Source organism: Triticum urartu, chromosome 2A (assembly GCF_056163025.1).
Source record: "Triticum urartu cultivar PI428250 chromosome 2A, HENAU_Tu73, whole genome shotgun sequence".
Classification (NCBI taxonomy): Eukaryota; Viridiplantae; Streptophyta; class Magnoliopsida; order Poales; family Poaceae; genus Triticum; species Triticum urartu.
In genome coordinates this window covers 472,480,978-472,553,066 of record NC_141874.1, presented here as the reverse complement: position 1 = coordinate 472,553,066, position 72,089 = coordinate 472,480,978, and positions in this window count along the sequence as shown.

Here is a 72,089-nt window from a genome sequence, read left to right as displayed (position 1 = left end):
GGCTTCGGCCTACATCACCAAGTCCATCTTCAACACCGAAGACAATGGTCTCATCACCAAAGCTGATGCCAATGAGGATGACTCTGCTCCGACCTACTGCTTCATTGCATGTGGTGCCAAGGTAAACTCACACGACTTTCAAACATCCAGTGAAGATGACTCTGAATGTGAATCCAAACCTAGCTATAAAACACTTGCTAAAATTGCAACTGAACAACAAACTGCTATGGAACATATTCAAAAGTTGCTAGACAAGAGCGATGACCTGTTGGACGTGGAAATGACTCGAACTCAGTCCTTAATTGAAGACATTAAAAATCTTCATGTTAAGTACGAGGAACTTGAAAGTCGTCATGAAACTCTCTCAGCTACTCATGAGAAGCTATCCTGTGATTATCTTCAAAGGAAGCAAGAACTTGAGAACCTGAGAGCGTCTCATGAAGATCTTCAAAAGGAGAACGATTCACTTCGCGCTCAACAGACCAGTTCCACTCAAGAAGACTTTGAACCACCTGTCTAAAATGTCTTGAGCGTGATAATGATGTCTATGTTGCTGAGTTTTCTACTGCTACTACTATTGCAATATCTTCAACTGCTGATGTGGTAACTAACCCCTCTTCTGAGGGTACCACTACTATTGCTGATGAGAATGCCAGGTTGAAGACATTGCTTGAAACAGGGATGTAGAAAATCCTCAAAGGGCATTAGACACTATGTGATGTTCTCAAGAAACAGATTCTGAACCGAAACCCTAGGAAAGAGGGTGTTGGGTTCGAGAGGAAAATGATTGTTGATGGTTCATACTGGAAGCCTGAGCAGGACCCCAAAACCACATGGGTTGCTGCAAAGGGACCTTCGGTGGATCCATCTACCTTATATGGCTTCACTTGTGCTAACCCTATTATCATTGATGAATCCTTTGATGAAAACTATAAATTGTTTAAGAATCAGAATGGTGAAGTGTTTGCCAGGTATATTAGTACTAACTGTAGGAACAGACCGCCTTTGAAGAAGATCTGGGTGCCCAAAAGTTGTCTTGAGAAGCTTCCTATGAATGTCATCATGACAACACCTAGGAAGAAGACAAACCCACTAGGGTCACCCTTGTTATGGAATCTAATAAATCTCTAGTCTCCGAAGGGTATCGAAAAGATGATCTATATATGGTAGATTTCTCCATGGGACCACAGCTAGCCATATGTCTTCTAGCAAAAGCTTTAGAGTGTTGGCTCTGGCATCGGAGGGTAGGGCATGCAGGCATGAGGAACTTGCACACTCTCGCGAAGAAGCATGTCATAGGCATCGAGGGCGTCAAGTTCAAGAAGGATCATCTATGCGGTGCCTGCGAAGCTGGAAAGATGACTAGGGCCAAGCATCCCTCGAAGACAATCATGACGACGATGCGTCCCTTCGAGCTGCTTCACATGGACTTATTTGGCTCTACTCACTACTCTACCCTTACTACCACTGCATGCCTCTATGGTTTCGTCATTGTTGATGATTACTCAAGATATACATGGGTGCACATAATTCTCTACAAGACTGAAGTGCATGATGTCTTCAGACGATTCGCCAATCGTTCCATGACCAACTATGGCATTAGGATCAAGCACATCAGAAGTCACAACGGCACTGAATTCAAGCACACCGGCCTCGACACTTATCTTGATGCATTGGGCATCACACAGGAGTTCTCCGCTCCATACACGGCTCAGCAAAATGGCATCATGGAGCGCAAGAATAGAACCCTCATTGAGATGGCACGAACAATGCTCGATGAGTACAAGACTCCAAGGAAATTATGGCCTGAAGCTATTGATACTGCATGCCATGTCATCAACCGTGTTTATCTACACAAGTTCCTAAAGAAGACATCATATGAGCTCCTGACTGGTAAGAAGCCAAACGTCAGTTATTTCAGAGTATTTGGTGCTAGGTGTTGGATCAAGGATCCGCATCACACATCAAAATTTGCACCGAAAGCACATGAAGGTTTTATGCTTGGACATGGAAAGGATTCACACTCCTATAGAGTTTTCAACCTATTTCACTACAGAGTGGTTGAAACTATGGATGTGCGGTTCGATGAGACTAACGGCTCGCAAAGAGAGCACCTACCAAATGTCCTAGATGAAGCTACACCAAGTGAATCAATCAAGCTTATGGGTACTGGAGAAATCATAACTTCAGAGGAACAGGCTGAAGAGGGAATCATAATTTCTGCACCTAATCAACATGAGGACACTTCTCATCCTAAAGCCAATGCTAAATATGAAGACAATGATCATCAAGGGCAAAATCTTCGTCTAGTTCATCCTCGCGTTGCAAATGAAGTCCAGATTGAGAAGATAATTGATAGCATCAATGCACCTGGTCCACTCACTTGTTCAAGAGCAAAACATCTAGAAAATTTCTGTGGGCACTTTGCATTTGTCTCTATTTCTGAACCCAAGAAAGTTGATGAAGCCTTCATGGAACCTGAATGGATTCAAGCTAGCTATGAAAGAAGAGCTTCAATAGTTCGAGCTAAACAATGTGTGGGAGCTAGTAAAGCGTCTTGATCCTCGCAAGTACAATATTATCAACACCAAATGGATCTATCGCAACAAACAAGACGAGCATGGTCAAGTTGTTAGAAACAAGGCTCGTCTCGTTGCTCAAGGTTACACACAAGTTGAAGGGATTGGCTTCGATGAAACCTTTGCCCCTATGGCAAGGCTTGAAGCAATTCGCATACTACTAGCCTATGCCAACCACAACAACATTCTTCTGTACCAAATGGAGGATGTAAAGAGTGCCTTCCTCAATGGAAAAATTGAAGAAGAAGTGTATGTTGCACAACCACCTGGCTTTGAAGACCCAAAGCGTCCTGACATGGTCTACAAGCTCAACAAGGCACTGTATGGCCTGAAACAAGCCCCTTGCGCTTAGTATGACACACTCAAAGACTTCCTGAAGAGCAAAGGCTTCAAACATGGTTCCCTAGATCCCACTCTCTTCACGAAGATATATGATGGTGAACTGTTTGTATGCCAAATCTATGTGGATGACATTATCTTCAGATGCACTGATAAGAGATACAGTGATGAATTTGGGCATATGATGCAAGAACAATATCAGATGTCCATGGTGGGTGAGCTGAAATTCTTCCTTGGTCTTCAAATCCGTCAGCAGAGAAATGGCATCTTCATATCACAAGAAAAATACCTCAAAGATTGCCTGAAGAAGTTTGGAATGCAAGACTGCAAAGGGTACACGACGCCAATGCCAACCAAAGGCCAATTGGGCCCCGACGACAATGGTAAAGAGTTCGATCAAAAGGTATACCACTCCATGATTGGTTCTTTACTCTACTTATGTGCATCTAGGCCTGATATTATGCTTAGCGTTTGCATGTGTACCCGATTCCAAGCGGCACCAAACGAATCGCATCACTTACCTGTGAAGCGAATTCTTCGATATTTGGCTTACACCCCAACACTAGGATTATGGTATCCAAAGGGCTCAAAATTTGATCTTGTTGGATTCTCAGATGCTGATTATGCTGGTGACAAGGTTGATCGCAAGTCCACATCAGGCACATGTCACTTTCTTGGACGATCTCTTGTCTGTTGGTCTTCAAAGAAGCAGAACTGTGTATCACTCTCCACTATTGAATCCGAATACATTGTTGTTGGATCTTGCTGCGCTCAGCTTCTATGGATGAAGCAAACTCTCAAGGACTATGGCATCCACCTGAAGCATGTGCCACTCTACTGCGACAATGAAAGCACCATCAAGATTGCCGACAACCCAGTTCAACACTCGAAGACAAAGCAAGTTCAGATCTATCATCACTTTCTCAAAGATCATGTCATGAAGGAAGACATTGATATCATTCACGTCAGCACTGAAGAGCAATTGGCAGATATCTTCACAAAGCCCTTGGATGAGAAAAGGTTTTGCAAGCTGCGGTGTGAGCTAAATATCTTAGAATCCTCAAATGTCCTATGATTGGACACACATCCTAACACTTATGCATGTTGATGACTTAGATGTGCAACACACGTATTAACATATATCTTCAATCAATGAAGATTAACCCTCTAAGTGTGAATACATTAACGCGGAATTTCACTTCGGAGCGCCACGATAATTGTGCGCCGTGTCCCGGTCTAATACTTCTTATACGGTGGGTAACAGCACCACCAAACTTTCCCGAAGATTTTCATTTGGCGTCATGATTGCATTATCTTCGCATTTGGTTTGTCTTCAACATTGATTTGACTACAAGGTTTATCTTCACAATGTTGATTTGGTCTTTTCTGATATATATATATATATATGTGTGTGTGTGTGTGTGTTCTGTCCTCTACAACATTCACTTATAGCTATATCTTCAAACTTGCAATTTTTTGAACTAAGTGAATGTGATCAGACCCTAACCCCTTCTGTGCTTCTTCCTCAAATTATGCCTATCTAGTCATATGCATTCTGTTGAAACGTGTCAAATGTCTTCACCGCGTCCTTGTCAGCTGAAGATACAGAGACACACATTTAAATCTGCTTTCAATGCTATATCTCTTTTGCCTGAATACCGGAGAAGTCGGAACGACCACCCGACAAACCAGGCGTGCATGGAAACACGGGACAACTCTCAATGAGTTGCATGCATGCCAAGTGTCCATCAGATGTTAACCGCCAGGGGCACCTATGTAATTACGCTGCGCAGCCCTTTACCTTATAAATACACACCCCACGCGCGGTCATTATCTCCTCTTCCACCTCGCCAACTCTCACAAACCCTAGCGGCACCGCTAGCTCGCGTCAACTCCAGAGACGAAGCGCTTAGCTGCCGCGACCTCTTCGACGCCGTCCTCATGTCGGTCGCGGACCTCGTCTTATCCGCCTCTGCCGTAGGTGTTTTCCGCTGCCAAGTTAGGGCGCGAGAGATTAGACTGCTCAACCTCCCTTCTGCCTCGTCTAGCAGTTCGTCTGTGGTAAATAAATCTCACTTTTTACAACCTTTTTGGTTTGCCAAATCCATCCACTTCAACCAAAAGTGGTTTCTACACTTCCAAATCTGGATCTGTCTCTTTCTGAATATCATATCTCACTAGTACAACGAGCTCCTAAACAAACGGTTTAAAACCCCTTTCCACGACGGCGTCTGGAACCGTCACCAAGTGAGTGTGGGCGATAGGGGGTCCTTCCCACACAACCTAGAAACAGTCGGGGATATGCCCTCCTGGCACACACGTTCGGCAAAATGAGGTCGTGTGCGACCGGCGAGTGCTCAAATACGGAAATACGTAAAGTAGAGCTAAAAAATACAATTATATGGCGAAATTGTTTCCGGTCGCAAGTACATCCCACACAGTCAGTCCCCGCTAAACGTTTCCGTTCGTATGTACATCCCACACAGTCGCTCGAAGGAAAACGTTTCCGTTCGCAGGTACATCACACACTATTTTTCCCGTTAAATCGCTCGTGTTATTAAATATATCCCACACGGTCCGTGGAAGAAACTGTGTGGCAAAGGCTGTCCATCACACACAGTTTTCATGTGGTAAATGTTTGCGCAAGGTGGCCTAATGCAAACAATTTTGAAGAGAAAGTCGTGTGTGATTGTTCATTGATCAAACACGGTTTATTCCTAGAAACCATGTGCGTTGCCTGAGGTCATCGCCCACGGTATTTTTTTAACAACCGTTTGCAATAGCAAAACCCAATTAGCAGGCTAATTATCTGATTATTCATAATCCATTTATTAACCTAATTGACATGTTCATATTAAGCACATAATATATTTTATTTTCATAATTGAAATACATCAGAGTACAACATCATATAGCTTCAGCACTGAGCTACCCCATTACACAACTACACCAGGACCAAGTTTCACATGCAACATCTATAGCCTTTCGAAATTAGCATCATAGATGGTACATAGACAGATGTATCTCATCTGGAAAACTGCTGAAGCAGAAGACGAATATTGAGCCTTCATTGATGTTGAAGGTCTTTGTAACTTTAGGCCAGTGCATGTGGATGATTGACAACCCATCCTTCGTCCTCTTCAGGAACACTACAATATTGAACCGTGGGTGTTGTATGAATACCTTCCTCGCCTCCTGACCATACATGTGGTTTGAGAGGTAATCATCAGTGAACTACTTTGGAAAGGCGTGAAAACAAGGATGTGCATAAATATCTTCTCTATATTGGAAATGGGGCAAAGGAATAAAAAAGGCAAGGTATAATAGTTAGTACCACCCTGTAGTGAACTGATGTCTTCTTCATTGTGCAGACAAAGATCTTGTTGTTTTTTGTCGCTAATTTCTTTATCCTAACAATCTTTCTGAGTTTCTTGACTTGACTGATATTCATGGACAACTCATTTCCCCATATGCAAAAGGGTCGAACAGTGGGTCAAAAGGTGTAGCCTGACAGCTGGTAGTGATGCGACGGGAAGTCCTCCACGTCGGTAGTATGGGGTCCACGGATACTCTGGTGCAGAACCCGATGCTCAGTTGGCAGAAGAGCACCAAGTGAGGGAGAGTAGCCTCCCACATCTGGCCAGCCGACACCCTAGGGCATCACGGTCCTGGCTGGGTAGATCACAGATCGCGACAGATCACCAGATCGGACAAGGGGGTGCAACAGCGTTAGAGCACGGTAAAGGTGCTGACAGGTGGTGTACAACTCGTGGCGAAGAGCTCGGTTAGCTCTATCCAGCCCATCAGCATGCAAAACCAGGTTCTGATGGTAGAAGGGCTCTCGGGTGACAGTGGAGTAGGCAACAGTGTAGTATCCCTCTACACCAACATCGGATGCGATAGCAATGTGCCTGAAAGGGGAGGTGTCCAACTCCCGATACTCTCCATGAAGACGTGTCAGAGCAGCATAAGCAGCATCGTGGACTGCCATATCGATGGTCACTCCAACACCATGAGCAGTTTGCAGCACAGTAGTGGAGTCATACTCCCAAGAGTAGAGGTGGACGATGGCACAGTACTGCTCCTGGTTAAAGTCCTGGTACTGCTCGTACACGGTGTACTCAGGGTGCCAGCGATAACCCAGATAGGTCATCATCTCAGCTAACACAGCAGGTGAACCTGGGACACCAATGGCCGTCGTGTGGCGCTCGGTTTGCCTTGTGGGTTCCATCTGAAAACAAAGATGTTTCAAAGGAGTCAAATGACATTGTGGGTATTGTTCAAATACTATTCTAAGGAATAACTAGGGCTTATCCAACTTTGGGGTGAATGTGCTCACCGGATCCTAATGTTAGAGTTAGTAAATTCGTTTAACCCGAGTAGAAGAGAGTTCAGAGTCCCAGAGTAAAGATCGAGGAGTAAAAGATCCTAATAGCACCCAAATGGCGACATGTGCCCGTAAGACACACAACCATGTTAGTGAAAGTTTTGCAATGTCTAGACTCGACTTTGGCCAAGGAGTGTGCAAGGGGGATTTTAAAGTGCAACTATCCTGGGTGGTTTTGGTAATTATTAACAACATATAGCTCATTGAACTAATACTATTTCAAGATGATCATTTCAGAAAGTTCAATGATTGGCATGACATGGATTAAGAATGTGGACCCCTCAAAATGCTAAGGGCACATATTGGGTCAAGCTCAAGACTCTACCTTTTTCATTTTACTGATCCAAGATCACATTGAGTCCATAGGAAAAGCCAATAATATTAAAAGGGGACGAGGTGTTGCTTAATGGCTTACTTGCTCAAAATGCTTAATGATAAGCTCCAAAAACCCTCAACCACTTTCTCATATACACATATGTCCCAAACCAAAAAGTCAAACTTGGCCCCACCGAAATGTTCTATCCGGTGCCACCGAGTTCACTTGACATAGCCACTGCTAGAAACCCTAGTCATATTGGTCGTACCGATAGGGATATCGGTCTCACCGAGATGGGATTGCAAACTCCCTGTTTCCCTTCGTAATGTTTTGGTCCAACCAAGATGAGCGATCGGTCCCAGCAAGTTCGCAATGCAAACTCTCTGTTTCCCTTTCGTAACGTTTCGGTCTCACCGAAATGAGCGATTCGGTCCCACCGAGTTTGGCTGACCAACTCTCTGGTTAGCTTATTACCAAAATTGGTCCCACCGAGTTTGTGTAATCGGTCTCACCGAGATTACGTTATGCCCTAACCCTAATCAAATCAGTCCCACCGAGTTGACATGTTGGTCCCACCGAAAAGCATAACGTTCACATTTTGAACTGAATCGGTCCCACCGAGTTTTCTGATTCGGTCCTACCGAGTTTGGTGAATTGTGTGTAACGGTTAGATTTTGTGTGGAGGCTATAAATACCCCTCCACCCACTCTTCACTCGTGGAGAGAGCCATCAGAACATGCCTACACTTCCAACATTCATTTTCTGAGAGAGAACCACCTACTCATGTGTTGAGACCAAGATATTCCATTCCAACCATATGAATCTTGATCTCTAGCCTTCCCCAAGTTGCTTTCCACTCAAATCATCTTTCCACCAAATCCTAATCAGTGAGAGAGAGTTGAGTGTTGGGGAGACTATCATTTGAAGCACAAGAGCAAGGAGTTCATCATCAACACACCATTTATTACCTTTTGGAGAGTGGTGTCTCCTAGATTGGTTAGGTGTCACTTGGGAGCCTCCGTCAAGATTGTGGAGTTGAACCAAGGAGTTTGTACGGGCAAGGAGATCGCCTACTTCATGAAGATATACCCTAGTGGGATAGACAAGGTTGCTTCTTCGTGGACCCTTCGTGGGTGGAGCCCTCCGTGGACTCGCACAACCGTTACCCTTCGTGGGTTGAAGTCTCCATCAACATGGATGTACGATATCACCACCTATCGGAACCACGCCAAAAATCTTCGTGTCTACATTGCGTTTGCTCCGTCCAAATTCCTTCGTTTACCTTCATGTGCAATGTTTTACATTCCGCTGCTATACTCTTAGACTTGCATGTGTAGGTTGATTTCTTGACTTGTGCTAAGTTGTTAAAATCTGCCAAGACTTAAAATTGGGAAAAGGCTAGATTTTTATTTGGTCAAGTAGTCTAATCACCACCCCGCTAGACATACTTTCGATGCTACAAGTGGTATCGGAGCTTTGGTATCCATTTGCCTTGATTTCTGTAGCATTTGGTGATCATAGCCTTGGTTTCACAAGCTCGGAGAGTATGGTGTCTAGCGAGGGAAATTACCACTGTAGAGGTCCTTACTTTGATGGTACTAATTTTGCTAGTTGGAATCATAAGATGAAAATGTATATTCTTGGACATAACCCTGTCGTTTGGGCTATTGTGTTTATTGGCTTGCAAGGTGAATTCTGAAGGAAATATGCCCTAGGGGCAATAATAAAGTTATTATTTATTTCCTTATATCATGATAAATGTTTATTATTCATGCTAAAATTGTATTAACCGGAAACATGATACATGTGTGAATACATAGATAAACAAAGTGTCACTAGTATGCCTCAACTAGACTAGCTCGTTAATCAAAGATGGTTATGTTTCCTAGCCATAGACATGAGTTGTCATTTGATTAATGGGATCACATCATTAGGAGAATGATGTGATTGACTTGACCCATTCCGTTAGCTTAGCACTTGATCGTTTTGTTTGTTGCTGTTGCTTTCTTCATGACTTATACATGTTCCTATGACTATGAGATTATGCAACTCCCGTTTATGGAGGAACACTTTGTGTGCTACCAAACGTCACAATGTAACTGGGTGATTATAAAGGTGCTCTATAGGTGTCACCAAAGGTACTTGTTGGGTTGGCGTATTTTGAGATTAGGATTTGTCACTCCAATTGTCGGAGAGGTATCTCTGGGCCCACTCAGTAATACACATCACTTAAGCCTTGAAAGCATTGCAACTAATGAGTTAGTTGTGGGATGATGTATTACAGAACGAGTAAAGAGACTTGCCGGTAACGAGATTGAACTAGGTATTGAGATACCGACGATCGAATCTCGGGCAAGTAACATACCAATGACAAAGGGAACAATGTATGTTGTTATGCGGTTTGACCGATAAAGATCTTCGTAGAATATGTAGGAGCCAATATGAGCATCCAGGTTCCGCTATTGGTTATTGACCAGAGACATGTCTCGGTCATGTCTACATAGTTCTCGAACCCGTAGGGTCTGCACGCTTAAAGTTCGATGACAATTATATTATGAGTTTATGTGTTTTGATGTACCGAAGGTAGTTCGGAGTCTCGGATGTGATCACAGATGAGGGAGTCCTGGATTAGGGGGTCTCCGGACAGCCGGACTATATCCTTTGGCCGGACTGTTGGACTATGAAGATACAAGATTGAAGACTTCATCTCGTGTTCGGATAGGACTCTACTTGGCGTGGAAGGCAAGCTAGGTAGTACGGATATGTATATCTCCTCCTTTGTAACCGACCTTTTGTAACCCTAGCCCCTTCCGGTGTCTATATAAACCGGAGGGTTTTAGTCCGTAGGACAACATACAATCATACCATAGGCTAGCTTCTAGGGTTTAGCCTCTCTGATCTCGTGGTAGATCAACTCTTGTAATACTCATATCATCAAGAATAAATCAAATAGGACGTAAGGTTTTACCTCCATCAAGAGGGCCCGAACCTGGGTAAAACATTGTGTCCCCTGCCTCATGTTAGCATCTGCCTTAGACGCACAGTTCGGGACACCCTACCCGAGATCCGCCGGTTTTGACACCGACATTGGTGCTTTCATTGAGAGTTCCTCTGTGTCGTCGCTGTTAGGCTTGATGGCTCCTACGATCATCGATAGCGATGCAGTCCAGGGTGAGATTTTTCTCCCCGGATAGATCTTTGTGTTCGGCGGCTTTGCACTGCGGGCCAACTCGCTTGGCCATCTGGAGCAGATAGAAAGTTACGCCCCTGGCCACCAGGTCAGGTTTGGAAGCTTAAACTACAAGGCCGATATCCGCGGAGACTTGATCTTCGACGGATTCGAGCCCCTGCCTTGTGCGCCACGCGGTCACTATGAGTATGATTTAGCTCTACCATCGGACCGTATTCAGGAGATCGCACCGGCAGCTGCTCCGACCCTCAATTTGGAGCCAGTTTGCCATCCATGGACGGGTGGATAGACCCCGTCGCGGAGGCCGTACCCTCTACGGCGATCGAGCCGAATATCGACCTTACCCTTCACAAGAGCCGTGTTGCCAAACTGCCGGATCCTTCTCCGGCCACGGACTCCGAACCGCCTACGCCCGTTCCTATCGAATCCGATTGGGCGCCGATCATGGAGTTTACCTCTGTGGATATTTTTCAGCACTCGCCCTTCGGCGACATACTGAACTCATTAAGGTCTCTTTCCTTGTCAGAAGGATCCTGGCCGAACTACGTCCGGCAGGATTAGGATGCGGATGACGAAGAAATTCGCCGCCCACCCACCACCCACTTAGTAGCCACTGTCGATGACTTTACCGACATGCTCGACTTCGACTCCGAAGACATCGACGGTACGGACGACGATGCGGGAGTCGAAGAGGAACCACTGCCCACAGGGCACTGGACAACCACCTCATCATACGATATATACATGGTGGACACACCCAAAGAAGGCAATGGCGACGAGATAACGGAGGATGACCCCTCCAAGAAGCAACCCAACCACCGGCGTCAGCGGCGCCGCTCTAAGTCCCGCCAGGGCAAAAGTGGTGATACCGGCACCGGAGATAATAGCACTCCGGACAGTGCCGAAGACAACAACAATCCCCTCCGGCAAGATTTAGAACAGGAGGATGGAGGAGCCATCCCTCCTAAGAGAGCGGCAGATGGAGAGGCGGAGGATGATAATTACATGCCCCCCTCCGAAGACGAGGCAAGCCTCGGTGATGACGAATTCGCCATGCCAGAGGATCCCATCGAACAAGAACGCTTCAAGCGCCGGCTTATAGCCACGACAAATAGCCTTAAGAAAAAGTAGCAGCAGCTTCAAGCTGATCAAGATTTGCTAGCTGACAGATGGACTGAAGTCCTGGCGGCCGAAGAGTATAAACTCGAATGCCCCTCCAAGAGTTACCCAAAATGCAGGTTGCTACCCCGACTGGAGGAGGAAGCACCAAAAACTACATCCCTGGTGTATGACACGGCTAATCAGCCACCTCGTGGCCGCGACAGAGAGACATTCCAGCCAAAAGCTCAGGCCGCACCCCGACGTCATTCAAATAAAAAGGCATGGGGAAATATGCCAGACCTGCGAGACATATTGGAGGACAAAGCAAAACATGCAAGATCGAGCTACGGATCACGAGGGCGCGCCACTATGCGAGATGATAATCGTCATGCCGGATACATTAAAAGTAAGTCCGGCCGGGCCGAACACAGCGGGCAAGACTCATTCGAGATGCGTCACGATATAGCCCAGTAGAGAGGCGCCGCACACCCCTTATGCTTCATAGGAAGTAATGGATCATCAAATCCCAGAGGGTTTCAAACCCGTAAATATAGAATCATACGACGACACAACAGATCCTGCGGTATGGATCAAGGATTTCCTCCTGCACATTCACATGGCCCGCGGTGATGACCTACACGCCATCAAATACCTCCCACTCAAACTCAAAGCACCAGCTCGGCATTGGCTCAACAACTTGCCAGCAGAGTCCATTGGCTGTTGGGAAGATCTGGAAGCCCCATTCCTCGACAACTTTCAGGGCATTTACGTGCGACCACCAGATGCCGATGACTTGAGCCACATAATTCAGCAGCCAGAGGAATCGGCCAGGCAATTCTGGACACGGTTCCTAACAAAGAAAAATGAAATCGTCGATTGTCTGGATGCAGAGGCCTTAGCAGCTTTCAAGCACAACATCCACGATGAGTGGCTAGCCTGGCACCTTGGTCAAGAAAATCCGAAATCTATGGCAGCCCTCACGACACTCATGACCCGCTTTTGCGCGGGAGAAGACAGCTGGCTAGCTCGCAGTAATAACATATCAAAGAACCATGGTACTTTGGATACCAAGGACGGCAATGGCAGGTCACGTCACAACAAGCATAAGCGCCGCATTAACAGCAACAATACCGAGGATACGAGCGTCAATGCCAGATTCAAAGGCTCTAAACCCGGTCCGTGGAAAAAGTCATTCAAAAGAAGCACTCCGGGCCCGTCCAGTTTGGACCGTATACTCGATCGCTCGTGTCAAATACACGGCACCCCCGATAAGCCAGCCAACCACATCAACAGGGACTGTTGGGTGTTCAAGCAGGCCGGGAAGTTAAATGCCGAAAACAAAGATAAGGGGTCACATAGCGATGACGAGGAGGAGCCTCGGCAGCCGAACACCGGAGGACAGAAGAGGTTCCCCCCACAAGTGCGGACGGTGAACATGATATACGCAACCCACATCCCCAAGAGGGAGCGGAAGCGTGCGCTCAGGGACGTATATGCGTTGGAGCCAGTCGCCCCCAAGTTCAACCCATGGTCCTCCTGTCCGATCACCTTCGATCGCAGGGACCACCCCACTAGCATCCGTCATGGCAGATTCGCCGCACTAGTCCTAGACCCAATCATTGACGGATTTCACCTCACTTGAGTCCTAATGGACGGCGGCAGCAGCCTGAACCTGCTTTATCAGGAAACAGTGCGCAAAATGGGTATAGACCCCTCAAGGATCAAACCCACTAAAACGACCTTTAAAGGCGTCATACCAGGTGTAGAGGCCCATTGCACAGGCTCAGTAACACTAGAAGTGGTCTTCGGATCTCCGGATAACTTCCGAAGCGAAGAATTAATCTTCGACATAGTCCCGTTCCGCAGTGGCTACCATGCACTGCTCGGGCGAACCGCATTAGCAAGATTCAATGCGGTACCGCATTATGCATATCTCAAGCTCAAGATGCCAGGACCTCGGGGGGTCATCATAGTCAATGGAAACACAGAGCGCTCTCTCCGCACAAAGGAGCATACTGCGGCCATCGCAGCAGAAGCACAAAGCAGCCTCTTAAGGCAATCCACTAGTTCGGCGATTAAGGACCCGGACAACTTCAAGCGCACCCGGAGTAATCGGCAACTGGACCGCCTGGCACGTCCTGAGCTCGCATAGCAATGCGGCCCCCACCCCGGCCCCAGCCAAATGGTGAAATTCGTGCCACACGTACATAATTACGCATTAAAATACCATGGTCACAGGCGGGGAGGGGGCACAACTACGGGACGCCCCAATACGCGGCTTAAATCGCACTAGGGGCTTCCCGCTTTGTTATTTTTCTCTTTCAGGACTTTAATCTCTGGAAACCCTGTCTGGCAGCATGATTGCCGAACACATGATGCAGCAACCAAGGAGGCAGAAAGCTACGTCACACCATGGAACTCCCAGGTGGATTACGATTACGAGTGAAATATTTGCTTTAATACTATTCCTCAGCTTGCCCTTGGAAGGGACATGTCAAACAGTCCTAGTTTTTGCTTATCGCACTACTTGTATCATTTTGCTTTAATGCACCTTTTTGAATAAACAATGCATAGCATTAAGACTATTATTGCATTCCTCCTTTTTATATATATGTTCATTCATGACATCTAGCACCCGTACACTCTGGTACGACCAATACGCTAGGGGCTTAAGCATACCCCATAATACGGCGTGAGAAGTCCGGACACTTTAGACAGTGCGGCACCCCGAACTTATAACATTATATGCATCAGCTCCGAATCATGTCTTGGGTCAATAGTTGGGTTTGCCCGGCTCCCATGTTTTGGTACCTTATGTTCCGCTATATCGGCTAAGGTAGCACTGGGAGAACAACTGCGATTGTGCCCTAGTTCTGCTGGGCTAAGCACCTCAGTAGAGAAAGCTAAAACTGACTATCATGATAAGGCGAGAGTCTGGTCGCTGTTCGAGAGGTTTCAAGTCCTTAAAGACTTATGCCGCTTAGAGCGAGGAGTCAGCCCTGTCCGGCTTAAGCCATGTATCGCGCCCCAAATTCGGCCTTCCGAATACTAGGGGCTTCACCGAAATTTAAAATTATAGAATTCTATGGCTAAGTGAGAGTGATAACACATTATGGTCCGATTGCCTTGTTCATTGTGCTGAGCACCTCCCTCGAAGGACCCAACAATGGGAACAAGAGTGCTCAGGTTTATCCCGAACACCCCAGCACTCGTGGCATGGGGGCAGAAGCCGACGACTAGCCATCTCTCAGATTTGATAAACAGCCGAACAAAAGGTAATATTTTAAATTCAGACAAGCGTTGCATAGCGCATATGAACAAGTTTTCATAATACAGGATCACACGAGCAAGTTTACTCAAATATTATATCTTTCGTACACTCGTCTGCTATGAGACGGGCACCCTTCAGGACACCCTCATAGTACATCTCGGGGTGGAGATGCTCCTTGCCCTGTGGCGGCCCTTCCTTCACCAGCTTCACGTCATCCATCTTGGCCCATTGCACTTTCACACAGGCGAAAGACCGATGTGCACCTTCGATGCAGACGGACCGCTTGATGACTTCAAGCCATGGGCAGGCATCCACAAGCTGCCTCACTGGGCCGAAGTAGCTGTTGGGAAGGGTGTCGCCAGGCCACATCCGGACTATAAAGCCCTTCATGGCCTGTTCGGCCGCCTTGTGCAGCTCAACCAATTGCTTCAGCTGGTCGCTCAGAGGCATCGGGTGTTCGGTCCTAGTATACTGAGACCAGAACAGCTTCTCCGTTGAGCTTCCCTCATCGGCCTGGTAAAACTGTGCGGCATCTGGCACGCTGTGGGGCAAATCTGCGAATGCTCCTGGAGAGCTCTGGATTTGGGTAAGTAACAAGTAATTCACTTTCACATGCTTGCTTTGCATATAGAATGCCTTACCCGCCGCTATCTTCTTCATTGCATCAATCTCCTGGAGGGCCTTCTGTGCTTCGGCCTTGGCACTCTTTGCACTTTCAAGGGCGGTGGCAAGCTCGGACTCTCGCGTCTTCAAGTCAAGCTCCAACGCCTCGTGCTTCGTCACGAGAGCGTGGAGCTCTTGCTGCACCTCGCCCACACGTGCCTCATGCCTTTCCCGCTCGGTGCGCTCCTTGGCCGCTTTGTTTTCGGCCTCGGATAGCGCTTGCTTCAGGGTTGCCACCTCGGTCGTGGCCCCTGGCAAATTTACGATGATCCTGTCATTTTGCAATCGCATTCTTTTTATATATATCCATAGACTAGGTACTACTTACCTTTGTTCTCCTCGAGCTGCCTCTTGGCAAGGCCGAGCTCTTCCTTGGACCCTTCGAGGTCCTGCTTCAGTGCGGCTACCTTCGCAGTCAGTGCGGCAGAGGCCAGCAGCGAAGCCTGCATACGCATATTGACATACTTATATTAGACTCCTGCGATATTTTTTGATCCTCTGTTTGGCTTTTCTTTGTGAACACCGAACAGAGCATCAGAGGCTACTATCTATGCGGTAATATTTTTCCTATATACTTACCTCAAAGACCGTCAGAAGGCTGGCACAGGCTTCAGTCAGTCCGCTCTTGGCGGACTGAACCTTCTGGATCACCACACTCATAATAGTGCGGTGCTCTTCGTCGATCGAAGCGCTGCGAAGTGCTCCCAGCAGAGTATCCGATGCCTCTGGATGGACAGAGGTCACCGGCACAGGTGTCTTGCCCCTTTTGGAAGGAGGCCGCCTGCCTGAGTCCGGAACCACTGGAGGTTCCGGCGCGGTGTTTGGCTGAGGGCCGAACTCGGAGCCCTCGGGAGCCTTGCTCCCTCTGCTCCCGGAATCCGGGAGGTCGCCTCGAGGCGCCTCCGGGACTGTCTCCCCTCAACCCAGTGCCTCTTGAGACAATACCTCGGCATAGTCCGTAGGGCAAGGGGAGGTGGCGGTCGGAAGTGGATCGCTATCCATATCCGACGAGCCCAGGGAGCCGTCTGACAATATGTCGATACGGGCTCGTGGCGGTCTGCATAATCATAATTCGGTGTTAGGAGAAGCGGCGTGACAAAGGTATGCTATGAATTACTCTGGCATCCGAATACTTACGACTTCGCCAGGGGCTTGGCCCTGAGCAGCCACTCGTCTTCGCCTTCGGCGGTGGTGGTGGAGTAGTCCGGAAGGAGGTTCCTTCCCTTCTTGGACCCTTCAGCCCCCCCGGTTGGGGCGACCTTCCTTTTCTTGTCTCCCCGACTGGAGGGGGAGCATCTTCATCTTCCTCCTCGTCTTCGGGGGAGGAGTGCGTCACGGAGTTATCAGACGATGAGTCCGATAACACCTTGCGTCGGGAACTCTTTCGGGTTCCCTTGGTCTTCTCCGGCACCTTGTAAGGAGCTGGAGCCAGCATCTCCATCAGGAGAGCGTCCGCAGTGTCTTCGGGCAGAGGGGCCGGACAGTTAATCTGCCCGGACGTCTCCACCCAGTCCTGTCAAAGGCATGGAGCTCAGACGCTGCACATGATTAAGCTAGGGGAAATAAAATATCCTACCAGATGTATAGAACTCACCGAATGTGCTCGGCGCTTCGCGCTTAGCCCGCGGTCTTCGGTGAGAGAGGGAGGGACCTCGGCGCCCTTGAACAGCACCCTCCAGACGTCTTTGTGCATCGTGTCGAAGAGCTCGCTCAGAGTCTGGTGCTGGGCCGGGTCGAACTCCCACAGGTTGAAATCCCTTTGTTGACACGGGAGGATCCGGCGGATGAGCATGACCTGGACTATGTTGACAAGCTTGAGCTTCTTGCTTTCCATATTCTGGATACATTTCCGGAGTCCGTCCATCTCCACTGATGAACCCCAGGACAGGCCCTTCTCTTTCCAGGAGGTGAGCCGCGTGGGGATTCCGGATCAAAACTCGGGGGTAGCCACCCAGTTGGTGTCGCGCGGCTTGGTGATGTATAACCACGCCGATTGCCACCCCTTTATGGTCTGCACGAAGGAGCCTTCGAGCCATATAACATTGGGCATCTTGCCCACCATGGCTCCGCCACATTCTTCTTGTTGGCCTACCACCACCTTCGGCTTGATATTGAAGGTCTTTAACCACAGGCCGAAGTGGGGCCGGATGCAGAGGAAAGCCTCACACACGACTATGAACGCCGAAATGTTGAGGATGAAGTTCGGGGCCAGATCGTGGAAGTCCAGCCCATAGTAGAACATGAGACCACGGACGAATGGATGGAGGGGAAACCCCAGTCCACGGAGGAAGTGGTGGAGGAAAACTACCCTCTTGTGAGGTTCAGGGGTAGAAACGATCTGCCCCGCAGCGGGCAGCCGATGCGCGATATTCGTGGCTAAGTATCCGGCTCCGCTCAGCTTCTTGATGTGTCCCTCCGTAACGGAGGAAGCCGTCCATTTGCCTCCCGCTCCGAACATGGTTGGAGAAGGTTGAGGGGAAGGATGTGGACTTGGGCGTTGGAGCTCGAGTGTGCAAGAATGGATGAGCAAGGAGGAAGAAGGTGTGGGTAGAAAAAGGCTAGACCTTGTCCCTTTATAAGGGCGGCCGAAACTATGCACCCCCACTAGCCAGATAAAACTCGCTTATCCCCCAAGCACCATAATCGATGGTGCGGTTGGGTTACCCACGCCCGTATTGATGAGAATCCCGTAATAAGGGGAACACGATCTCTGCTTTAACAAGACGTGTGAAGAGACTGCCTCGCATTATGTGCGGGGCTAGTTAAAGGAAACGGTTCGAATAATCACCAGGCCATGGCATAATGTCATGTTGCCAAAACAAGTCAGCAGATTAGATTTGTGGAAATATTATTCTCTCTACGGTGGTATGTGGAACTTATTTTGCAGGGTCGGACACTATCCTTGTATTCAAATTCTTCCGTGGTGTATTCGGAGGAGGAACCCGCCTTGCAATGCCGAAGACAATACTACGCGTCGGACTCATCGTCATTGAAGCCTGGTTTAGGGGCTAGTGAGGGAGTCCTGGATTAGGGGGTCTCCGGACAGCCGGACTATATCCTTTGGCCGGACTGTTGGACTATGAAGATACAAGATTGAAGACTTCGTCTCGTGTCCAGATAGGACTCTACTTGGCTTGGAAGGCAAGCTAGGCAGTACGGATATGTATATCTCCTCCTTTGTAACCGACCTTGTGTAACCCTAGCCCCTTCTGGTGTCTATATAAACCGGAGGGTTTTAGTCCGTGGGACAACATACAATCATACCATAGGCTAGCTTCTAGGGTTTAGCCTCTCTGATCTCATGGTAGATCAACTCTTGTAATACTCATATCATCAAGAATAAATCAAGCATGACGTAGGGTTTTACCTCCATCAAGAGGGCCCGAACCTGGGTAAAACATCGTGTCCCCTGCCTCCTGTTACCATCCACCTTAGACGCACAGTTCAGGACCCCCTACCCGAGATCCGCCGGTTTTGACACCGACAACGGACATGACGAGGAGTCTTGAAATGATCGAGACATGAAGATTGATATATTGGATGACTATATTCGGACACCGGAATGGTTCCGGGGGTTATCGGATATATACCGGAATACCGGGGGGTTACCGAAACCCCCCGGAGGTTAATGGGCCTCATGGGCCCAATTGGTGGAAGAGGAGAGGCGGCCAAGGGGCAGCCGCACGCCCCTCCCCTCCCAAGTCTGAATTGGACTAGGAAGGGGGGCGGCGCCCCCCCTTTCCTTTCTTCCTCTTTCTCCTTCCCTCTCCTCTCCAACTCCAACATGGAAAAGGGGGAGTCCTACTCCCGGTGGGAGTAGGACTCCTCTTGGGGCGCGCCAAGGGTGGCCGCCCCCCTCCTCTACTCCTTTATATACGGGGAGGGAGGCACCCCCTAGAGAGACAACAATTGATCTCTTGGATCTTTTAGCCGTGTGCGGTGCCCCCCTCCACCATAATCCACCTCGGTCATATCATAGCGGTGCTTAGGCGAAGCCCTGCGCCGGTGGAACATCATCATCGTCACGACGCCGTCATGCTGACAAAACTCTCCCTCAAAGCTCGGCTGGATCGGAGTTCGAGGGACGTCATCGAGTTGAACGTGTGCAGAACTCGGAGGTGCCGTGCGTTCGACGCTTGATCGGTCGGATCGTGAAGACGTACGACTACATCAACCGCGTTGTGCTATCGCTTCCGCTTTCGGTCTAAGAGGGTACGTAGATACACTCTCCCCTCTTGTTGCTATGCATCACCATGATCTTGCGTGTGCGTAGGAAATTTTTGGAAATTACTACGTTCCCTAACAGTGGCATCCGAGCCTGGTTTTATGCGTTGATGTTATATGCACGAGTAGAACACAAGTGAGTTGTGGGCGATACTAGTCATACTGCTTACCAGCATGTCATACTTTGGTTCGGCGGTATTGTTGGATGAAGCGGACCGGACCAACATTATGCGTATGCTTATCATGTTTTACAACTGAGTTATCGGCAACTGGCAGGAGCCATATGGTTGTCGCTTTATTGTATGCAATGCAATCGCCCTGTAATGCTTTACTTTATCACTAAGCGGTAGCGATAGTCGTGGAAGCATAAGTTGGCGAGAAGACAACGATGCTACGATGGAGATCAAAGTGTCGCGCCGGTGACAATGGTGATCATGACGGTGCTTCGGAGATGAAGATCACAAGCACAAGATGATGATGGCCATATCATATCACTTATATTGATTGCATGTGATGTTTATCTTTTATACATCTTATCTTGCTTTGATTGACGGTAGCATTATAAGATGATCACTCACTAAATTATCAAGGCATAAGTGTTCTCCCTGAGTATGCACCATTGCAAAAGTTCTTCGTGCTGAGACACCACGTGATGATCGGGTGTGATAGGCTCTATGTTGAAATACAACGGGTGCAAAACAGTTGCACACGCAGAATACTCAGGTTAAATTTGATGAGCCTAGCATATGCAGATACTGCCTCGGAACACTGAGACCGAAAGGTCGAGCGTGAATCATTTAGTAGATATGATCAACATAGTGATGTTCACCATTGAAACTACTCCATCTCACGTGATGATCAGACATGGTTTAGTTGATTTGGATCACGTGATCACTTAGAGGATTAGAGGGATGTCTATCTAAGTGGGAGTTCTTAAGTAATATGATTAACTGAACTTAAATTTATTATGAACTTAGTACCTGATAGTTTTTTGCTTGTCTATGTTGATTGTAGATAGATGGCTCGTGTTGTTGTTCCGTTGAATTTTAATGCGTTCCTTGAGAAAGCAAAGTTGAAAGATGATGGTAGCAATTACGCGGACTGGGTCCGTAACTTGAGGATTATCATCATTGCCGCACAGAAGAATTACGTCCTGGAAGCACCGCTGGGTGCCAGGCCTGCTGCAGATGCTGCTGATAACGTTAAGAACATTTGGCAGAGTAAAGCTGATGACTACTCAATAGTTCAGTGTGCCATGCTTTACGGCTTAGAACCGGGACTTCAACGATGTTTTGAACGTCATGGAGCATATGAGATGTTCCAGGAGTTGAAGTTAATATTTCAAGCAAATGCCCGGATTGAGAGATATGAAGTCTCCAATGAGTTCTATAGCTGCAAGATGGAGGAGAATAGTTCTGTCAGTGAACATATACTCAAAATGTCTGGGTATCATAATCACTTGACTCAACTGGGAGTTAATCTTCCTGTTGATAGTGTCATTGACAGAGTACTTCAATCACTGCCACCAAGCTACAAAAGCTTTGTGATGAACTATAATATGCAAGGGATGGATAAGACAATTCCCGAGCTCTTCGCGATGCTAAAGGCTGTGGAGGTAGAAATCAAAATGAGCATCAAGTGTTGATGGTCAACAAGACCACTAGTTTCAAGAAAAAGGGTAAAGGGAAGAAGAAAGGGAACTTCAAGAAGAACAGCAAACAAGTTGCTTCTCAAGAGAAGAAACCCAAGTCTGGACCTAAGCCTGAAACTGAGTGCTTCTACTGCAAACAGACTGGTCACTGGAAGCGGAACTGCCCCAAGTATTTGGCAGATAAGAAGGATGGCAAGGTGAACAAAGGTATATGTGATATACATGTTATTGATGTGTACCTTACTAATCCTCGCAGTAGCACCTGGGTATTTGATACTGGTTCTGTTGCTAATATTTGCAAGTCGAAACAGGGACTACAGATTAAGCGAAGATTGGCTAAGGACGAGGTGACGATGCGCGTGGCAAATGGTTCCAAAGTCGATGTGATCGCAGTCGGCACACTACCTCTACATCTACCTTTGGGATTAGTTTTAAGCCTGAATAATTGTTATTTGGTGCCAGCATTAAGCATGAACATTATATCTAGATCTTGTTTGATGCGAGACGGTTATTCATTTAAATCAGAGAATAATGGTTGTTCTATTTATATGAGTAATATCTTTTATGGTCATGCACCCTTGAAGAGTGGTCTATTCTTATTGAATCTCGATAGTAGTGATACACATATTCATAATACTGAAGCCAAAAGATGCAGAGTTAAGAATGATAGTGCAACTTATTGTGGCACTGCCATTTAGGTCATATTGGTGTAAAGCGCATGAAGAAACTCCATACTGATGGACTTTTGGAACCACTTGATTACGAATCACTTGGTATTTGCGAACCGTGCCTCATGGGAAAGATGACTAAAACGCCATTCTCCAGAACTATGGAGCGAGCAACAGATCTGTTGGAAATCATACATACAGATGTATGTGGTCCAATGAATGTTGAGGCTCGCGGCGGGTATCATTATTTTCTCACCTTCACAGATGATTTAAGCAGATATGGGTATATCTACTTAATGAAACATAAGTCTGAAACATTTGAAAAGTTCAAAGAATTTCAGAGTGAAGTTGAAAATCATCGTAACAAGAAAATAAAGTTTCTATGATCTGATCGTGGAGGAGAATATTTGAGTTACAAGTTTGGTCTTCACTTGAAACAATGCGGAATAGTTTCGCAACTCACGCCACCCGGAACGCCACAACGTAATGGTGTGTCCGAACGTCGTAATCATACTTTACTAGGTATGGTGCAATCTGTGATGTCTCGTACTCATTTACCGCTATCATTTTGGGGTTATGCTTTAGAGACGGCTGCATTCACGTTAAATAGGGCACCATCGAAATCCGTTGAGACGACGCCTTATGAACTGTGGTTTGGCAAGAAACCAAAGTTGTCGTTTCTTAAAGATTGGGGCTGCGATGCTTATGTGAAAAAACTTCAACCTGATAAGCTCGAACCCAAATCGGAGAAATGTGTCTTCATAGGATACCCAAAGGAAACTGTTGGGTACACCTTATATCACAGATCTGAAGGCAAAACATTTGTTGCTAAATTTGGATCCTTTCTAGAGAAGGAGTTTCTCTTGAAAGAAGTGAGTGGGAGGAAAGTAGAACTTGATGAGGTTGTTGGCGTTCTGGGAACGGTGTTCCCCAGACTTACCTGCCTATGACCTGCGGCGTGGCTCAAAGGGGGGCCCAGTACGGCCCATCTTCATCAACACAGACCCAAGACCCTCGCGAGGGGCCAAGCCTCGCGGGGCGGACGACACGGAACTTCCTCAGGCACGGCCTCATCAGGTTGGCTCGCGAGGAGGCGGAGAGATCAAGGCGGGGTACCTCGCGAGGTGCCCGTGACGCAAGCCATGACGACCAAAGGCGCCAGGAAGGCGCCAGGCAGGTGCCAGCCACGCAGTGTCCTCCTTTCCTCTTTGGTGCAAAGGGAGCAAGCGCATGCGAGAGCATCAAGCAAAGGCACCCGTTTCGGTGCAATGAGACCAAGACCAGTCCAACGGCAGGGAGGAAGTCATTGTGGAGCCGAAGCCAGCGTCACCCCTAGAGCCTTTGGCAGGCGAGGACCAACTTTAGTCAGGATAAGTGTACCAGATGTTCCCCTTCAAAATGGCCAATTGTTGGCGCCCTTCCCGCTCAATATTTGGGAAGAGGGCCAGGGCCTTTGCCTATAAATAGGACTAGCCACCCCCAGGGTAGGGGGGCAATCAAGAAGGGAGAATCTAGAAGCCAAGAGAGAAACTAGCTAGGATCGGATCGAGTAGCATCACACACAGAGAGAGAGAGAGAAGGGCGACTGAACTCCTCCTAGCAGTTCATCCCCCCAGCCAAGAACAGACCTGTCGGAGTAAATAGCCATGGGTAGCCTAGCCGGCTTCCCCTGGCCCTTCTGAAAAAATTATGAGCCCGTCCGGCTCTCAAGAATCCAAGACATGGGGCCGCCTTCCCCTTGCTGGCTGTCGCCCAGGCCGGCTTTCGGAAGGTGGCCCGACTTTAGCCCTCATGAAGAAAGCCATGGGAGGGCCGACTTCGAGAAGCCGGCCGCGAGGAGGCCGCCTCCAAGAAGCCGGCTCCCATAAAGCGGTCGAGACCGTACCCTCAAAGTTTGCATCCACCTAGCGGCGATCAGACGGGGCGTGGCTACAGTAAAGCCTGCCACCCCCAAATCCCAGAGCATGATTGGCACAGTGCGCCATACGGGTGACCATGACCCGCCCGGCGCAACACTGTTGCCATGCCGACCCTGACGCCATCCACGACGGACTACCAGCGCGGCCCACAGGCGGTGGGTCCCTTCGGGCAGAGAGACACCCGAAGGCGGCCACACCTCCTCAGTCGGCCCAAGAGAGAGCCGGCTCCCCGCAGCCGGCTTGCCATCTTCCTCGAAGGAGACGCCCCATTAAGGAGACAAGACGCGGTGAGGCTATAGCGATCGCCCGCCGGGCGGCGGCACTGTAGCCACGCCTACCACGACGAAGCCCACGTCACCAAGATGGAGCAACAGTAACCAGCCGCCGACCAGGTCCTGAACAGTGGGGCCTGCCTGTCGACCAAGGGGCCGGCAGCCGGCGGGCCCTAGTAGCCAGCGCAGAAGCCGGCGAGCGCAGTCACAGACGGCTGGGCCCCGTGCCCAGTCAGATTCCCATTGTACCCCCGGGGGGTAGGCCTATATAAACCCCCCTGGGCACCCATGCAAAGGGTTGGACCCCCAGCTAGTTTTAGACACCACACAAGGAGAAGAAGCAAGCTAGCCGTGCCCTTCTTCCTCCTCCCACCGAACAGCTCAAGGAGCGTTGTGTAGCTACTTGTCCATCTAGTGATCATGCGGAGACCCCGCAGAGCAGCAGTAGGGGTGTTATCTCCACGGAGAGCCCCGAAGCTAGGTAAGATTCGTCGGCGTGCATGTCTTCGCCTCATCCCGTTTCCAGGCACCGGCGACGTATTACTGGCTCCCACAATGATCAGCCACCCGTTGGCATATGTCGCACCTACCACCCGACATTTGGCGCCCACCGTGGGGCCAGGTGCACCGTCGTCCGGAGACCTGTTCTGGACGGGAACCCTCTTCCTTCCCAGCGAGCGTAGCCAGCCCGACACGCCCGATGGCGCTTGCCACGATGCGCTGCAAGGCGTCACCAGCATCTGCGCGGCGAGCAGCCTCGCCAATCTCCCCGACGAAACCCTCATCTCCGACGAGCTCGCCTCCAATGCGGGCACCGACCACCTCGCCAACCTCCTTGGCCAGCTCCATGTCTCCAGTGAGCCCGCTGTGGATCTGGAGTCGGTTGGCTCCACCGACCCGATGCCTGTTGACTCTGACACGGCCTCCTTCGACACCTTCCCCACCAACGTCGCGATCTACAACGACCTGCTTCCTCGGACCAACGGCCGCGATACTGTCACCACCGAAGTGATGGTCGTCGGCCACGGCGGCCCGGCCGACGAGAGCGCCCACGACGCCCCGCACGCGGCGGCCCACGACTTGTCCACCCCCCTCCCGGCTGATGCCGACGACGAAGCACTGGAGGTGCGCCGCCTCGCCCTCCTCGCAGAGGGCCGAAGGCTGGCTTCCGTGAGACGCCTCACCGAGGCCTACCAGCGCGAAGCTGACCACGCCGCCTTCAGTACGCCAGCCCCGAGCGGGCCAAGCCGGGCCGGCATTGTCAAGCAACGCGGCGCCGTCATCGCCGACATGCTGGGAGTTAACCGCCCGGTCTATGACACTCCACTCGAGAACTTGCGTGCCGCCCAGGCGGCCGTGGACGAGTTGGACGGCTTGGAGGCCGAAGAACTCCACCACATGACCCGGTGCATCCAGCAACTGATTGACGCGGCCGCACGGTGGCACGAAGCCGACACCCGCGCGGGAAGCCTTCTCCCGCGCCGAGATCACGGCGCGACGTCCCGGACACCGAGTACGAGCAACGCCCGCGCGCGGCGCGGGAAAGAGCCGGCGGCCAGCCGAAGCCAGACCCGAATCTCAATCGAGCGAGACGCGGACGGCCATCCCCGAGCCATGGAATGGCGGGGCAACCCGCCTCCGCCTCGACCCCGTGGAGAGAGATATCCCACCCCGCCGCCAGTGGCGCACCCGACTCTCAGCGGCCGACTAGGTCACCGCGAAGGAGTCGGCGAGAATGACGCCCGCCATCGGATCGACCGCCTGGCGCGATCCCTGGCGTTGGAAGAAGAAGACGATGTCGGCCCGCCTTGTTTCGGCCCCCGCATCCGCGACGAGCCTTTCCCCAAAGGGTTCTCGCTCCCAAGAGACACGCCCAAGTACAACGGCTCCGTGAAGCCGGAAGATTGGTTGATCGACTACTCCATGGCGGTCAGCATAGCCAACGGCAACCGGCGCGTTGCCGTGAAGTACGTGCCCCTCATGCTGCAAGGCACGGCGCGGACCTGGCTCAACAGCCTCAAGCCTCTCAGCATCAACATCTAGCTAGATTTCACCGAAGCTTTCATCCGCAACTTCACCAGCACCTACAAGCGGGACCCCAAGCCCAGGCAGCTCTCCCTGTGCGTACAGGGCCCAGCCGAGTCCACTCGCGACTACCTCACGCGTTGGGCCGAGCTCCGCAATTTTTGCGAGGGGGTGCACGAGGTGCAAGCCATCGAATACTTCACTGCCGGGTGCCGAGAAGGTACCCTCCTCAAGCACAAGCTCCTCTGCGACGAGCCGACTACCCTCGACGAGCTTCTGGACATAGCAGACAAATACGCCACCGCCGACTCTTCGATGAAGACCGAGCTCCGGGTAGACGCGTCCGGGAAAGTACTAAACCCGGCGCCCAAGACGCCGGCAGGGGATTCCGGCCGACGCCCACACCCGAACGACCACAAGCGCAAGGGCCCTGCGCCGCCTCCCACCAGTCGGCAGGTGGCCACGGTCGAAGACGCGCTGCCTGAAGGGCGACCCGCGCCCAAGAAGCCCAAGGGCGGCCGGCCGGCTTGGCAGCCGGCTTTCTCCTACGAGCAAACTCTCGACGCCCCGTGCAAATTCCATAGCGGCGCGAAGCTGTCCAACCACACAACCCGGAAGTGCCATTGGCTCACCCGAATCTCTAAAGGCGAGGGGCTCGCGCCGCCTCCGCCTGCCGGCCCGCCGCCTCCGGCCGCTCGGCCCGCAGTCGGAGCCGTGCACGACGAATTCCCCGACGAGCAAGCAACCAACATCGTCTTTACAAGCCAGCTCGAAGACCGGCGCGGCAAACGCGGAGAGCACCAGGAAGTCAGCATGGTCGCTGCCAACCCCGCCGGACACATGCATTGGTCAGAAAAACCCATCAGCTGGAGCCGGGCCGACCATCCAGAGGTGATGCCGTCTCCCGGCTCTTGTGCGTTGGTCCTGGAAGCCACCCTCGCGACAGACAGACGCGCTGCCCGCTTCTCCCGCGTGCTGATAGACGGCGGGAGCAGCATCAACATCCTGTACCGTGACACCCTGGAGAAGCTGAATGTCAAGACGAAGCAGCTCATGCCTACTCGGACAGTGTTTCATGGCATCGTACCCGGCTTGTCCTGCGCCCCCATTGGCAAGATCAAGATTGATGTACTCTTTGGGGACAAGGAGCATTTCCGTCGGGAAGCAATCTGGTTTGAAGTGGTGGACCTGGAGAGCCCCTACCACGCGTTGCTTGGCCGACCCGCCTTGGCCAGGTTCATGGCAGTTCCCCACTATGCATACCTCAAGATGAAGATAACAAGTTCCAAGGGCGTCATCACCGTAGCCGGCGATTACAAGAAGTCTTCCGAGTGTGCTGCCGCCAGCAGCCGGCTGGCCGAGTCCCTTGTGATTGCCGAAGAGAAGAACATGTTGGACCGGGTCGTGGCCATGGCCAGCAAGCAGCCGAACCAGTCCCCCGACCCCAAGGAGTATGATGCGCAAGGATCTTTCCAGCCGGCCAAAGAAACCAAGAAGATACCCCTTGACCCCGAGCACCCCGAGAGGTTTGCCGTCATCGGGGCAAGCCTGAACAGCAAATAGGAAGGCGAGCTCACCGATTTCCTCCGTGAGAATCGGGACATCTTTGCATGGTCCCCAAAGGACATGCCGGGTGTTCCGAAGGAATTCGCCGAGGACAAACTACACGTCCAAAAAGACGCGAAACCAGTCAAGCAGCCCCTCCGCCGACTATCAGAGGAAAAGAGAAGGATTATAGGGGAGGAGATAGCCCGGCTTCTGGCAGCCGGCTTCATTATGGAAATCTTATTTCCAGAGTGGCTTGCCAACCCGGTCCTCGTGTTAAAGAAGAACAACAAGTGGCGGATGTGTATAGACTACACAAGCCTCAACAAGGCCTGCCCTAAAGATCCCTTTGCCCTGCCGAGGATTGACCAAGTGATAGACTCCACGGCCGGATGCGAGCTGTTGAGTTTCTTGGATGCTTACTCAGGATATCACCAGATAAAGTTAGATCCGGACGACCACCTGAAGACCGCCTTCATCACGCCATTTGGAGCCTTCTGCAACCTGACTATGACATTCGGCTTAAGAAATGCCGGTGCCACTTTTCAGCATTGCATGCAGAAGTGCCTCCTCAAGCAACTCGGCAGAAACGCTCATGTCTATGTGGACGACATTGTGGTGAAGACGGAGAAGCGCGGCACCTTGCTGGAAGACCTCAAAGAAACGTTTGAGAACCTACGCCAGTTCCAAATCAAGCTCAACCCCGAGAAATGCGTGTTCGGAGTGCCAGCCGGCCAGCTCCTAGGCTTCCTGGTCTCCGAACGCGGCATCGAATGCAACCCGGTGAAGATCAAGGCCATCGAGAGAATGGCGATCCCCACCAAGCTTCAAGACATCCAAAAGTTCACCGGATGCTTGGCCTCCTTGAACCGCTTCATCAGCCGGCTTGGAGAGAAAGCTCTCCCCCTCTACCGCCTCATGAAGAAGAGCACTCACTTCGAGTGGAACGACCAGGCCGACCAAGCTTTTCACGAGCTGAAGAAGATGCTGGCCACGCCGCCCGTCCTAGCGGCGCCGACTGAGAAAGAGCCCATGCTCCTTTACATTGCCACAACCAGCCGGGTGGTCAGCACCGTCATCGTAGTCCAACGCCCAGAAGAAGGCCGAGCCCAGCCGGTCCAGAGGCCGGTGTATTATTTGAGCGAGGTGCTGTCCGCTTCAAAGCAGAACTACCCGCACTACCAGAAGATGTGTTACGGCGTATACTTCACCGCTAAGAAGCTGAAGCCCTACTTTCAAGAGCATCCCGTCACGGTCGTATGCACCGCCCCGCTGGCCGAGATCATAGGCAGCCGGGACGCATCCGGCCGGGTGGCGAAATGGGCCATCGAGCTGGCCCCTTACACAATCTTCTACCAGCCCCGCACCGCCATCAAGTCCCAAGCACTGGCCGACTTCCTCGTCGACTGGGCCGAGACCCAGTACCTGCCGCCGGCTCCCGACTCCACCCATTGGCGCATGCACTTTGACGGGTCCAAGATGCGCACCGGCTTGGGAGCCGGCGTCGTCCTTACCTCTCCCAAAGGCGACAAGCTCAGATACACGCTACAGATTCACTTTGCCGCCTCCAACAATGTAGCCGAGTACGAGGCACTCATACACGGGCTCCAGCTTGCCAAGGAACTCGGCATCTGCCGGATCCTATGTTATGGCGACTCAGACTTGGTGGTTCAGCAATCATCCGGTGACTGGGACGCCAAGGACGCAAATATGGCAAGCTACCGCTTCCTGGTTCAACAACTCAGCGGATACTATGAAGGATGCGAGTTCCTCCATGTACCGCGAGCCGACAACGAGCCAGCCGATGCCCTGGCTCGAATAGGCTCCACTCGGCAAGCAATACCAACCGGCGTCTCTCTACAACGCCTCCTCAAGCCGTCCATCAAGCCGTCTCCAGAGTCCGATTCCATCTTCGTACCGCCTGACCCCGACGCGGCCGGGTCCGGCTCGAAGAACCAAGCAGGCGACCCCGGGACTTCAGTAGCCGGCCCGGGGACTTTGGCAACCGGCTCGGGGACTGCCACACCCGGCTCGGGGACTGCAGTAGCCGGCCCGGGGACTGCACCAGCACAACAGCCGGCGGCCGACTCCAGCATCTCACCACCCAGCCCGCCCACCCTGGTGGCAGTAGCCACATTGGCAGTAGGAGAATTCGCGGCTCCGTCATGGGCTCAATCCATCCTCAACTTCCTAGTAAACCAAGATCTGCCGGCTAACGAAGCAGAGGCAAGACAAGTCCAACGTCGAGCCGGAGCATACACAATCGTCAACAGAGAACTCGTCAAGCGCAGTGTCACTGGAGTCCTCCAATGGTGCGTCGAGCAAGAGAAGGGCATTGCAATCCTCAGAGACATTCACCAAGGAGAATGCGGCCACCATGCGGCTTCAAGATCACTCGTCGCCAAAGCTTTCTGCCATGGTTTCTTCTGGCCGACTACTTTGGATGACGCCAAAGAATTAGTTAAATATTGCAAAGGGTGCCAACTCTTCAGCTCCAAGAAACACATGCCGACTTCGGCACTCAAGACCATTCCCCTCACCTGGCCCTTCGCCGTTTGGGGACTGTACAAAGTGGGCCCATTCAAGACGGCGCGCGGCGGCATGACGCATTTACTCGTCGCCGTGGACAAATTCACCAAGTGGATTGAGGCAAAGCCGATCAAGAAGCTGAATGGGCCGACTGCTGTGACATTCATCGCAGACATAACAACTCGGTACGGCGTGCCACACAGCATCATCACCGACAATGGCACGAATTTTGCCAAAGGAGCCTTGGCACGTTTCTGCACAGCCCAAGGTATCCGGCTGGACTTAGCGTCCGTCGCCCACCCGCAGTCAAACGGCCAGGTCGAGCGAGCCAACGGCCTCATCCTCTCCGGCATCAAGCCCCGACTGGTCGTGCCACTGGAGCGTTCAGCCGACTGTTGGCTCGATGAGCTGTCGGCTGTCCTCTGGAGTCTGCGCACTACCCCAAACAAGTCAACCGGCTTCACTCCTTTCTTCCTCGTGTACGGTGCCGAGGCGATCATCCCAACCGACATCGAGTTCGACTCGCCCTGGGTAACCATGTACACGGAGGCGGAGGCCAAGGAAGCACGAGAAGACGGCGTCGACCTGCTGGAAGAAGGCCGGTTGTTAGCCCTCAGCCGGTCTGCCATCTACCAGCAGGGTTTGCGCCACTACCACAATCGGAAGGTCAGGCCAAGATCTTTCCAAGAGGGCGATCTTGTGCTCCGGCTGATCCAGCGAACAGCCGGCCAGCACAAGCTCTCGGCCCCTTGGGAGGGCCCCTTCATCATCAGCAGAGCTCTAGGCAACGACTCCTACTACCTAATCGACGCGCAGAAGCCCAACGCACGCAAGAGAGACGACTCCGGCAAGGAGTCGGAACGACCATGGAACGCCAACCTCCTTCGAAGATTTTACAGTTGAAATGCAGTATGTATCATGCTAACTTTTGTACTAAATACGAGACAATAGGCCCCCCGAGGAGGGCTCGGGGACTGCCATCTTTTTATCTATGAATGAAAAATATCATGCTTATGACCTTTTCATTTCATTTACTTGTTCCGTCCGGCACCGGGTTCGACTAGTCGGCCCGGGGACTGGCCGACTGGAGTTATATTAGAAGTCCTACCCGCGGTCAGACAAGTAGTGTGCCGACACCCAGGCTTAGCTCTTGCCAAAGTCGCAGTTTGAAGAACCGGCTGTCCGGCTGGCAAGAGTCAAAAGCAGGAAAGGATGCCCACACGAAAAATGGCCAGGGACCATCTCTCCAGCCTCCCTCGCGAGGCTAGTCCTGCCAGCGATCCTCGCAAGGTCGGTCACGCCACCCTTGGCGAGGGCCACGGTCTTCCCATCGTCCGCCACCTCTTCCTCCTCCTCCTCGGCCATAGCCCCTGTCGTTGCGCTCGGGGCGTCGGCCGACACGCCCATCTCGCACGGCCCTAAGCTCTTGACATTCGTTGGTGTTGTGGGTGTGGAGGTCATGCTACATGCAGTACCGGCTGCCCTTGGACGACTCAGGCCGATCCCTGCCTCGCTTGGTCTCTGGTTCCGCTTCAAGCATGGCAGCCCCCTTGTGCTTCACGTCCTTGGCCTTGGGCTTCTTCTCTTCTGGGTCGGCAGCCAGGAGTTCGAGGAGGGAAAGGTGTCCTTCCTCAGCCCTGGCGCACTTGGTCGCCAAGTTGAACAGCTCCAGGGATGTGCACAGGTCTTCATGGATTGCTAGCTCCTCCTTCATCTTGATGTCGCGTACGCCATCGGAGAAGGCCGAGATGATGGCTTCTTCAGTCACCTTGGGGATCTTGAGGCGAGCGTTGTTGAAGCGCTGGATGTATTTCTGCAGGGTTTCCCCTTGCTGCTGCTTGATGCGGCGCAGATCACTCACGGCCGGGGGCTGGTCGCGAGTGCCCTGGAAGTTGGCGATGAAGCGAGTGCGCATCTCGTCCCAGGAGGAGATTGTGCCAAGAGCCAGGTTCAGGAGCCAGGTGCGGGCCCCGTCCTTGAGCGCCATGGGAAACCAGTTCGCCATGGCCCTTTCATCTCTGTTGGCGGCTTCGATGCATAGCTCGTAGAGCTGTAGGAACTCTGCGGGGTCCGTCATGCCATCGTCGAGGGGGCAGGTCAGGCTTGAACTTGCCTGGCCATGCGACGCCGCGTAGCTCGGGAGTGAGGGCGCGGCAGCCTGCCGTGGCCACCGGTGCCTTTTGCTGTTACTGGGCTTGTTCCTGGGGGTTACCGCGCGCCGCCGCTTGGAGCAGCGCGGGGTCTTGGCGTGGAGGTGCAGGGAAGCGATCTTGGCGCGTCGGCGCTGGGAGCGCGCGAGCACCTTCTTGGGGATGAGGGATCTCTTGGCAGCTCCTTTCTTGCTGCGCAGGCGCCGGACGTGGAGGGTCTCGCCCTGGGGCTGCGCGCCTTGGAGCCAGGGTGCCTTCTTGGGGAGGAGGTGGTGGAGGCGCTTCCTGATCCCTGCCTCCTGCGTGGAATGGAGGGCGAGGCAGCGAGAGGGACGGCAAGGGGGAGCCCCCTGCGGCGCTGACGAGCTCGGTGATGCAGGCGAGCCAGTCTTCGTAGAGGTCGTCGACGGGGCGATAGTGCAAGAGCTCTCTTGCCAGGAGCAGCGCGGCGTGCGTGTCCGTGGGGGCGCGACGGGCATGGGACGACGAAGCGGCTGGAGTCAGCGATGGGCATGGGACGACGAAGCGGCTGGAGTCAGTGACAGTGTGGCGGTGCGGCCTTCTCGCCGCACCAAAGGATGCTGGGACGAGGCCTGCTGCTCGTTCCCCGCCAGGACAGTGGCGGCGTTGGCGGCAGGATATGGGGAACAACGAGGGCGTCCGCCGACGGGTGCCGTCTGGGCGACGCGGGTGGCGAGAGCAGCCCGGTGCCCGGCGCGAGCCCAGCGAGCGTCAGCCATGGACACGACGGGAGATCGTACGTGAACAGCGGAAGAAAGATTCCGCTACACCCCTACTTGGCGCGCCAAATGTCGGATTTCGGGTTCCAGCAGACTGTTGAGGTTCGAACACTGGGGTGCACGCGGAGATCTCTCCCCTACCGATCTACGTCCAATCTCCTCGCGTGATCTAAACTGGAAACGACGAACAACACAAGGGAGACAAGGTTTTTGGTTCCGGCCATCGTTGTGCTATAATACCCTACTCCAGTGTGTGGTGTGGTGGATTGCCTCAGGGGCTGATGATGAACAGTACAACGGAAGAACAGCCTCACGAGAGGTGTTCTTGAGCTGGTGCGATGAACTGCTTGGATGAGTTCAATCAGCTCTCTCTCTCTCTCTATCTCTCTTTTCCGGTCCCTTCTTGTCTGCCCTCTACTCTGTGGTGGCTAGCTCTATTTATAGAGGCCCTGGGCCTCTCCCCAAATAATGAGCGGGAAGGGCACCAACAATAGGCCATTTTGAAGGAGAACATATAGTACAAGTTATCCTGACCCAAGGTGGTCTTCGGCTGCCAAAAGCACTGGTGATGACGCCGTCTTGGGCTCCACGGTGACCTCCGTCCTGCCGCTCTACTGGTCTTGGTCTCGTTGCACCGGAATGGTAACCTTTGCCTGGTGCCTTGGCCGGTGCTTGCCCCCTTTGCACCAAAGGGCAAACAAGGACACTGCGCAGGCCAGCGCCCGCCTGGTCTCGATCGTCATGGCTTGCGTCATGAGTTCCTCGCGAGGTACCCCTGCCTTGATCTCTCCGCGAAATATGGTTGCCCGTCCGGTGGATCCCTACTGTCAGGTGGAGGAATCATTATTTTCTGCGTAATAAGGAGGCACTTCCTTGCTGCGGCCGTGGACCCAGCTGTCAGCCTCTCCACGCACAGTCCACGTTCGATGGAAGTCGTTCCTTGACCACGTTGACCGCGCCGCACCGAGAGCACCATGGCGGTGGACGACGGCGAGGCCTAGGAAGGGGAGGACGCGGAGCCAGGGAAGAAACGGCAGTGGATGCCCACGCGTAGAGGAGTATGAGGGTTCACTGGTTCACTGCGGTGTGAGGATGCCGTCGCCGCAGAATAACAGGGGGTGTGGGTGAGTAGAGGGATGGCCTGGCCAGCGGTGGGAGTAGTAGGGGCGGTGAGTCCTCTGCGGCATCGCAGCCATCCACGGGAGGCAGGAGCACGAGGCACGACCGGCGCTGGTTTGGGCGGCTGGAGCAAGAAGACCAGAGGTTGAAGAAGCACTACGGCCGTTGGATGGACATCGTACGGTCACTAGAGCTAGAATCGTGCATATTGACTAAGTTGACAAAGCCCTCCATCCCCGTCAACTTAGTAGACCCACAGGTCATCCTCCCACTATACTGGGTCCCAGCTAGTAGGGTGAATATTCATTTTTTTGTGTGTAATAAGGAGGCACTTCCTTGCGTGCGAAGATATAGCTGGTGGGCCCGAGCTATCAGCGGCGGTAACATTTTCTTCACGAAATACAGAGGCCCTTTCAGTGGATCCCAGATGTTAGGTGGAGGAATCATTATTTTGCGCGTAATAAGGAGGCATTTCCTTGCGTGCTGCTGTGGACCCAGCTGTCAACCTCTCCACGTACAGTCCACTTCAGATGCATGTCGATCGTTGACCATATTGACCAGGCTGCGCCGAGAGCACCAATGCGTTCGACGACGGTGAGGCCTAGGAAGGGATCGACATGGAGCCAGGGAAGACTCGGCAGTTGTTTCCCGTGCGGAGGGGAGTACGACTGTACGAGGGTTTACTGGTTCGTCTGCCGTCGCCGGAGAATAACTGTAAGTATGTGATAACCCACAAGTATAGGGGATCACAACAGCTTTCGAGGGTAGAGTATTCAACCCAAATTTATTGATTCGACACAAGGGGAGCCAAAGAATATTCTCAAGTATTAGCAGCTGAGTTGTCAATTCAACCACACCTGGAAACTTAGTATCTGCAGCAAAGTGTTTAGTAGCAAAGTAATATGATAGTGGCGGTAGCGGCAACAAAAGTAAAGACAACAAAAGTAATGTTTTTGGTATTTTGTAGTGATTGTAACAGTAGCAGCGGAAAAGTAAATAAGCGAGAACCAGTATATGGAAAACTCATAGGCACCAGATCAGTGATGGATAATTATGCCGGATGCGGTTCATCATGTAACAGTCATAACATAGGGTGAAACAGAACTAGCTCCAATTCATCAATGGAATGTAGGCATGTATTCCGTATATAGTCATACGTGCTTATGGAAAAGAACTTGCATGACATCTTTTGTCCTACCCTCCTTTGGCAGCGGGGTCCTATTGGAAACTAAGGGATATTAAGGCCTCCTTTTAATAGAGAACCGGAACAAAGCATTAGCACATAGTGAATACATGAACTCCTCAAACTATGGTCATCACCGGGAGTGGTCCCGATTATTGTCACTTCGGGGTTACCGAATCATAACACATAGTAGGTGACTATAGACTTGCAAGATAGCATCAAGAACTCACATATATTCATGAAAACATAATAGGTTCAGATCTGAAATCATGGCACTCGGGCCCTAGTGACAAGCATTAAGCATAGCAAAGTCATAGCAAAATCAATCTCAGAACATAATGGATACTAGGGATCAAACCCTAACAAAACTAACTCGATTACATGATAAATCTCATCCAACCCATCACCGTCGAGCAAGCCTACGATGCAATTACTCACGCACGGCGGTGAGCATCATGAAATTGGTGATGGAGGATGGTTGATGATGATGACGGCGACGAATCCCCCTCTCCGGAGCCCGGAACGGACTCCAGATCAGCCCTCCCGAGAGGTTTTAGGGCTTGGCGGCGGCTCCGTATCGTAAAACGCGATGATTTCTTCTCTCCTATTTTTTCTCTCGGAAAGCAAATATATAGAGTTGGAGTTGGCGTCGGAGGGTTTCTAGGGGGGCCATGAGGTAGGGGGCGCGCCCTAGGGGGGCGCGCCCCCACCCTCATGAGAAGGGTGTGGGCCCCCTGGTCTTCATCTTTGGCGAGGATTTTTTATTGTTTTTTCTAAGATGTTCCTTGGAGTTTCATGTCATTCCGAGAATATTTGTTTTCTGCACATAAAACAACACCATGGTAATTCTGCTGAAAACAGCGTCAGTCCGGGTTAGTTCCATTCAAATCATACAAGTTAGAGTCCAAAACAAGGGCAAAAGTGTTTGGAAAAGTAGATACGATGGAGACGTATCAACTCCTCCAAGCTTAAACCCTTGCTTGTCCTCAAGCAATTCAGTTGACAAACTGAAAGAAAGAAAAACTTTTACAAACTCTGTTTGCTCTTCTTGTTGTAACTATGTCAAGCCAGCATTCAAGTTTTCAGCATAGATCATAACTAACCACATTTGCAATAATTCTCAGGTCTCATAATTACTCATATCAATAGCATAATCAACTAGCAAGTCATAATAATAAATCTCGGATGACAACACTTTCTCAAAACAATCATAATATGGTATAACAAGATGGTATCTCGCTAGCCCTTTCTGAGACCGCAAAACATAAATGCAGAGCACCTTTAAAGATCAAGGACTGACTAGGCATTGTAATTCATGGTAAAAGAGATCCAATCATAGTCATACCCAATATAAATTGACAGTGATGAATGCAAATGACGGCTGTGCTCTCGAGCTAGTGCTTTTTAATAAGAGGGAGATGCCTCAACATAAAAGTAAATGGATAGGCCCTTCGCAGAGGGAAGAAGGGATTTGTAGAGGTGCCAGAGCTCGGTTTTGAAATAGAGATAAATTGTATTTTGAGCGGTATACCTTCATTGTCAACGTAACAACTAAGAGATGACGATATCTTCCATGCTAAACACATTATAGGCGGTTCCCAAACAGAATGGTAAAGTTTATACCCCCCTCCACCAACAAGCATCAATCCATGGCTTGCTCGAAACAACGAGTGCCTCCAACATACATCAGGTCCCAGGGGGAGTTTTGTTTACAATTAATTTTGATTTAGTTTGCATAAAGCATGGGACATGGCATCCCGGTGACCAGCCATTTTCTCGTGAGTGAGGAGCGGAGTCCACTCCTCTTGAGAATAACCCGTCTAACACGGAAGATAAGGACAACCTTTGTTGATACATGAGCTATTCAAGCATACAAAACAGAATGTTTATTTGAAGGTTTAGAGTTTGGCACATACAAATTTACTTGGAACGGCAGGTAGATACCGCATATAGGAAGGTATAGTGGACTCATCTGGAATAACTTTGGGGTTTAAGGGATTGGATGCACAAGCAGTATTCCCGCTTAGTACAAGTGAAGGCTAGCAAAAGACTGGAAGCGACCAATTAGAGAGCGACAACAGCCATGTACATGCATTAAAATTAGGGTTTATATCATTTATGCCACTAGTTGTGTCCCACTACTCAGTTTTGCCATTAGAAGTTACAACTGCTCAAAAATGCCATCAATTCGTGAGATGCTTGCTCAAAAATGTCATTAGATATCTCAAAAATGCCATCGTTATGTTATATGTTTGCTCAAAAATGCCATTAGACATTGTTATTTTTACGTCAAACCCGTTGACCATGTTCTATGACAAAAATAAGCCTAGACCCACATGTCAGTTCTCTCTATCTCACAATGATATGTGTGGCCCCACTTGTCAGGAGTAACCAAGCAAATAATTTTACAGGAAAATAAGAACGATGTTGGGATCAAGTGGGCCCTATACTTTATTGTAGCGGGATAGAGGGAGAGCTGGCATGTTGGTTCATAGGTATTTATGTCATTATAACATGGTGAGGGAGTCCTGGATTAGGGGGTGTTCGGGTAGCCAGACTATACCTTCAGCCGGACTCAAGGACTATGAAGATACAAGATTGAAGACTTCGTCCCGTGTCCGGATGGGACTTTCCTTGGCGTGGAAGGCAAGCTTGGCGATGCGGATATTCAAGATCTCCTACCATTGTAACGGACTTTGTGTAACCCTAACCCTCTCCGGTGTCTATATAAACCGGAGGGTTTTAGTCCGTAGGACAACTTCATCATACAACAATCATACCATAGGCTAGCTCCTAGGGTTTAGCCTCCTTGATCTCGTGGTAGATCTACTCTTGTACTACCCATATCATCAATATTAATCAAGCAGGACGTAGGGTTTTACCTCCATCAAGAGGGCCCGAACCTGGGTAAAACATCGTGTTCCTTGCCTCCTGTTACCATCCGTCCTAGACGCACAGTTCGGGACCCCCTACCCGAGATCCGCCGGTTTTGACACCGAGATTGGTGCTTTCATTGAGAGTTCCTCTGTGTCGTCGCTTTCAGGCCCGATGGCTCCTTCAATCATCAACAGCAATGCAGTCCAGGGTGAGACTTTTCTCCCCGGACAGATCTTCGTCTTCGGCGGCTTCGCACTGCAGGCCAATTCGCTTGGCCACCTTGAGCAGATCGAAAGCTACACCCCTGGCCATCAGGTCAGGTTTGGAAGCCTAAACTACACGGCTCACATCCGTGGGGACTTGATCTTCAACGGATTCGAGCCACAGCCAAGCGCGCCGCACTGTCTTGATGGGCATGATATAGCTCTGCTGCCGAACAGCGCCTTGGAGGCCGCACATGCATCGGTTCCGACCATTGATTCGGAGCCCACTGCGCCGATCGAGGATCAGCGGTTGGACGCTGCCTCAGGGGCTGCAATCTCAGAGGCAATCGAGCCGAACTCCAGCCCCGTACTCCGCATGGCCCGTGACTCCGAGGAGCCGGATTCCTCTCCGAACTCCGAGCCCCCCGTGCCCCTGCCGATCGAATCCGATTGGGCGCCGATAATGGAGTTCACCGCCGTGGACATCTTTCAGCACTCGCCCTTCGGCGACATCCTGAATTCTCTAAAGTCTCTCTCTTTATCAGGAGAGCCCTAGCCGGACTACAGTCAGCAAGGTTGGGATACGGATGATGAAGAAATTCAAAACCCACCCACCACCCACTTGGTAGCCACTGTCGACGACTTAACCGACATGCTTGACTTCGACTCCAAAGGTATCGACAGCATGGACGACGATGCAGGAGACGAACAAGAACCAGCACCTGTAGGGCGCTGGAAGGCCACATCATCATATGACATATATATGGTGGACACTCCAAAGGATGGAGATGGCGATGGAACAACGGGGGACGATACCTCTAAGAAATAGCCCAAGCGCCAGCGTCAGAGGCGCCGCTCTAAATCCTGCCAAAGCAAAAACGGTGATTCCGGCATGGGAGATAATACTACTCCGGATAGCGCCGAAGAACACCCCCTCCAGCAAGATTCAGCACAGGAGGACAGAGAAGCCAACCCTCATGAGAGGGCGGCGGACCAAGAGGTTGAGGACGATAATTATACGCCTCCCTCCGAAGACGAGGCAAGCCTCGACGATGACGATTTCGTCGTGCTAGAGGATCTTGCCGAACAAGAGCGTTTTAAACGCAGGCTTATGGCCACGGCAAGCAGCCTCAAGAAAAAGCAGCAACAACTTAGAGCTGATCAGGATTTGCTAGCTGACAGATGGACTGAAGTCCTTGCGGCCGAAGAGTATGAACTCGAACGCCCCTCCAAGAGTTACCCAAAGCGCAGGCTGCTACCCCGACTAGAGGAGGAAGCACCTACATCACCAGCGAATGACATGGCCGACCGGCCACCTCGTGGCCGCGACAGAGAGACCTCTTGGCCCTCCGCTCAAGCCATGCCCCGACGCCGCGTCAAGCATACTAAGGCACGGGAAAATGCGCCCGATCTGCGCGACATACTGGAGGACAAGGCAAGGCAAACAAGATCGATCTACGGATCGCACAGGCGCCCCACGGCACGTGACGGTGATCGTCACTCCGGATGCAATAAATCCGGCCGAGCCAAACTCAACAGACAAAGCTCCTTTGAGCTGCGTCGTGATATAGCCCAATATAGAGGCGCCGCACACCCACTATGCTTCACAGATGAAGTAATGGATCATAAAATCCCTGAGGGCTTCAAACCCGTAAACATCAAATCGTACGATGGCACAACCGATCCTGCGGTATGGATCGAGGATTATCTCCTTCATATCCACATGGCCCGCGGTGATGATCTACACGCCATCAAATACCTCCCACTCAAACTTAAGGGACCGGCCTGGCATTGGCTTAACAGCTTGCCAGCAGACTCAATCGGTTCTTGGGAGGACCTGGAAGCCACATTCCTTGACAACTTCCAGGGCACTTATGTGCGACCACCGGACGCCGATGACCTAAGCCACATAATTCAGCAGCCAGAGGAATCGGCCAGGCAATTTTGGACACGGTTCCTAACAAAGAAAAACCAGATAGTCGACTGTCTGGACGCAGAGGCCTTAGCGGCCTTCAAGCATAATATCCGTGACGAGTGGCTTGCCCGACACCTGGGATAGGAAAAGCTGAAATCTATGGCAGCCCTCACGACACTCATGACCCGCTTTTGCATGGGAGAAGACAGCTGGCTAGGTTGCAGCAACAATTTAACCAAGAACCCCGGTAATTCAAATACCAAGGACAAAAGTGACAGGTATCGTCGGAACAAACAAAAGCGCCGCGTTAACAGTGACAGCAACGAGGATACGGCAGTTAATGCCGGATTCCGAGGCTACAAATACGGTCAACGGAAAAAGCCATTCAAAAGAAATACTCAGGCCCGTCTAGTTTGGACCGAATACTTGACTGTTTGTGCCAGATACATGGCACCCCCGAAAAGCCAGCCAATCACACCAACAGGGACTGTTGGGTGTTTAAGCAGGCAGGCAAGTTAAGAGCCGAAAACAAAGACAAGGGGCTGCATAGAGACGACGAGGAGGAGCCCAGGCCGCCGAACAACAGTGGACAAAAGGGATTTCCCCTGCAAGTGCGAACGGTGAACATGATATATGCAACCCACATCCCCAAGAGGGAGCGGAAGCGTGCGTTACGGGACATATATGCGATACAGCCAGTCGCCCCAAAGTTCAACCCATGGTCCTCCTGCCCGATCACCTTTGATCGAAGGGACCACCCCACTAGCATCCGCCACAGCGGCTTCGCCGCATTGGTTCTAGACCCAATCATTGACGGATTTCATCTCACAAGAGTCCTCATGGACGGCGGCAGCAGCCTGAACCTGCTTTACCAGGATACAGTGCGAAAAATGGGCATAGATCCCTCAAGGATCAAGCCCACCAAAACGACCCTTAAAGGCGTCATACCAGGTGTAGAAGCCAACTATACAGGCTCAGTCACACTGGAAGTGGTCTTCGGATCTCCGGATAACTTCCGAAGCGAGGAGTTAGTCTTCGACATAGTCCCGTTCCGCAGTGGCTATCACGCACTGCTCGGGCGAACCGCATTCGCAAAATTCAATGCGGTACCGCACTATGCATACCTCAAGCTCAAGATGCCAGGCCCTAGAGGAGTAATCACGGTCAATGGGAACATTGAACGCTCCCTCCGAACGGAGGAGCACACGGTAGCGCTCGCAGCAGAAGTACAAGGCAGCCTCTCTAGGCAGTTCTCCGGTTCGGCCTTCAAAAAGCCGGACACTGTCAAGCGCGCCCGGAGTACCCTACAACAAGACCGCCTGGCACGTTCTGAGCTAGCATAGCAATGCGGCCCCAACCCTAGCCCTCGCGATATAGCGAAACCAGTGCTTCGCGTACATAACTACGCTCTTGAAATACCATGGGCACAGGGGACGGGGCACTATCGCAGCACGCCCGAAATACGGCTTAAACCGCACCAGGGGCTGCCGGATTCCTTTTTTTATTTTTTTTCTCTTACTCTCAGGACTCCATACTTCGGATGACCCATTCGGCAATTCAACTGCCGCACAAACGATGCAAGATCCAGGAAAGCAGACAAGCCACACCGCATTATGGAACTCCCAGGTGGTCTGTATTGCGAGCAGTATACCTATTTTTTAATACAATTCCGCGGCCTGCCCCTGGCCAGGACATGTTAAATAGTCCAATTTCTTTTGCTTATCGCACTATTTGTATCGTTCCGCTTTCATAGCAGCCTTTCTATAAACAATGCATAGCTTTTTGTCTATTTTTTGCATTATCGTCTTTTTATATATATGTTTATCATTAACATGTTGCATCCGTACACTGTGGTACGGCAAAAATACGTCAGGGGCTTCAGTACCCATCAATATGGCGTGAGAAGTCCGTACACTTTCACAAGTGCGGCACCCCAAACTTATAGCACTATACGCATCGGCTCCGAATCATGATTTGGGTCAATAGTTGGGTTTGCCCGGCTCCTATGTTTTGGTGCCTTACGTTCCGCTATATCGGCTAAGGTAGCACTAGGAGAACTACTGCGATTGTGCCCCAGTTGAGCTGGGCTGAGAACCTCAGTAGAGAAAGCTAAAACTGACTATCATGATGAGGCGAGAGAACGGTCGCTGTTCGAGTCCTTAAAGACTTATGCCTCTTCGAGCGAGGAACCGGCTTTGTCCGGCCAAGGCGTGGATAGCGCCCCAAACTCGGTCTTTCGAATACTAGGGGCCTCGCCGAAATTTAAAATTATAGAGTTCTATGGCTAAGTGAGAGTGTTCAAGCATTATAGTCCGATTGCCTTGTTCGTTGTGCTGAGCGCCTCCCTCGATGGACCCAATCATGGGAAAAAGAGCGCTCAGGTTTATCCCGAACACCCCAGCACTAGTGGCATGGGGGCAGAAGCCGACGACTGGCCATCTCTCAATTTTTTGATAAACGGCCGCACAGAAAGTAATATTTTAAATTCAAGCATTGCTTAGCGCATATGAACAAGTTTTCAGCACACAGGATAACACGAGCGAGTTCATTCAAAAATTACATCCTTGGTGCATTCATCCGCCATAAGGCGGGCACCGGCCAGAACATCCTTGTAATAGTTCTCGGGCTTGCGATGCTCCTTCCCCGGCAGCGGCCCGTCCCTCACAAGCTTCTCACCATCCAGCTTACCCCAGTGCACCTTTGCATGGGCAAGGGCCCTACGGGCACCTTCGATGCAGACGGCGCGCTTGATGACCTCGAGTCTTGGACAAGCCTCCACCAGCCGCCACACCAGTCCGAAGTAGCTCCCATGCAGGGCCTCTCCAGGCCACAGCCGAACTATGAAGCCCTTCAGGGCCTGTTCGGCCGCCTTGTGGAGCTCGACCAGCTGCTTCAGCTGGTCGCTCAAGGGCACAGGGTGTCCGGCCTCAGCGTACTGAGACCAGAACACCTTCTCCGTCAAGCTGCCTTCCTCGGCTCGGTAGAATGCGGCGGCATCGGATACGCTGCGGGGAAGATCTGCGAATGCCCCTGGAGAGCTCCGGATTCGGGTAAGTAACAAGTAGTTTACTTTTATATGTCTGCTTTGCATAGAGAATGCCTTACCCGCCGCTATCTTTTTCACCACATCCAATTCCTGGAGGGCCTTCTGGGCTTTGGCCTTGGCAGATTTGGTAGTTTTATGGGCCGCAGCAAGCTCGGACACTTGCGTCTTCGAGTCGAGCTCCAAACTCTCATTTTTTTTCATGAGAGCCTGAAGCTCTTGCTGCACCTTGCCGACCTGCGCCTCAAATTTCTCCCGCTCGGTGCGCTCCGTGGCCGCTCTCTTCTTAGCCTCGGACAGCGCCTGCTTGAGGGTCGCCACCTCAGTTGTGGCCCCTACAATAAGCAGTATACTCCTGTCATTTTTTGCAATTGCGTCTTCTTATAGGCATTTTTTCTATAAGGTATCTCTTACCTTCTTTCTCCTCGAGCTGTCGTTTGGCAAGGCCGAGCTCTTGCTCGGTCCGCTCGAGGCCCTGCTTCAGGGCATCCACCTCCGCAGTCAGCGCGGCGGTGGCCAGCAGCGAAGCCTGCATACGTATATTGACTCCTTTCTAGTTAGACTCCTGCGATATTTAATAGATCCTCCATTCGGCTTTTCTTTCCGAACGCCAAACAGAGCATCAGGGGCTACTGTCTATGCGGTAATATTTTTTACATATTTCTACTTACCTCGAAGCCTGTTAGAAGGCTAGCACAAGCTTGAGTAAGTCCGCTTTTGGCGGACCGAACCTTTTGGACCACCGTACTCATGATGGTACGATGCTCCTCGTCGATGGAGGCGCCCTTAAGCACCTCCAGCAGATTGTCCGGTGCCTCCGGTTGGACGGAGGACGCTGGCTCAATAGGCTTGCTCCTCTTGGCAGGAGTTCGCCTGCCGCGGTCCGGAACCGTTAATGATTCCGGCGCGGTGTCCGGCTTAAAGCCAGACTTGGAGCCCTGGGGGGTCTTGTCCCCTTTACTCCTGGAGTCTGGGAGGTCGCCTCGCGGATCCTCCTAGACCACCTCCTCTTGCCCCAGAGCTTGTCGCGACGCCACTTCGGCGTCATCCGCAGCACAGGGGAAGGCAGTGGGCGGAACTGAATTCACGTCCGATGAATCCAGGGAGCCGCTCGACGACTCGTCGAGCCCGTCCTTGGGCGGGCTGCATGATTATATTTGACATTAGGGAAAGCTGCGCAACAAAAGGAATATCATGAGTTACTCTGGTATCCGAACACTTATGATTTCGCTGGACGCTTGGCCCTGTCCGACAACTCCTCTTCGTCCTCGTCGGCGTCGGGGGCGTAGTCCGGCGGAGGGGTTTTCCTCTTCTTGGACCCTTCGGCCCCCCTACTAGGGCGGCCTTCCTCTTCTTTCCTCCCCCCGCTGGAGGGGGAGAGGTCTCTTCTTCCTCCTCCTCGTCTTCACGGCAGGAGTGCGTCTCGGACTCATCGGACGACGAGTCCGACACCACCATATGCCAGGAACTCTTTCGAGTCCCCGTGGCCTTCTTCTTCTTGGCCTTCTTCTCCGGCACCACATAAGGTACCGGAACTAGTAGCTTCACTAGGAGAGCAGGGGGTGGGTCTTCGGGCAAGGGAGCCGGATAGTTAATCATTCCGGACTTCGCCTGCCAATCCTGTCAAAGGTGAGGGAGTTTAGATCCCGCATAGAGTCAAACTATGAAGAAAACTTAACATCCTGTAAAAGAAGGAAAATATTTTACCTCGCCAGTAGGATGCTGCGAGCTGAATCCGCGGTCTTCGGAGGCGGATGTGGGAGCCTCGGCACCTTTGGTTAGCCCCTTCCAGACATCTTCGTACGTCGTGTCGAAGAGCCTGCTCAGAGTTCGGTGCTGCGCCGGGTTGAACTCCCACAAATTGAAGTCCCGTTCTTGACACGGAAGGATCCGGCGGATGAGCATGACCTGGACTACGTTGACAAGCTTGAGCTGCTTGTTCACCAGGGACTGGATGCATTTTTGCAGTCCGGTCACCTCTTCTTCGTCGCCCCATGACAAGTCCATCTCCTTCCAGGACGTGAGCCGCGTAGGGGGTCCGGTTCGGAATTTAGGGGTTGCGATCCACTTCGGATCGCGTGGCTCGGTGATGTAAAACCACCCTGACTGCCACCCCTTCAAGGTCTCCACAAAGGAGCCCTCGAGCCATATGACGTTGGCTATTTTTCCCGCCATGGCACCTCCGCACTCCGCCTGGTTGCCGCGCACCACCTTTGGCTTGATGTTGAAGGTCTTGAGCCAGAGGCCGAAATGGGGGCGGATGCAGAGGAAAGCCTTGCACATGACGATAAACACCGAGATATTGAGGATGAATTTTGGGGCCAGATCGTGGAAATCTAGGCCATAGTAGAGCATGAGCCCGCGGACAAATCGGTGGAGAGGAAAACCTAGTCCGCGGAGGAAGTGGGGAAGAAATACTACCCTCTCATGGGGCCTTGGGGTGGGGAGAAGCTGCCCCTCCTCAGGAAGCCGGTGCGCGATGTCTTTGGATAGGTATCCGGCCTTCCTTAGCCTTTTGACATGGCCCTTCGTAACGGAGGAGACCATCCACTTGCCTCCCGCTCCAGACATTGTTGGAGAAGGTTGCGGTAGGAAGTGCGGGCTTGGGCGCTGGAGCTCGGGTGCGCAGAAGATGGATAGGCAAAGGAGGAAGAAGGCATAGGTAAAAAGGTGGATCCTTATCCCCTTATATGAGCGGATGCGACTATGCGTCCCCACCAGCCTAGTAAAACTCGCTTGCCTCCCAAGCGCCGTGATAAATGGCGCGGTTGGGTTGCCCATGTCCGTATTGATGCGAATCCCGTAAATGGAGGACACGATCTCTGCTTTGACAAGACGTGCCAAGGAAACCGCCTCACAAAACACGCTGAGGTGGAAAAGTGAAAACGATTCGAATAAAGGCTTTGCCGTAGTGTGATGTCACGCTGCGGAATACGTCAGCAGAATAGATTTGTGTTAATATTATTCTCTCTGTGGCAACACATGGAAGCTTATTTTGCAGATCCGGACACTACTCTTTGTGTTTACAAACTTTTATGAAGAATTTGGTGGAGGAACCCGCCTTGCAATGCCGAAGACAATCTACGCGCCAGACTCGTCGTCATTGAAGCCTGGTTCAGGGGCTACTGAGGGAGTCCTGGATTAGGGGGTGTTCGGGTAGCCGGACTATACCTTCAGCCGGACTCCAGGACTATGAAGATACAAGATTGAAGACTTCGTCCCGTGTCCGGATGGGACTTTCCTTGGTGTGGAAGGCAAGCTTGGTGATGCGGATATTCAAGATCTCCTACCATTGTAACCGACTTTGTGTAACCCTAACCCTCTCCGGTGTCTATATAAACCGTAGGGTTTTACTCCGTAGGATAACTTCATCATACAACAATCATACAATAGGCTAGCCTCTAGGGTTTAGCCTCCTTGATCTCGTGGTAGATCTACTCTTGTACTACCCATATCATCAATATTAATCAAGTAGGACGTAGGGTTTTACCTCCATCAAGAGGGCCCGAACCTGGGTAAAACATCGTGTTCCTTGCCTCCTGTTACCATCCGGCCTAGACGCACAGTTCGGCACCCCCTACCCGAGATCCGCCGGTTTTGACACCGACACATGGCAAAAGAGATTTGAGATCACAATAATGGTGTTTAGTGGCATTTTTGAGCATGTATCTAATGAATCGATGGCATTTTTGATCAGTTGAAATTTCTAGTGGCAAAACTGAGTAGTGGGATACAACCGGTGGCATAACTGATAAAAACCCTTAAAATTAATAAACATTGGATCCAAGCATGAGTAGGATATAATCCACCATGAACATAAATATCGTGATGGCTATGTTGATTTTGTTTCAACTACATGCGTGAACATGTGCCAAGTCAAGTCACTTAAATCATTCAAAGGAGGATACCACCCCATCATACCACATCATAATCATCTCAATAGCATGTTGGCACACAAGGTAAATCATTATAACTCATAGCTAATCAAGCATGGCACAAGCAACTATGATCTCTAATTGTCATTGCAAACATGTTTATTCATAATAAGCTGAATCAAGAATGAGGGACTCATCATATTTACAAAAACAAAAGAGGTCGAGTTCGTACCAGCTTTTCTCATCTCAGTCAGTCCATCATATATCATCATAATTGCCTTTCACTTGCACGACCGAACGGTGTGAATAATAATAAGAGTGCATGTGCATTGGACTAAGCTGGAATCTGCGAGCATTCAATAAATAGGAGAAGACAAGGCAATATGGGCTCTGGGTTAATTCAACAGTAATGCATATAAGAGCCACTTCAACAATTTAATTATGGTCTTCTCCTACTGACCCCCAAAGAAAAGAAAAGAAATAAAACTATTTACACGGGAAAGCTCCCAACAAGCAAAAGAAGAACGGGAAATATTTTTGGGTTTTCTTTTTAATTATTACTACTACAGCAGAAAAATAAACTACTACTAATTTTTTTGGTTTTTCTTAAGGTTTAACAAACACACATGAAGAAAGCAGGAAAAACTAGCATGGATATTACAGTGAAAAAGTATGAGCACCGACATCTAGCAATGAGTGTGTGTGAACATAAATGTAATGTCAGTGAGAAATACGTACTCCCCCAAGCTTAGGCTTTTGGCCTAAGTTGGTCTATGGCCACGGCTGGCCTGGCGGATATCCATAATAATAGTTGTTGGGGTCGTACTGTGATGAGGAGGAATAGTTGGGATCATACTGATGTTCAGCGGTTATCGCCTGCTGAGCTGCAGCGTGGAGTTGAGTTGCCTCCGCTCTCCTCTCGTACTCTTCTTCCTCTTCTCTGGTAATAACATATCTTCCTTTTGTCTGTGAATCAAAGAAGGAAGGAGCAGGGAGAGTAATACGGAAAACACGTCGTTTATCAAAAATTAAACGATATAAGAGAGGTGATTCAGGCCTCTCGACAAACTGGTGCGAAGCCATAGAGTCATAATCTAAATATGCAGGAGGCAACTCCATATCACCCTCATGAATGTCTATCTCAAGAAAATTAGCTAATCGGGTTGCATAAATTCCTCCAAAGAAATCTCCATTATATCTATTATGATGCAACCTACGAGCTACAATGGCTCCCATATAATAAGATTGGTCTCCTAACACAGCACTCCTAAGAATGCTAAGATCAGGGACACACATGTGACAAGCTTAATCTTTAGCATTTATGCATCTACCGATGAAGAGAGCAAAATAATGTATAGCAGGAAAGTGAATACTCCCTATGGTAGCCTGCGTTATATCTCTAAATTCCCCCACAGTTATACTAGCAAGAAAGTTTCTAAATTCAGATTTAGGGGGATCTCTAACACTATCCCATGATGGAAGTTTTCAAGAAGAAGTGAAATCCTCTAAGTCCATGGTATAAGATTTGTCATAAAGATGAAACATGACTGAAGGAGAATTACGTGAAGATGAATACTCAAACCTCCTCACAAATGAACTTGTGAGATCCTGATACTGGGGGCATTTGTTAGCCTCAAAATCCTCAAGACCGGCATTGCGCAAATATGCTTTGAATTATTCTTTAATTCCCGCACGGTCCATAAAATTTTCCGACGGCCATTCGCAAGGCCGTACCGGAGCGTCTCTTGGTGGATCCTCGTCAGCATTGCGCATAGCAATCCTGGGTCCTTGCTTCTTAGAAGAACCACCTTGGAACATCTTCCTAAGCATATTGTTTTTCTCTGAAAAATTCTGAAATTTTTAGTAACTTCAAAATGAAAGTAAACCAAACTCAATAAAACTGATAGCAACTACTCTTACAAGTGCCTAGAGCCTAAATCAAGCATTAGAACTACTTGGCACCATATAAATTTGACATGCAAGCTCAAGAACATGGTCACCTATGCAGCACAAATTTGCAAAGAATAAAGCACTAGAACAAAAACTAATTGGACCAATGCAGGAGTCACATACCAAGGGACAATCTCCCCAAGCAGTTTTGCGAGAGGTGCTTTGAGCAAGGAGATCGAAAATCGCAGCAAAAGTGGCTGGAACTCGTGCTTGAGTTGGTTTTTCGGGTTTGTGTGAGATAGAGGAAGAAGATGGGTGCTGGGATAAGTGGAGGAGGGCCACCGTGGGCCCATGAGGCATGGGGGCGCGCCCTATAGGGCGGGGGGGGGGGGCGCCCACCACCCTCGTGGCCATGTGGCAGCTCCTCCCGCGGTAATTTTTGCACAGTAAATCCTCAAATATTCCCGAAAAATCATATTAAATTGGCATGGCATTCTGAGGACTTTTATTTTCAGGATATTTTTATATTGCACGGATAAGTCAAGAAACAGACAGAAAAATACTGTTTTTACTTTATTTCTACTAATTAACAGAAAGTAAAAGTGTGGTACAGAAGGTTGTGCTTCTAGTTTCATCCATCTCATGCTCATCAAAAAGAATCCACTAACAAGGTTGATCAAGTCCTGTTAAAAAACTCGTTCCGATAATCATGAAACCAGAGAAATTTCGAATAACACTAAGTTACCTCAACGGGGATATGCACATCCCCAATAATAAGTATATCATATTTCTTCTTGACAGTTGGTAGAGGAACTTCAAAACCTCCAATTATAATCGATGGAATTTTTCCAATGGAGTTGATACTATGAACTTGAGGTTGTTTCCTCGGAAAGTGTACCGTATGCTCATTACCATTAACATGAAAAGTGACATTGCCTTTGTTGCAATCAATAACAGCCCCTGCAGTATTAAGAAAAGGTCTTCCAAGAATAATAGACATACAATCATCCTCGGGAATATCAAGAATAACAAAGTCCGTTAAAATAGTAACGTTTGCAACCACAACAGGCACATCCTCACAAATACCGACAGGTATAATAGTTGATTTATCAGCCATTTGCAAAGATATTTCAGTAGGTGTCAACTTATTCAAGTCAAGTCTACGATATAAAGAGAGGCATAACACTAACACCGGCTCCAAGATCACATAAAGCAGTTTTAATATAATTCTTTTTAATGGAGCAAGGTATAGTAGGTACTCCGGGGTCTCCAAGTTTCTTTGGTATTCCACCCTTAAAAGTATAATTAACAAGCATGGTGGAAATTTCAGCTTCCGGTATCTTTCTTTTATTAGTAATGATATCCTTCATATATTTAGCATAAGGATTTGTTTTAAGCACATCAGTTAATCGCATATGCAAAAAGATAGGCCTAATCATTTCAGCAAAGCGCTCAAAATCCTCATCATCCTTGTTCTTGGATGGTTTCGGAGGAAAAGGCATGGGTTTCTGAACCCAAGGTTCCCTTTCTTTACCATGTTTCCTAGCAACAAAGTCTCTTTATTCATAACATTGATTCTTTGATTGTGGGTTATCAAGATCAACAGCAGGTTCAATTTCTACATCATTATCATTACTAGGTTGAGCATCATCATGAACATCATCATTAATATTTTTACTAGGTTCATGTTCATTACCAGATTGTGTTTCAGCATCAGACATAGAAATATCATTTGGATTATCAGGTGGTTCAGCAATAGGTTCACTAGAGGTTTGCACAGTTCTATCATTTTTCTTCTTCTTTTTAGAAGAACTAGGAACATTAATATTATTTCTTTGAGAATCTTGCTCGATTCTCTTAGGGCGGCCTTCAGGATACAAAGGTTCCTGAGTCATTCTACCAGTTCTAGTAGCCACTCTAACAACATAATCATTTTTCTTACTATTTATTTCATTAAGCACTTCTTTTTGAGCCTTAAGTACTTGTTCTACTTGAGTGGTAAGCATATAAGCATCTTTGCTAACAAGTTTAAGTTCACCTTTAATATTAGCCATATAATCACCCAAGCGTCTAATCATATAAGCATTTTCTTTTAATTGTCTACCAAAATAAGCATTGAAGTCGTCTTGCTTAAACATAAAGTTATCAAACTCATCCAAGCACTGACTAGCAATTTTAGTAGGAGGTACTTCAGCTTTATCATATCTATGGAGAGAATTTACCTTTACTACCTGTGTCGGGATATCGGGATTAGGAGGTTCTTCAGTAAATAAAGAATTGAGATCATATGTTTCTTCAATGGGCGGTGAATTAAGACCATGTATTTCTTCAATAGAAGGTAAATTCTTAACGTCTTCATCTTTAATACCTTTTTCTTTCATAGGTTTCTTTGCCTCTTGCATATCTTCGGGACTGAGAAATAAAACACCTCTCTTCTTCGGAGTTGGTTTAAGAATAGGCTCAGTAATTGGAGCAGTAGATGGCTCAGGAGCTGGCTCAGGAACTGGCTCAGGAGGTGCCCAATTATTTTAATTTGTCAACATATTATTCAATAGAATTTCAGCTTCATCCGGTGTTCTTTCCCTGAAAAGAGAACCAGCACAACTATCCAGGTAATCTCTGGAAGCATCAGTTAGTCCATTATGAAAGATATCAAGTATTTCAGGTTTCTTAAGAGGCTGATCAGGCAAAGTATTAAGTAACTTGAGAACCCTCCCCCAAGCTTGTGGGAGACTCTCTTCTTTAATTTGCATGAAGTTGTATATTTCCCTCAAAGCAACTTGTTTCTTATGAGCAGGGAAATATTTAGCAGAGAAGTAATAAATCATATCCTGGGGACTACGCACACAACCAGGATCAAGAGAATTAAACCATATCTTAGCATCACCCTTTAATGAGAACGGAAATATTTTGAGTATATAGAAGTAACGCGATCTCTCATCATTAGTGAACAGGGCAACTATATCATTTAACTTAGTAAGATGTGCCACAATAGTTTCAGATTCATAGCCATAAAACGGATCAGATTCAACCAAAGTAATTATATCAGGATCAATAGAGAATTCATAATCCTTATCAGGGACACATATAGGTGAAGTAGCAAAAGCAGGGTCGGGTTTCATTTTATCTCTAAGTGATTCTTTGTTCCATTTAATTAATAACCTCTTAAGCTCATATCTATCTCTGCAAGCTAAAATAGCGGCAGAAGATTCCATATCAAAAAGATAGCCCTCAGGAATAACAGGCATATTTTCATCATCACTATCATCATCGTATTCAGATTCAATAATTTATTTTTCTCTAGCCCTAGTAATTTGTTCGTCAAGAAATTCACTAAGGGGCACAGTAGTATCTGGCATAGAAGCAGTTTCATCATAAGTATCATGCATAGCAGAAGTGGCATCATCAATAACATGCGACATATCAGAACGAATAGCAGAAGCAGGTGTAGGTGTCGCTAACTTAGTCATAACAGAAGGTGAATCAAGTGAAGAGCTAGATGACAGTTCCTTACCTCCCCTCGTAGTTGAGGGATAGATCTTGGTTTTTGGATCTTTCAAGTTCTTCATAGTGTCCAGCAGATATAAATCCCAAGTGACTCAAAGAATAGAGCTATGCTCCCCGGCAACGGTGCCAGAAATTAGACTTGATAACCCACAAGTATAGGGGATCGCAATAGCTTTCAAGGGTAGAGTATTCAACCCAAATTTATTGATTCGACACAAGGGGATCCAAAGAATATTCTCAAGTATTAGCAGCTGAGTTGTCAATTCAACCACACCTGGAAACTTAGTATCTGCAACAAAGTGTTTAGTAGCAAAGTAATATGATAGTGGCGGTAGCGGCAACAAAAGTAAAGACAGCAAAAGTAATGTTTTTGGTATTTTGTAGTGATTGTAACAGTAGCAGTGGAAAAGTAAATAAGCGAGAACCAGTATATGGAAACTCGTAGGCACCGGATCAGTGATGGATAATTATGCCAGATGCGGTTCATCATGTAACAGTCATAACATAGGGTGACACAGAACTAGCTCCAATTCATCAATGTAATGTAGGCATGTATTCCGTATATAGTCATACGTGCTTATGGAAAAGAACTTGCATGACATCTTTTGTCCTACCCTCCCGTGGCAGCGGGGTCCTATTGGAAACTAAGGGATATTAAGGCCTCCTTTTAATAGAGAATCGAGACAAAGCATTAGCACATAGTGAATACATGAACTCCTCAAACTATGGTCATCACCAGGAGTGGTCCCGATTATTGTCACTTCGGGGTTGCCGGATCATAACACATAGTAGGTGACTATAGACTTGCAAGATAGGATCAAGAACTCACATATATTCATGAAAACATAATAGGTTCAGATCCGAAATCATGGCACTCGGGCCCTAGTGACAAGCATTAAGCATAGCAAAGTCATAGCAACATCAATCTCAGAACATAATGGATACTAGGGATCAAACCCTAACAAAACTAACTCGATTACATGATAAATGTCATCCAACCCATCACCATCCAGCAAGCCTACGATGCAATTACTCATGCACGGCGGTGAGCATCATGAAATTGGTGATGGAGGATGGTTGATGATGACGACGGCGACGAATCCTCCTCTCCGGAGCCCCGAACGGACTCCGGATCAGCCCTCCCGAGAGGTTTTAGGGCTTGGCAGCACCTCCGTATCGTAAAACACGATGATTTCTTCTCTCCTATTTTTTTCTCTCCGAAAGCAAATATATAGAGTTGGAGTTGGCGTCGGAGGGTTTCCAGGGGGCCCATGAGGTAGGGGGGGCGCGCCCTAGGGGGGGCCACCCTCGTGAGAAGGGTGTGGGCCCCCTGGTCTTCATCTTTGGCGAGGATTTTTTATTGTTTTTTCTAAGATGTTCCATGGAGTTTCAGGTCATTCCGAGAATATTTGTTTTCTGCACATAAAACAACACCATGGTAATTCTTCTGAAAACAGCGTCAGTCCGGGTTAGTTCCATTGAAATCATACAAGTTAGAGTCGAAAACAAGGGCAAAAGTGTTTGTAAAAGTAGATACGACGGAGACATATCAGTATGGGTGAGTAGAGGGATGGCTAGGCCAGCGATGGGAGTAATGTGGGGCGGTGAGGCCTGCGCCGGCGGTAGCAGGCGGCCCCGCCGGCGCTGGATTTGGCGGCTGGAGCAAGAAGATCAGAGATTGAAGAAACACGATGGCTGTTGGATTGACATCCAACGGTTACGTCTGTTAGAATCGTTTGTTGACGTATATAATAACTAAAAAATCTTGCATACGCTTCAACTTAATAGGCCCACAAGTCAGACCATTCCCTCTTTTTTAATAATTTATATATAGCTCATTGCGACTTCTTATGCAATTTATTGCAGTCCGTTTTTTTGTTGTCCAGGGCCAATTTCGCATATTTCTGTGGGTTCCAAACTATTTTTAATACCAAAATGTCGAGCCAGATTTAAAGTACTTTGAAGATATATATATATATATATTAGGTTAATTCCTAGTGAAATAGGAATCTAAAATGTGAAAAAATTCAGAAATTAAAAAGTAATTGCCAATTTGTCATCTGTTTTTATATTTACAACCCATTTCATATTACTTTCAAGATTTGCAGGCGTCTTGAAAGAGTTGCGGCCCATCAGCGCGTAGAAAAATAAGTAGGCCTGGATTGGGTATTCTTCAGAAAAAATAAACTAGGCTCATTTTCACAAACAAAAAATAGTTGGGCTGGTCACATGGTGAACATAAAAAATATAAGCCTGGGCTAGACGGGCCACAGCCCAGTTCAAACCCTGCTCCGTCTCAACAATAACAAAAAAATACTGCTCGAGCAGCTACGTCCCAGGTGTCAGCCGATCTTGTGCTGTTCTCTTGTCTATTGACTATATACGCTCACAATGTCGTGGGTCCCAGATGTCAGGAAAACACTAGGAGGAAGCATTTTATTTTTCCATACGCTGACATGGTGGGCCCCTACTGTCATCCTCTCCACATACTTCTGCCGATTCCTGTTGTTTGTTGACCATGTTGACAACACGAGAGGGCGGCACCGCGGCGGGCGCACCAAAGCGCGCGGATGACGACGGTGAGGCCTCGGACATCGGCGTTAACAATTTAGGAGACAGTGGGGCGGCGATGCGTGCGCTGAGGCGCAGCCAGCCATGGGAGGCGGAAGCTGGCGGCCCCGCCGGCACTGGTTTGGTTTTGGCGACTGGAGGAAGACAAGACTGAAGAAACACGACAGACTGTAAAAGCAGCAGGAGTACTTAACAACCTTAACTGAAACCAACAGGGGCACTTAACAACCATAGCTGAAAGCAGTATGAGTACTTATACAGGTTCAACCATACAATGCACGCCTCGAACAGTGCTACTTTGCCTACAGTTAACCAAGGGTGATGCCACCAAGCCCCGGGACAAGGCCCAGGCGCCACCCCACACATCCACAACCTTTTGAAAGCGGCTTCATCTCGCAATGTGGTCAATAAACAGGATATGCGCTTTAGAGCCACGGAAAAGCAGGAACATAATCTTCTGTCCTATTCCCCAAGATGGACGGACCTTCATTATTTGAGACCACCCATGAATAAGTATCTTTTCACCTCCAAGGGGAATGGAGTGGGTCGACATAAACATCATGTTGTGACCAAGCGCAAGTCTGACCCGCCCATGGTTTCTGTTTCAAGAAGATCACAGCTGTAAAACTGTGTATAAGCCATAGTTTATGAACAACATATATATCAGAAAACAGCTCGTACCATAAGTTTCTCGACACAGTTGGACCTGTTCAACGAGTGCAGCAGTGGCACACATATCCCACGTGGCCTTCCACCATTTAAACACCCCACAAGGACCTCAAGACGATCAATAAAGTGTAGGAACTTGTGGATGTCGTCCCAGTCAACTTCAGTGCCATCAGTAACAGCCGAGTTGTTACAGAATAACAAACGAGCAGCCTCCTTAACTCTGAAAAAACCTACACATGCCACCAATTATAAGAAAATATTAGTTAGAAGTAGCATCTTCGTGAGAGATTCGTTGCTACTTATAAAGTTAAATTGTGATTAGTTAGACATAATAGGTGGATTAAGAAGTAATCGAGGCAACAAGCAAGAACCAGATACAAAACTAACATGGATGAACAATTGGAACAACGTCGGGGTGGAAGATCGCAGTTAAGATGAGACCAGGTTCTGCTATTTCCATCAACATTCGTGCACCAACTTTCAGTCTGTAACAATTGAGAAAGTTTATCCAAGGTTGGCCATAAAAAAGCAGCAATCTTCTTGGTTCGTGAACCCAACTCAGAACTTATATCCATGGCTTGTCTTCACTGTGACCATTAAACTAGTGTATTCGGTTATGGCAAGGCCGAGCATCTTGAGTACATGTGTTCTGGCAGAGCAAATAATGCACTGCAGGAAAAATAATATGAGAACACAATGTATTCCCTATCCAAATCAAGAAATAACTTCCTCCTTCATGTCAGTGTTGACCATCGTACTGGTAGTACCTTTTATCCAAATATAGCAATCCAAATTTCCAAATTAGTCGACAGCATGTTCAAAAAAACCCCACCCTCCCGGATAGAAAAGAGAATTCTAGGAACATACTGTGCGCGTTTTAAAATCCTGTGCTCGGATGAGAAGGAACAAGTGTGGCGTCTCACCGAGGGCGCAGAAACCTGTAGGGTCCTCGCACTTTGGGCATTGCAAATGAAACACACTAGATTCAATAGGAAGAAAAATGCATCAATGGCGGCAGCTGCCATCCTAGGATTACCCGTGACCAAGGGACATGGATTTATCGGGGATGGATGAAGAATTTGTACCTGGTTCTCCATGATAAAACCCTATGCAATCGCCGAGAGGGGGTTTTCTCTGAACAAGCAGATGAGGGAGAAGGGGATTCAGGCCCAGTGAAATATTGCCGCTTCGTCCGTCCAGCTTACTGCTAAAGCTGGAAGGGGGTTGTGATTTGACAGCTCATTGAGCATTATTGCGGCGCTATGACCGGGGTGTGTCTACCGTGAAGTTGTGCACTCTAATTTGTGCATATGGCACATGGACCCCGCTGCTGGATGCCCCACATATCAGCGAAAGGAAGTGAAAGACATGAGTAACTAGTTACACATAAATATATTTTTGACAGAGAGATACTCCCTCTGTAAAGAAATATACAAATCTTTTATATCATAACTTTATACATCAGAAAAATCAAGGGGAATATATATAACATATATAATTATAAAAACAGAGTTGTTTTTAACACAGTATAGATGAGTTGGTGATGATGGTGTGCCTGCCATCCTACAATATAGGCCGTCCGATTTATATCTGACGGATAGGAAGGAAACTATGGCAATTTTGCAAAAAAGTACCCACACACCTCTCCACATTTGCAAATAAGGCCTTCCCTCGTTCATCCCTTTCTCTCACAAGATAAAATACTCATACAAATGCATCTTGATGTTACGTGCAACGAACCGTCATTATGGGGGTTCAGCTGAGAATATAATACTCAGACAGGCTCACGGTTCTGTACTTTGGGCCGCAGGCCCACCCTGCATGTTTGGGGGCCCATGTGTTCTACCTCAACGCTTTTCATATTGCGAGCGATCAGTACGACGCTGGTTTTAGATGCTATCGCAAGGTGAATACACAAAATTGAATAAAGCACGACAGCTGTTGGAATGAAATCGGACGACGGTTCCTAACCAGCAATGAGAGTTGCAATTCTATCAATGATATACCATGTGATAAATAGTACTGTCGTATTACTTATACACACATGACACCTGTTTCACCATGCCAGATTATTACATCAAAATCTCTCGGAGCATAGATCAGTTCGACAGTTGCGTGCTGCTACTGAAGAATTTCAAAGTTGATTTGGACCAGCTCTCCCTGCCGAGAAAGTTCGATTTTGAGATCATCCCCTACCACAAGATATTATTTTGATTTGAACCTTGACCATCCTTTAGCATCAATCCTCATGTGGCCATCCTTTGTACTTACGGTATATTGAGCAGGTTCATTCACACCAAGGCCGCGCACGGTAAGAGAAACTTGGCCGTTGTCGCCCGGATTGTTGAACGACTCCCTCGTTGCTCTAGGAATTCTCCGTTTGCAAACAAGAAGACATACCCAAACAGTTAGATCAACACAGTGAATCATGCGAAACAACATGGAAAGAAAAAAGGACGAAGCACTTGGGCGGCCAATGCTTACCAAGAAGGTGGACATGTCAGTTTTTGTAAGGACTTTGGTATATGAAGTGCGAACTGCAGCCCAGTTTGTTGCCAGTGCAACTGCTCGTTCGGTTGCCGCTGCACGGGCCGGAGTAGATGCAAGTGCAAGTGTTGGTGCAGGTGCCGAAGCCGCTGTTGCTGCCGGAGATGGTGCTCCTTGTAGAGCAGGTGCCGGTGTTGGAGCAGGTGCCGGTGTTGATGCCCGATCCTCCGGTAGATCAGCCTAATTCGCTGACGCGGTCGGTGCCCAATCCTAAGCTGGATCAAACTGAGTTGCTGTCGCTGTCAGTGCTAGAGCAACTGCCGGTGCTCAATCCGTTGCTGAAGGTGGTACCGATGTGCGAGACAGCGGCGATCGTGTTTGGTATGCTATGATCAGCTTTCTAACTTGACTAGGCTCCGTGACCGTGATCCAGTTTTTTTCTTCATTTCTTTTAAACGCGAGGACTAATTGTGGCGTTTTTGTTAAACCAAACTATAGTTCATCATAGGGATTCAGCTTGTACTCAGACAACAGACTGATCCAATTTTTTCCATTAATATAAGTGATGGACAATGCCTTCGTTACTGGCATGACATAAGAAGTGAAACCTGCAAAAATATCCATCATAGAGCAAACCAAACAGTTTATTCTGTGATGAATGTCACATGGCAAAACCTGCATCGTAAAATTGCAGGAAAAGAAAGAAAACATGACATCAAATCAATAAGATTTAGACAATAAATCAATAAGATTTACTTGATGTGACACGAGTGAATACTTACCAGGAAATCACTATGTTGAAGTACTAAACAGAAGATTGATCGTCCAACTATGGGTGGCATGTAGGGGCCTCGCCTACTCCCACAAGGAGGAAAGTCCAAAGGTCGTGACAAATCATATGGACCGAACATCCATGGGACTGGAAATCCTGGTGGGTGCGATAAACCCTGCAATGCATACTGATATTGGAGTGTAGCCATAATTGATAAACCGTCCTCACGAAAAAGATGATCTGGATACTTCAAAATATACAGACTGAATTGAGTGGACAGACATTAACATAGACCGTTCTCAGGACTGACCACACACCAAAAGCGGCAGTACTAATAAACAATATAGGGTTCACAAACACAAATCAAGTACTGAATAATAGTACTTACTATAGACAAGCAAAGTTGCACTAATTAAACTCTGCAGACTATTTCTTGCCATCGACCTACAGGATGAACCCCGCATAACTGACTAGGCCATGGACTTTATGAGAGATGTCTACATGCACCATCACCATCTTGTCAACCTTGGAGAACCTAACAGAGTGGTCTTTCCACTCATAAACATGATGATGAAGATAGGCCGAATCAGATTTGTTGGGAAGCTTTACAAGAACCATACCCTTCGTAATCAAAGGCACAACCAGGAAATTGTTGTGGTCAAGTACAACCTCGAGAACACGCCTGACAACAATGCGACAAGAAAACACTAGTTCAGGACACGTGGCGACAAGGACACATCAACTGGCTAGTTTAGCAGTAGAACTCATCCTCAGGTCTTCCAGTTCACACGGAATGACTTTGAGAACTTCATCTCCACCGCGGACCTGGTTTTGATTCAAACAGAAACCATATTTTATTACTACCTCCGTTTAGAAATATAAGATGATTTTCGATATTATACTCCATATATGACTACATATACGCACAGAAATGAGTGAACAAAGACACTAGAACATTCAAAGGCATGAGAGCAGAGGGATTACTTGCAATATCCATAACACAAGTTACTGAGGCAAATATACCCTCTTCGAAGGTAGCACTGATGTTCATAAAGTACTCCCTCCGTCCCAAAATTCTTGTCTTAGATTTCTCTAGATACGGATGTATAGATACATCCGTATCTAGACAAATCTAAGACAAGAAATTTGGGACAAAGGGAGTAGTTGAAAGTAATCTATGAGAAATCAGTGTCAACCTCTCGCATGTTTTGGTCAAAAGAGGAATTTAGAACCATCATTTGGCACAAAAAATCACATGCAAGATCACCCAGAAAGTTGTACTACTAGTACTAGTACTGCGTGTTAGATGAAAAAACACGATCAAGATCGAGAGAAAGATCGTCAAGAATAGATATTACCTGGACTTGCTTAATGAGGGATCCCGGAGAGGGGGGCTTGGACATGGCGATGGCTTTGAGCTTGTCTGCGGTAGTCTCGGTGGGGTGCTTCTGCTTCTTCGTACCATGAGCCTCGACGGTTTTGGCCAGAGCCATAGACATCACTTTCGGCCGGTGCTCCAACGTCCATCAAGAAAATGTCAAATAGAAATAAATGAAAAGAAACCATAATCGCAAGCCCAAAAGAAGAACAGAGAGGGAGTTATAGGATCAGTCTCGGGGTTGCAAGACCGGGCCATGGCCAGAATCAACACCATTGATGCGCTCACCATTCCTTCTTTGGGAGAGAAGAACAATGGCAGAAGCAGGTTGGGGTTTTCTTGAAGAAATGAGGAACAAGATGAGGGAGAAGCGAGTTGGGTAGAGAGGAAGCGGAGAGAGAAGAGTGAAATGATGGTTGCTTCATCCGTCCAACATACTGCTGGAAAGGAGGGGGTTTTGTGATTTGACGGCTCATTGGGCATTACTGCGGTGCTTCGATCGGGGTAGTCTACCGTCACTCTACTAAGGAGTAATTTAGTGCATGGCTGGTGGACCCCGATGCTGGCTGTCCCACACGTCATCGAAAGTGAGTAATTTAGTGCATGGCTAGAGGAGGATCCGCACGGTAGAGAGTGTCCACTATTTTTTTGAAGAAGAAAATGATTACAACAAGCGTTTCCACTCTTACGAAGGAGGAGTGCGAAACACGGTAGCCACTTGAACATACACAGTGCTCCTACTACTAGGCATGTGCAGTGGTTCATACATCAGTACTACATAATCTTGTTGCTAGTGTAGTAAGATATGACGACAACAAATGATGTTGTGCGCATGTCAACTATATGAACAGTAATGTAGTAACATAGTACCGCTTTTTCGACTGTCCGGTTGAGAATGGACGGTGAGATCAATGTTCACAGGACTAGGTCTAAAGCACACGGAGAGTACGGTGCTACAGTACTCCACGAAACATGAAACATATGAAACACAAATAGTGTTAGGCAGGGTGTATGAAGGGTGCACAGGATGGGAGCAAAATTTCCCTTCTCGACCCACTTTTGGGTGTTTGGTAGAGTGCATGAAGGGTCCATGAGTCCACACTAGTAGGTTAACAAAAATACACGAAGAGGAAACAACTATATTGAGATGAGAATGCAACCAAACACACCCACACGCTTTGTGCTACAATGACTAATCTGCACCGTCTGAGTTTGATCCAACGGTCATGTTGCACCAATACATGGACATGCCCATGCAGAGGGAGCCTAAACACCACCGAAGTCCCTCTGCTTCTCGAGGTGCATGACATTGGTGATGCAGGGGCGAAACAGCTGAAAGGCAATGCAATCTATGGGAAGGCGGAGGGAGCCAGCCGAGGAGCAGGGAGTCTTTTGGTTTTCACCATGGTAAAACACCAGTCGACGACTTCTCACATTAGGGAGCAGTGAGTTTTACAGGCAGAGTCATCGTGACTAATTGCTGCCGTGCCTGCTCCCGTCAATCAAAAAATTAAAAATCCTGCTGCACCCAAACACGACAGCAACGCCGCGGTGGATATTTAAATTTACCTGCCGGCAAGTAGATAAAAAAGGGGTGAAAAAACAAATGTGGCGGCGGCCTAGCTAATCGGTCGAACTAGCCCAACTAGCTAGCCACCATGCTTCACTGATGTACTCGATGGGAAAGGTGGTCTTTCGTGATTTGACGACTCATTTACTTGCTTCGGCGAAAACATGCGGTAGGGCGTCCCACGTCAAGAAGAATATATGCGTGGACCACCTGGGAGGACCCCAAAACCGCGCGGTAGGGTGTGCCATGTCTCGGCACGGAGGAAAAATTTGCGTGTAAAAATATGCTCCCTCCGTTTCTTTTTACTCCGCATATAAGATTTGGTCAAAGTCAAACTACAAAAAGTTTGACCATATATATATATAAATATGAACATCTACAATACTAAAACTATGTAGTATAAACATATGTTTCATGGTGCATCTGTTAATATTGATTTCATCTTGTGAATGTTTATATTTTTTAATATAAAGTTAGTCAAACTCTACAAAGCTTGACTTTGACCAAACCTTATATGCAGACTAAAATGAAATGGAGGAAGTACTGTATCAGACATTGTACCTATGGTTCGACCTCGGGACCCAGCCAGTCGGTCGAAAACACCCCACTAGCCACACAGCTTCATCATGCTAACATGGCACGGAGGATAGGTGTGGTTAGCTCTGTCTCGACCAGCCACAACGTCTCTTGTTCTAGGAGATTCTTCTATTTTCCATGCTTTTTTAGTTGTAATAACACCACGATAAGCTAGTTCCGCTCTTCGTGTGTCCCCGTGCAAAGGTTAGACGATGGAGAGAAGAGAGAGATCGCAGACCTGAGACCCACCAGTAAGTGAGTCAACGGTCATGCACGTATTGACGAGGCACTCCCTCTACTCTACTCAACGTAATACTGTATAAAATCAAGTTATGGGACAAAGCCAACAACCGTTGTTGTTTCAGGCTATCGACTTATGCTTTGTAGTCCAGGTTGCCAGTTCGAATCTCGTCTTTCAGATTTGTTAGTTTTAGGTCCAAATTTGATTAATGACAAGTGGGACCCCCGTGTGTTGTTCCGATATTTCAGTGTAGGATGGTTTTTTTAACAAACACTTTGTGCGGTTAGACAAGTAACGACACGAGTTACACGTATTTTGCAAGTTTACGAACAAAAATGACAGTGGCATAGAATATCACATCCACCCCGCAGCTTAGATGCTATGGTGATACGGGTTTTTACACCGTTGGAAGTGAGATCCAATGGCTTGGGAGTAGTCTTTGTAATTATGCGCAATTTCAAAACTCTCCAAAGGTTTTTTTGCAAATAAAACATTCATGCCTCGTGTGTGCCGCTGCATCTTGGATCCAACGGCTCCCCGTTGCTCATATTAGGTGCTCCCCGTAGCTTAATTACCCGCTACGGTGCTATGAGCATCTAGGTCGTATGATCAGTGATCAGATAGCACATGTGTAGTACTTGTATTTTCTATACAATTCCCAAACACTCTCAGCTATATATTGCAAAATCATTCAAACCTCCTACTGTGGGCCGTTAGATCTCCGTGAACTCGTATCACCATAGAATATACGGTGCGGGAGCACCTCATATTCTCCTGTGCGAGAAAACATAAGGTGCTCTCGCAGCTTGGATGCTATGGTGATACGAGCTTTGAGGTCGTTTGATCTGAGATCCAATGGCATATGAGCAGTCTTTGTGCTTGTAAGCAGTGGCCGAACTCTTTGGGGGCTTTTCTGCAAAAAACCATTCGAACCACCGAGGAGGTGTTGGGTCACAAATCCAACGGCTCCGAAGAGCTTGTATCACTAAAGCATCTAAGGTGTGGTAGCACATGATATTCTTACATACAGGAGAATATGATGTCCTCCTTCATCTTATATGCTACGGTGATACGAGCTTCGAGGTCGTTGGATATGGGATCCAAGGGCATTTGAGTAGTTTTTGTACAAATTGTGTGCCATTCTCAAACTCATCAAGGTTTCCTGTAAAAATATTAAGACATCATGTGAGCTGCTATATCTCAGTTCTACAAGCTCCAAGCAACTCGTATCAGCATATAACATCTAAGATATGGGGGCACATGATATTCTACCGGGGAGGAGGGGTGGGGGTGCACAACCAATCGGTGGTTTGGAGGGTGGGAACAAATATAATCTAAACAACAATAAACAGAGCTTCACAATTTTATGTAAGGTCAAGGGGTTGACCCCCGACAATCATAGCTCCGCCTAATTAAACACAACATTTGCATGTATTGTAGTACTAGACTTAATATTCATGTTTCAGTTTCATGTTCATTTTAAATATTGAATTGAGGACCATGCATGTCTTATATTTTACTGCCTTCATTCCTAAATATTAATATTTTTAGAGATTTCAAATGGACTGGCACATATGGATGCATATAGACAGATTTTAGAGTGTAGATTCAGTCATTTTGCTCCGTATGTACTCACTTGTTGAAATCTCTAAAAGACTAATATTTAGGAATGGAAGGATTATTTTTGAATTCGTGTCATACATGCATGGTTTGGAAAAATAGATGCACTATACTTATTGGATTGTTGTCGTGTTCGTGTGTGTGTGTGTGGTCATATGCTTGATACATACAAAGTTTTCTCACCTCCATATTGTTCATCTTTTAAATTTGAATTTGCATTGAAAAACTTACTAGGGATACCATGAAATGTGAAATCCACGTTGAGATCACTATATCACAAACTCACTCTAATTCAACAACTCGTCATAAATCAATTACCACGTTGAGATTAGGGATGGCAATGGGTCGGGTCTGGGGCGGGTGGAGCTGGTCCAAATCCAACCCATGACCCATCTTCCTACCCTCTGCCCATCCACCAAATTATCCATGGGCACAACTTGTGCCCATACCCAAACCCACTGGATACCCACATACCCATGGAGCTCCATGGGCATAGAAAAGTCAGCATGAAGCCTTCCCAAAGATCAAATTAACTCATCATCATTCACTCACAAATGACAACATAAGCTACATGCATAAGTAGGCAACAAGTAATATGATGAGTCCTTAAGTGTGACATACCAGAGGTTGATTCTGCAGCATATAGCTCATGGCACAAGTTGCATATTTCCTGTCATTTCCCATTGAATCGCTCTTTCTACTATCACTGGCATATGACCCCACGTGTCATACAGGTATCCATTGGATATCCATGGAGCACAAACTATAACCATGCCCAACCTGGCTGTTCGTGGGTATCCATATCCACGGACCCATGGGCGAAAATGTGCTCCATACCCTTGCCCAACCAGGTCGGGTATCCATGGGTATCCAGATCCATGGATAAAATTGCCATCCCTAGTTGAGATTAGTATTTGCAAGGAAAATCCGGGTATTGTAATACACATAGATTCATTCTCCTTTCGTATTCTCGAATGGTAGGATCCAATGGCGTACCAGCCAGACCTTGGCTCGTGTTGATCCTAAAAAAATTAAAAAACCGGGCTCGTGTCCTTCTGGTGGCGTGCGTGGTACGCACATTAGGCAACCCCAACCAGTCGAGCCTCCGCATTTCGAGTCGAAATATCTGGCGGCCAGAATTCCAGCCCTAGGAAATTCCCCTCATGTCCCTGGTCCATAATGACTACCGATGAACAATGGAGGGATGCTTTAGTAACTAGACAACATTACCTACCGTGCCGAGCACGGTTCAATTCCCTCGGTCGCCGCTCGCCAAGGTCACCCATCAACTGCTTTGCCTAGTACTACTACTACAGCAGGATGAGCACAGAATTGAGCCTGTTTGTTCGTGCCTAGTACTTGAGTTAATATATCAGGCAATGCACTAGTACAGAGGGATTATCCTTTTACTCTGCATATATAACTTGTCTTATGTCTAACTAAGCAAAATGTTTAACCAAATCCTTTCTTAAGAAATACAACAGGACATATGTATGGCTTGAAAATTTATTGCATGATGCAGGTTATGATATTGTTTCGAATCCTGGATCTTAAATTTTAGAAAATCCAAAAGTGACCATAAATTCTTGAAACTGAGCATGGTCACGTGATATGGCACAAATATTACTTCGTAATTTTTTTTCTTCAATTTGAGACAAGCTGCTTATGACAAGTTGCACAAATGAAGAGCCAAGGTATTTTGGAACAAAGACCTATCACGTTAAGGCAAACGCTTTCACTATTGAAACCGTGGGCGTTTACGTGCCGCCATGAGTCCCGCTTCTCATCGGCAGGTGCCGTCCGAGCAAGTGTGTGAGTCGATGGGAGGCGTGCGAGCAGACTGGTGTGCAGGCTCACCGGGAGGCGACCCCTTTGACCAGGCTCCGCCGCCCACCTTCATCCCAACTGCTCCCACTTTTAATGTCGCCAGCGCCGAAGTTTAAAATCAACCCCGCACTACCCGGTATCACTACAATCTTCTCTCTTCCTCTTCGATTCTCCTGTCGTCTACCTCCAACCAGCCTGACCTAAACGTACACCATGCTGCATCAAATGGTCTGTCCTTAGTCTTCCAGTTTCCTAAGGAAGACATCCATCCAGAGTCTCAAGAACATAAGGCGCTTTGGGAAGAGCTTGAACTGGCCTTGCGGGAAGACGCCGTGCCTGTTCCCGCTCCCGTTCCGGCTCCCGTCGCCCCGACTGCACCAGCGCCCATTCCCATGGCATTGATGGGCTGGGAACCGCACATTGTCGACGAGCTTGATGCCACAGGGTTCCACGAGGTCCCCGCCGACTTTCACGCGCCCGTACACCTGCCAGCGCATGTGCTTGCGCGTGTACTGACACGCACGCCCGTGCCGGTGCCCGTGCACCTGCTAGCGCATGCGCCTGCGCATGAAATGACGTGCGTGCCCGTGCCGGTGCCCGTGCACATTAATGTCTCCACCGCGCCGTTGACAGCGCATGTCCCCGTGCGGGTGCCAGTGCCCCCCTCAGCGGCATGGATGGCCGCCGTCGACCGCTTCCTTGAACCAACGCCAGTCGCCTCCTCCCGTCAGTTGACTCACTCCGAAGTCCAGAACATTTTGGCCTTCCTTGAAGCTAGGCCAACGTCCAGGAGTACGCCAATAACGGCGCCAGGCACCGCCGTCGTTGTCGGTCAGTGGCCCAACGACACACAGAGCACGGAAGAGGAGCCGCTTCCCACCGCAAGACGCCCCCGCCGCTGCTGCGTAATCTAAATTTGCCATGAAAAACGTTCGGATTGCCATGCTTAAAATAGGAATGTTTATCATTTCCGTTTATTTTAGATCGATCGTCGTATAACTTAAAGTCGGAGTCAAACTGAGCGAAATCTATGGTTTGATCGATTGAATGTTCTTCTAGAGCCGTATCAAATTAAATATAAAACGTCATCAAGCCACATGTATTCCTTGTCATCCAACGACATAGACTGACGCTCAACACGTTTAGCGTGCAGTTAATTTCATGCCAAAAATAGTGCTAATCACATAATAACATGTAAATAATATCCTACTTAATATCTGCATGCACTTAATATACTTCCAAATTAACGTGCATTGCACGTACACACTAACTAGTGCTGCTAGTACGTGAAACTGGTGCCGTAACTTGTGCACGCGTCTAGATATGGTCAACGGCAACATCGCCCGCGAGTTCTCCGTGTTTGCCCGTGCATCTAAACGCAGAAGGGGAGGAGAGAGATAGAGCACACATGGAACCCACCAGTAAGTGAAGGAGAATAGTACTAAAAATAATATTACATGTTATCCATTAAATAGGCTGTGGTAATATAAAAACATTATGTGAACAAAGGGAGGTACTACAGACATTGTTGTTCTACGTATGTTGCCTATTGACGTGCGGCTTGAAGGCTCTAATCGCATGTTCGATCCTCGTCCTTTATTTTTTAATTTGTATATGGGTCCAAATTTGTTTCATGACATGTGGGCCCCTCGGTGTGTAGTTTGTAGCACTTTAATTTGTGGGTCAAAATTTGCTCCATTCCAAGTGGACAATCGGTGTGTAGTTTCGTAGCTTATTTATAATAATTAAAGAGAACAACAGAGTTTTTTGAAATAATACCGTGGTGCGACGTTGAAGACGAGAAAGGACGTGCGAGAGAGCGATGACCGAGCCAGAGGGAAATCAACTAGGGGAGTTGCGGGGGTTGCAACGGTGTTTGGAGTAGTTGTGGGCCGAATGCTATGGAAATATAATCTAAACCAACTGGAATAAATGCCTACACAAATTAATCCAAGGTTGGAGTGCCCCTCGCAATGTAAATAGCTCCGGCTTTGTGAGGGATGGAGAGGTAGCTTCAATGTGTGGAAAATACGACGTGAGAAAGCGAGGTCAATCGAGAGACATATAGATAGAGAGACAAAGTGAGTGTGGTCCGACATTCATTGAACAGATATATATATGCTCTGGAGAGATATTGTACGATTAAGCTTTTGGCAAGGGTGAGGGCTGTAAGATAGAGCTTGAGAGATGATCCAGTCACAGACATATAGATATGTTTTGTGCGTGGGAGGAAGCAAGGTCAATCGATCACATAGGGTCGTCGTGCAATCAAAAGAGTGAGACGGGTTGGAGAGAGTGACCTAAATGGACAATGTGCGTGAGAGAGTATACAATGTGAATAGGTCGAATTGGGCTCAAACATGGTGATATATCGTTTTTGTCCGAGAAAGAGTGAGGTCAATCGAGACATACAAAGAGAGAGAGGGGGGGAGAAAGAGAGAGAGAGAGAGAGAGAGAGAGAGAGAGAGAGGGAGAGACAGAGAGACAGAGAGATTGAGAGAGCGTGGCCTGCCATGAGGTCGAAAGAGTGGGGGCGGCTTGGATGGACTGGCCTAGATAGACAATCTGCATGAGAGAGTATAGAGTGTGTCGATCGAGGCCCGAACATGGAGATATATCATCTGTGTGTGAAATAAAACGAGGTTAAACGAGACTCAGATAAAGAGAGCGAGATTGAGGGAGTGTGGCCCGCCGTGCGGAAGAAAGAGTGAGACAGTCTCGAGGGAGTGACCTAGATAGACAACGTGTGTGCGTGCGCACGAGAGGTTGGGGGCTAGATAGGCAATGCATGTACTTAGCGCGAGAGGGTGGGAGGGAGATAGATAGAGAGAGAGAGAGAGAGAGAGAGAGCTCGGCATGGGGTGCCATGGCGGGTGTGTGAGGTAAATACATTTGGTAACAGAGTGGAAAAGGGGGGTTGTGTAGTGAGAGAATTAGAGATCGAAACATGGAGAGAAAGAATGAATGGGTGTTGGAAACCAATAGCTTCCTAAGGTGGTTAGGAGAGGAAGATTAACCGATAAAAGAAGTATGTAGCGTGTGTGTGGGGGAGGGGGGGGGTAAAAACAACATTTGAATGTTGATAGTACGAGACTTAATAACGATGTTTCAATTCGGTGTACATTGTAAGATTTGAACTGAGGACCATGCATATGGGTAATTATTTCGAATTCGTGCCATACTAGGTTTCGAAAAGTTGACATTGACTCAATTTGTTGTGCTATTTTGTAGGTCATATGTTTGAATCCATCCAAAAGTTATCTCACTACCATGGTGTTCATCATATACATATGAATTTGTATTAAAAAAAGTAGTGTGGATATAGTGAAATGCGAAATCCACGTTAGAATTGGAGATCGCTATGTGACACACACTCTAATTCAAATAACTAATTATGTGACACACACTCTAATCCATGTTAGCGTGGATATCGTGGATACCATTTCGTTTTTCTCAAATAACTCCTCATTAATTAATTTATAGTATCTCGTTTGGAATGACTGATTATTTGCAAGGAAAACACGGGCATGGTAATACATACAGATTCATTTGCAAATGAAAGAAGATTCGTTTGCATTCTCAAATATCCTCTCAAATGTAGGCGCACCAGGCAGACCAGGGTCGTGTCGTGGTGGCCGCGTGTGTCGTACGGTGGCTTAGCACCCAGCCACCCACCCGGACAGATGCTTTGGTGCCTTAAGGCACCTACCTTTGTGTCCATGACATGTGGGCCCAACAGGTGGCTGGCCCACATGTCAGTGACCCAAAGGTAGGTTCCTTTAAGGCACCAAAGCTGCGTCCCACCCACCCCCTCCCTCCCCCCCAAAAAAAAGGATGACGACAAAATAAGTTCGCGCTTCCACGTTTCAGATTGAAATATCTGGCGGCCCCAATTCTAGCCCTACAAAATGTCCCTTCTCCGCCATCCCCTTCCGCGCCCAGATTGCTCAAATCCCTAATTGGCCGCCAACCCAAGCAAAGTTCGAACCGCCCCTCGTCTCGTCTCTTTCCCCACCTCTGTGCCGGACGACGACGATGAAGACGACGGTCGCGCTTCACCACTGCACCGGAGCTACGTCATCTACGCCCTTGTCCACCACACCAGGTGGTCCACCGACAATGTCGGCCGCCACAACCGACATGCCTCACAGACACCGACTTCCACCGCATCAGGTGCACTTCACCGATGTCGTCTCCCAACTCACCAGGGCTAGTTCACTGAGCACATCGTCGCACCTCCGCCCCCCGAGGCCGCTGGGGCTTCACCAACGGTCTCGTCCACCGCATCTTAGCGCTCCGCTGCCACTCAAGATCTGCATTCGTGCGCGGCTAGCCAATGCCAGTGCATCACCCTCAACGGCTCTGAAGTGACCCACACTCTAGCTAGGCAAGCATGCCCAAACGCCGGCCCGAACTAGGTATCCACACATCACTCCCTTGTGCATTGTTCCGATGATGTTTGGATATCCTTTCACTTCTCTCTTAGCTTACACGCCTATGCAACTCTGAATTTAACTCTTATTTCTTTTGGAGATATTATCTGAAACAAGCAAATCCATTTTTTAGCGAAGCATGACGGTGCTACGGGATCTGGTACACATCCTGCACACCCGTATAACCTTGTAAGTATCTGTCCTCCGGTACAACAACAAGGTCGATTCCTCTCATTTGATCAACCATTCGCCGTGTCAAAAATGTAGAGGGGGATGCAAGGAGCACAAGGCATGCACATCCAAGCAAGTGGAAACATGGACATGTACATGGAACATCCCAAGCACAAGCAGAGCTGCAGTGAGCCTATACAACGAGCTAGCGTAAGTCCCCGCATTTCATTTAATTCATGCTGGAATTCGTATATGATTTGTGTGCAGTGGCGGATCCACGAATTCAAGTTACCAGGGGCGAACATTTAACTTAAAAAATACGAAGGCACTTACACTCCGGAAATCAACATAACTTGAGAAATGTGAAGCTACATGCACTTTGAAAACCAGCTAATGATCCAAAGTAGTTCAGATTATAAAAACTAAATGATGCAAGCACCAAAAAACACAAAATGCAACATGGTGTACAAGGACTACAAACATGGTATGTACCTGCTTGAATTATTCGTTCTCTGGCTGAAAATATCGAAGTGTAATTGCACCTATAACCAGTGCGCAAACTGCATAATTCAAGCCAGAGAACGAATGTTTAT